Raw genomic sequence first — 72,089 nt, 5'->3', positions numbered from 1 at the left:
CAATACACTAAAACAATAAAAAAAATAACAGGTCTACAATTAGTGCATACATGGCATTTCTTTTTCTTTTTTTCCTATTAATGACAAAAGTATGTGTGTGTGCGCTGCCCACTCAAGTGTGTGAAAATATTGAAGATCTTTTAGTCTAAATTTGTGTCCAAGGGTGTGGGGTGGAAGAAGAATGTTACAAATCCTGACTTCAGCCTACTACCTAATTTTTCATTCATGCTGTCAGTAAGACTAACATGTCATTGCACATGCCACATCTGAGAGCCGTCATGACAATCTCAATAATTATAACATGACACTATTATTGATATGATTTGTTTTATTATTTGTTCATTTTTGTTTGTTGTCTGTCTTGTATGTCTACCGCTAGGTGTCTCGGGTAGCCTACTGGCGATTACGCCGCTCCGTCCGGCATCTCTTGTCATTTGTTATTTTGTAAATTTGTTTGTTTATGTCTTGGTGTCGTAAGAACGCTGGCGACTAAGCTGCTCTGTCTGGCATCTTTTGTCTCATGTGTAAATGTCTTGTGTGTGCTGATTATTATTTTTATGTTTTTACTGTGTTTACTCTGTAAAGCGACCTTGGGTGCTTTGAAAGGCGCTATGTGACAAATAAAATGTATTATTATTATTATTATTATCACTGAAGCCCATAAAGGTAGATGTCACCTTGTCCGCTAAGTTCTATGAGGTGGAATACGTCAACGCAACCACCACATTGGTAGGGGGTAGCCTACACTTACCAGCAAATTAATAGACTGTATGTCAGGATCCTGCCAGAACTGATTAACTTTGTGCCACCCTTGGGGTATACTACGAATCTCGATTAGTGGGTTAGCGAGGTATGTTGCGCTCAAAGCCAGGGTATGCTGTGACACTAAAGTGGATCTGTTTTAGCGTCGCTATATCACCATGGTATCTTATGCTCGCACCTAAACCTGGTCGGGAGGAGGTTATGTGCCAAGTTATAGCTCCAATCGTGTAATCTACCGCCCACTGACCAATCAATTGTCTTGAAAAACGAAGTTATCTCACGTGTAGGATTCTGTCATATATCTTACAGGTAGAGCTCTGCCTCTACAAATATTTTGGATCTCGAATGCGCTTTAATAGTGTTGTGCGTGCAAATATGCCACATGGACGTGCATACCATACAACATCTTACGACAATCGATTTATTTGACGTTACAGGCTAGACACTAAAAATGACCGCAGTGTAGATTACACTATCGCTCATAAATGCAGAAGTAATTGTTTTTTAATATAGGCGGTCTTGTGCGTCTCCACGTTTCACGATTGGCCAACGTCATCCCAACACCGAGAACGTGCACAGATCTGAGCTGAAAGCCTAGTTTGACAAATATATCACATAACTGCTATTGTAGTATCACTTAACGTACAGTGGGCATCGCTTTCAAATGACCACTTCATTCGCGCATTACGAGGCGTGAAGCTGCGTGAAGCTTTAGTACCACTTTCAGCCACTGTGCGTCGCTCTGCCACTGTACATCGCTCTGCCTGCCGCCCTTTCTGAAAAAGCTCGATTTACCTCGATTTAGGCTACTTGGGTATGGCTTAAGGCTTGACTACCGGCTGAAAAGTTAACTTTTACTGACAAGAGTCAGACTGTCAATAGACAATAGCCTCTTTCATTATTTATAGTACTCTAAAGTTAAACTAGCATCTCCGACTGGAGAAATATGTGCAGACGAAAACAATTGTTTAAACGTAAATAAATGTTTGACCACTAGATGCCAATTTTGTTTCTCAGATAACAGATCTCAGCTAAGCATATCTTAAATTTATATATATATATATTTAAATTTATATATATATATAGTTATATAGTATTTTATTTATGTTACTGAGTACGGAAATGCACCATAGTTTAGGATTAAATATGTCTATGACTTTATGCGACTCTAAATCATATTTGTATTTGCTTAACTGTAATTCGAATTCTTTTGCTGTAAGATACCAGTGCCTTAATGGCGATTTCCTTTGTTATTTTAGACTGTTGGCAATACAGAATATCACAATACAGAAGTGAATCTACTCCATCTCATTATATTGTACAGCAATGCTGCTGACTCCAACTGAATTGACAATTTGACAGGCTAATAATTAGAACCTCACCTGAAGCCCCGATGCTGTTTCTTTAAGCTGCCATCCATCTGTATAGACAGGTGATATTTTTGAGATATGTGCTTCCTAGTGGCATTTTTTAGTAAAAGTTGGGAACAGGACTTTTTAACATAATTAAGTTGTGCTGAATCCAACTAGCCCTGTAGCCCAAACTAGTTGGATTCAGCACATGTTAATTATGATAAAAAGTCCTGTTCCCAACTTTTACTAAGAAATGCCTCTAGACCCATATACAAGGACTTTTTCTTGAAATAGCACTTGTCTAGTAGTGGTTTGATGCTGTCTTTCCTGCATACAAAGTGGTTCATTCATTTTGTAGCCTATCCTTTGGCTAGCGAGTTTAACCCTCCTACCATATTGTATATGATAGTGTTATTTGGATATTATTCATCAAATAATGATTCATTATATTTGAATAACCAACAGTGTTAACTTATTCACATTGCCAACACGTTTTTACAGCATGTGTCATAACAATGCAATGCAGTCCTTCAAACGAATTTGGGTCTCCCTTTTATTTCTCTGCATTGTGTAGGCTACAGAAATACATAACATAAACAGAATAGAAACGAAAAATGTCCAGATCCAATGTTTATTGTGACTTCCAAGATTCTAACTTGACTTGGTAATAGCATCTATTGATAGCGCGACTTCTTGGTTGAAAGATTACAGAAGCTAGGTTTATCTTTAACAATATCCTGGGTAACATATGCTATCACCAGTTAATACTATTTTTCTACATAATAGAATCTGCATAATTTGAAAGCCTGGTCACTACCACTGCTAGCTTGTGTGGCTAATTATTTTGCTTACTTACACTCTGCTTTATGAAAAAGCTTCGTATGTCCCCTTTCTTCTTCTTGGGTGGCATAGCTGATCTACATATCAGCTGATATCAAAATGTTTCACTCTGGCCTTTTATGGGGTAGGCCTATGTATTGACAGACAGCCCTGGTAACTTACCGTTGTCGTTGACACACACCTGCTCGCTTGACTACCAGTGCAAGAATAAAGCAATGTGTGTGCAGCATGCGTGTCAGATAACCCTTCCCCCTCCCCCTCGGTTTTTCAGCCAATCAAACGACGACCTTTCTTGTACTGTCGTGCTGGCTGTCGGAATAATCAGCAGCACAAATGAGTTCGCTAAAATATTGGTGGGGACAATTTTGTCATCTTAAAATATTGGTTAGGACTAGTCATGAGCGTCGCACCCTAAATCTACGCCCATGCCCGAATACAATGTAGCCTACAGGCAGGGTAGGAATTTCACGGCGGCCACGCGTCGTTGCCTCTTGCGTTGGCCGTGAGGCCCCTGTGAAAATCAGAGGTTTACAGGCCACGGTGGCCTTGGTGCCCCCTTCTTTCAATATTCTGCTTTGCGTCCTACTAATAGCGATTTTTATTTAGCCTGTGGCCTGTCAAAATAATCTTAGCATTCACAGCGTATGATTTACTGAGCAAATTAATTTAGTCTTTTACGCAGTGAAGAAAGTGACAGCGCAAGAAAGGAAGTGCGTCCAAATTCACCCATTCATCTCAGTTGAACTACTCGCGAAGTAGCCTATTCATCACACAGACATCACAAGTATCATGGAAGAGCTTTTTCTCAGCTTTTAAACGAGGTTACCCGATAATTGCTGAGTTGAACGGTTCGCGAGAAAAATAAATAATATAATTCAATTTAATCATACATTCTACTGAAGGTTTTGCGTCCCATGATCTCCCAACCCATTCATCTCAGTGGAATACTTCACGAACCCTTCTTTTAACACACGACAAACCATATATCAGAATAAACACCAGACCTTACCGAACACAAAGTTGTAAAGCAGTCCCCTGTACAGTTAGCCGTTCCAGAGTATTTTGGATTTAATTTGGGCTTTAAGTTTTACAATGTGTTTAAATTGTTCCACATGATTTCATAACGGGCCAAATACAAAATAAATGTTACTAATATCGCCTAGATACTGGTAAATCAGAGGACAGCTGACTGAGTTTGTGAAAGTAGCCTTAGCTTAATGATCACAAAATGCTAAGCATGCATCTAGGCTATTTGAGTTTCTTCAAGCTGAGCTGTGGTTAAATTGTTCAATACATGATTTTATAACAGGCCAAATATAAAATAAATGTTATATATAGCCTAGATATCTGTAAATATTAGATGATCAGATGATTTATAGTTCTATGTAATATGTCATGTTTCATGTTTTTGTAATGTTTCATACAGTGATGCAGGTCTACTGCAGTGAATAGGCTAAATAAAACTTTGATCATTTTTATAGCCTACTACTGTATAGTTAACTTTGGCCTTGGTGCCCTGACGTGGCGTTTGTGCCCCCCACCAAATATGCCCAACTGAAGGCCAAGTGGCCTTGCCCCCAGAATGGTGAAATTCCAAGCCTGCCTACAGGTGTACATGACCTTTCATCAGTCCAGTTGCAATGGATGAACTGTAATGAACTGCCCTACTTGTGATTGTTTAGAGATTTTAAAGGTTTTATAACAATGTTTCAAATTTTTTTGGCTAGTGCTACAAATCTATTCACCTTCGCAGCGCCAGCAGGCTACTTGCTGTGCGGCCCGCACACACAGAGGATTGCCAAACAAATATACACAAAAGATTCAAGAGTGGGGGTGGAGTAGAAGATGGATACAAATTGATTAGTGTGATGTATGTTCGCGGAACGGATGTACAGGACTGAGTGGTGGTCATATTTTGTACCGATATGCGGTACATCTAGTTATTATTATTTTTTACTATGTTTACTTTGTAAAGCGACCTTGGGTGCTTTGAAAGGCACTATGCAACAAATAAAATGTATTATTATTATTAACACCTCATTATTCCCTGACATACACACACCAAGTATAGCAAGTATAGTCACAAGTTAGCATGCTAGTTTGATACTGCATTAGTTTTCATTGTCTTCATTTCTGAAAAAATAGAGCCCAGATTGAAATTTTGTGTTGCCTATGAATTTGTTTCATAAAATATTGAGTTGTATTTGTGCATTGTCTCCTACATACAACACATTTACCAAAAAATGACATTAGCATTGAAAGAAATTGCTAATTTACTGACGTTACCTTAATTCAGAAAATCTTCCTATCCTTATGTCCAGATAGTAACTGCAGTATAACCATTTCCAAGTCCAAATCTTTCCTTTTCTGACCCTTTTTTTCTCATGTGTAGTGTATGAAGTACAGTAGCCTACTACATTTATTGGATTTTTATAAAGTGGTTATGCATCAATTGATTTAGATTCTTATTGTTGCATCATTACCAGGGGTACAGTGTTTGATTAAACATCACTTTTAAGTATGAATGTTCCTGTACACTTAAGATTGTTCTTGTTCTAAATCCTGCGTTTTTTTTTCTTTTCCTTTCTTTTTCTTTCTTTTCTTTCATCCAGCTGTCCCCAGGTTCACCTTTCAGTTTGTTATTTTCCTCTCCATGCTCGTCGCTGCATTTAATCCAGCTGACTGTCAGATTTAAATGCTCTTTTCAATGCAAGGCTTTCAGCAATGCCAGACAGAGTGGGAACCGAGAGATAAAGAGGCGCACTGAAAAAACAGTGAGTGTGCTCTATGGATTACAAACACTGTATCTCCAACCCACTTTAATTAACATGCTGGTTTATCAGGGTGATCACAAGTTCAATGCACTAAAGCTTCTAGCCAATAAACAGGACAGGCCAGTTGGGTGTGAATGTTGAGTAGTGCGGAGTAGAAGCTTGTGAAAGGGCATTGAAGTTTAATTGCCTATCTGATCTTTATCAATCACTCTCCATCCATTTCCTTGTAATTACTCATAACTGAAGGCCACATGGCAGAGATTGTCTGGTAGACTCAAACACTTTAGTGAAAGCAGCTTGTTATTGCTACATTTAAATGCAATTTTACTCTACCTGCATTGTCTTCATCTTACAAGTTTCCTGCTGAAGAAACGTGGGCTTTGATATGGTGCTTACATCTGTGTGCATAATATTTTGTCAATATCTGCTGTACTACTTAAGTTGATAATTTCAAAATGAAAATACGAATAACTCAGTTGTGGAATTCAGAGGATTCAATTAAAAAGCCAACATTGTAGAACCACTTATAAGTTAGGAGAACTAAAAGCTATGTATTTGGACCACAGATTTGGTTTATACAACCTCTGTCTGACTAAATCATCAAGAGAGCCCGCACCAGGGGGAAGAAGTGGTATTGATTATCCAGTGAAAAATACTGGCATGTTAAATCGGGTGGGAAGGCAGGTCGGAGGTTTTTTTTTCCTCAACCAATTCCAAGGCCATCCTGAATTTCAATTCCTCAGTGGTTCCACAGCTGCCAAAATTTTAAACATCATGCCAAGTCAACTATGTGAGGTATTCCGACCTTGAGAAATAACTTTAGAATATCTGAATGAATTCAGGTAAAAACTAGATGTACCGCATAGCGGTACAAAATGTGACCGCCGCTCAGTCCTGTACATCCATTCCACGAAAATAAATCATATTAATGAATTTGTCTCCATCTTCTACTCCATCCCCCACTCTTGAAACTTTTGTGTATGCTTGTTTGGAATGTGTGTTTGCGAGCCGCACACAAAGTAGCCTACTGGCGCTGCAAAGGTGAATAGATTTTTAGCACTTGCCAAAAAATGTGTAGCATTGTTATAAAACCTTTAAAATCTCTGACAAACAATCACTGTAGGGCAGTTCATCACAGTCCATCCATTGCAACTGGACAGATGAAAGGTACACCTGTAGGCTACATTGTATTTGGGAAAAGCAGAAGGTAGCAGCATAATGTATTTATTTATTTATTTATTAAACAAAACAGTCCCTGTCAGTTCCATGCAGTTTTCAACAGCTATCAAGAAGAGAGGTCATGTCATGGATTTTTGTGAATGTTTCTTCTTCTACATATGCATAAGTTTAGTCATCTAGTTCATATGATATTCAGCTTTATTGTCAATGCACAAATTAAATACCAGTAGTCTAAAACAAAATGCCGTTTTACCCAGTGGTGCAAATAACTGACATGTCCAAAAGGGCCTTCATGAAATGCGTTGCTAGACTGTTCATACACATTTTAACGGGCCAAGTTGAAGAGCTACTGTCCGTTATTGTTTGTGCAAATAATATGCTGATTCATGTTCCCTTGCATTTTGCAACTATGAGGTCCAGACCAAGCTCAATCTATTAAGAAATCGAAAAGGAATCGCCGGCAGATCAGGCTGAGTTCACCCAGCTTAGTCCATGGTAGGCGCCCAATAGAAATATTGTTTAATTTTGCGATTGAGATATCCACGCACTGGCGCCCCTCCTGCGACGTGTTCGCCCCCAGTTTCATAGCTATTCTTAGGGGCCGTTTATACGAGAACGATTGCGAAGGAAGACGACAAAATATTTTATCATAAGTGCCTTTCGTTTACACGGCGACCCCGCCATCGGGGCTTGAAGACGCAAAAATCTGAAGATTCCTTCCAGAGTGTAGAGTTTTGAAGACGACCCGGATTGCGTCTCCGTCTAAACAGCTAAACCAAAGATCCTTGATTACCTCTCTGGCTAAACTGTCAAATTAGAATGTCTGCGCGTGACGTACCGGAGTTCTATCACACCACCACCCAGCGGTCTGGAATGCATATCCAATCGAATATCACATACTCTTGCGTCTTCATATAAAAAAAGATTTCCCCCTGAGAATGCTTGTCTAAATGCGAATAAAAAAATGAAGACGAGACGCCACTTCCCTCAAAAATGCATAGAGGGAGTTATGACAAAACCGTGATTGTTAACAAACTATAAGCTATATAAGGTAGGCCTATTACACAACATAAATTGTATATTATATATGCTAGGCCTATTACACAACATAAATTGTCACTAGGCTATGCTGGCGACCCAAATAAAATCTCCTTTGGGAATCAATGGCTTACAGTATCAAGCGGACTTAAGCTGCCACCTCTTGGCGAAAAGTTAATAGTTTTGCATATCAGTAGTAGCCTAATACATTTCACGCAGCTGTGTGAATCACGGAAAGCGACACTTCTAAATGGAACCCAACCCACTGTACAGTAGCTCAAGGTCTGTGGCTAAAGCAGCCATAATGAAAGCGTTATCATTGTTTGGATACTTCACACACACATGTTTTTAATCGCATAGACTACAACTACTAAGCTGGAATCAAAGCACATCGACTCCCCTCTCACACCCTAAACACGCACTTCGAACAAACAAAAAGCGTCTCAGTCTCACGGTATAGCCATAGGCAAAACTGTATAAAGTTGTCATTTGGTCACCGCGACATTACCTTCTGGCTACGATGTTGCAACGTCACAGATACTTTGCAAGACAATGTTGTCACTTGGTACCATAAGTAACATTGCAGCGACGTCGTGACCTGGTCAGCTGATGATGTTGCAATTTGGTACCGTTAAGAACGGTGCCACAACATTGTGATTAGGTCAGCCAGGGGCCTGTACTACGAAGCGGGGTTTCTGGCTTATCTGGGTAACTTCGAGAGTAACTTGATCACGTGTGGCGTAACTTCCCGATTAACCCCTACTACGAAAGGTGGATAGGTTTTAACCGAGGTATGCTGCCATGGCAATTTACGCTGCATCTCAAACCTGCTCCGACCAGGTTATGTTCTTGGTTAACCCGAGGTTTCCGTTAACCACACCCTTTATAAGTACCACCCCTCCACTAACAATTTCTCCCGAGACATGTCGGCGTACCTGGATGATCCATACGACATTGGAGCGCAAATCGTGAGGGACTCTCTTCGCAGGGCGAGGGGTTTTAGAGACCGCCAGAAAATATATATAGCCTACCCGGACGATATTCTCTATGAAGATATAGATTGTCAGCCGAGGGAATTCGTTATCTTTGTCAGATGATCTAGGAAGGCGTCTCGTTGCAATGCCCGTACGTGGACATTCATGTATTCAATCGGTGATGCAAGAATACTGTATGTCCTAAAATAAATCGGACATAGGCCTACAATAAATCGGACATAGGCCTACAGTATATAGGCCTACCTTTTTCTTGTTAGCTGTAAAACAGAGGCCAAGTGAAGGCTATAAGCATAGGCCTACATGTTTTCATAATTAAGAAATATTAATGCAAGCTATGACTATATAAACCACTATTCTGAATAATGTGTTTGTGTTTCATTTTCACCTGCTGCCATGTACGTTTGGCAATGGTGTTGCATCTGAAATGTTCACACACTAAATCAGTCAATGGGGCTACTTAAACATTCAATTATCCTTATTACTGTAATCTATATGCCCACTTCTAAATTGTGTTGCATCTGTAGGCATTTCTATGAACTAAAAATAAGTAATTTAATTATTTCAACTCATTAAATACATTCCGCAAGCTATTAATCCTCCGTAGGCTATTTGAAGAACATGTGGAAATAAAACTTTACTTTTAGGCATTTAGGATGCAATATGTTGCCAACAGCCTTGCCAGCTTGCTTTGTTCACTGCCGACGTATTTGATTTTTGTCGTTGAGTGGGTTTTAATTCCTCATAACTTGTCATAAATAATTGTGCATTCCTCATCCGTAAAATAAGGTGAACGCGTCATCACTGAAAGTGGTGATTTGCGCTGCAACCCGCCCCTTTTATGTGAACGCGCACAAACTCCAATGAGGTTAACCCCGGCTCAACAAATCAACTTCATAATCAGCGTCGTAGTACCGATTAACACCACTAAAGATAACCAGGTTTTGTCAACCCCGGTTTAACAAAGTAACCCTGGGTTACATCTGGGTAGGTTAAGCTCCCTTCGTAGTACAGGCCCCTGGTGACATTGCCATTTGGTGCCGTGGGAAACGTTTCCGCGACGTCTGCCTATGACGTTGCCATGTAGTATTGTGAGTGATGTTGCCACAACATCATGATCAGGTCAGCTGATGACGTTGCCATTTAGTATCAGGAAGTGTCCCCGCGACGTCAGCCAATGACGTTGACATGTAGTATTTGGAGTGATGTTGCCACAACGTTGTAAACGGGTCAGCTGATGACGTTGCCATTTGGTTCCGTGGGAAACGTCAGCCGATGATGTTGCCATGTAGTATTTGGAGTGATGTTGCCACAACATCGTGATTAGGTCAGTCGATGACGTTGCCATTTAGTGCTGTGAGAAAATGTACCGGCGACGTCAGCCGATGATGTTGCCATGTAGTATTTGGAGTGATGTTGCCACAACATCGTGATTAGGTCAGCCAATGACGTTGCCATTTGGTGCTGTGGAAAATGTACCGGCGATGTCAGCCGATGACGTTGCCATGTAGTATTTGGAGTGATGTTGCCACAACGTTGTAAACGGGTCTGCTGATGACGTTGCCATTTGATGCCGTGGAAGCAAAGTAGTAATTTCTACTTGATGTTTCCTGTTTTGAGGCGAAAGTTTGATTTTGCAAGAGGAGTCAGAGGTTTTGTAAATAGTGCTTGTAAATAGGGTTTTGTGTTTAATGCTTTAAGAAAATGGAGCAAAGTTTCAGAAATTGTGTTTTAGCAATTGAAAAAAATTGTTGTCACTTGTGTTTACCAGTATGGATGACATGTGCATTAGAGTTCAGAATGTGTTTTGAGAATGCAAATGTGTTTAGAGTTTTGCTGAAAAGTGTAAGTGGGATCTGCAAAGTGTGTTTTACCATGTGAAATGGTTTAAGGTATTTACAACAGACTGAGCAATTAGCTAAATGAGTTCAGGCAACTGAGAACCTTCTTCAGCCAATGGGTTTTAGTGTTTTAGCAACTGAGAAAAACTGTAAAAAGTATTTTATAATGAGGAGGGAACTAATGTAGCCTAAGGTGTCTTTTATTTCATGTTGAGGTTTGCTTCCCAGCATGCATTGCAAGTCAGTTGCCTTGTTTATAGGCTATTATTGTTATTGATTTTGAAACAATATGGTTGAAACAGTTTAGCTTAGGCTCAACTCTTACTGATTTTTTGAACAATAAATTGAATAGATTATTTAAAAAAAAAAAGAAACTGTGGACATGAAACTACTAGTTCTAACCCAGTATAAAAGTCCAGCTGACAATTCCATTGTGTATCTTGTTGGAGGACATAAGCCTGAATGGTTGAAAATCAGCTACACACATAAGGTAAGTTCATACATAGACTGTATGTAATTAATAGCAAAATGGATAACCATGAAGATGTGATCTGATGTTACATAGGTTGTCTCTCTCCCACAGTAACAGTAATATCACCCGGATCAAAGCATTCGCTGTGCCTACAGGTATTAATTGGCCTATGTACAAGTGCTGTAAGAAGGGTAGTTGTCATGTAAGGCACATACTATAATTTTATTATTGTTGCGGTTACGGATTGGCAAGTTACGTTGCGGTTACGTAATGCAACCTTTCACTTGCGACGTTGCCGCAATGTTGCCTGCAGTTGTTGTTAAGGACTGGCGACGTCGGTAACTTACGTTACGGTTACGAAATGGCACCTTTCAATTCCACGTTGCTACAACAATGTTGCAGATACGGATTGGCAACGTTGGGGAGTTACGTTGCGGTTACGAATTGTCATCTTTCACTTTGCATGTGGCAACGTTGCTAAACAGGACTGGTGGCGTCGGTAACTTACGTTACGGTTACGGAACGGCAACTTTCAACTCCACGTTGCTGCAACGTCACCTGATGTTGTGGTTACGGAGTGGCGACGTTGGGGAGTTACGTTGCAGTTACGAATTGTCACCTTTCACTTTGCATGTTGTGGCAACGTTACTAAACAGGACTGGTGGCGTCGGTAACTTACGTTACGGTTACGAAACGGCACCTTTCAACTCCACGTTGCTGCAACGTCACCTGATGTTGCGGTTACGGAGTGGCGACGTTGGGGAGTTACGTTGCGGTTACGAATTGTCACCTTTCACTTTGCATGTTGTGGCAACGTTGCTGAACAGGACTGGTGGCGTCGGTAACTTATGTTACGGTTACGAAACGGCACCTTTCAATTCCACGTTGCTGCAACGTAACTTAATGTTGCAGTTACGGATTGGCAACGTTGGGGAGTGACGTTGCGGTTACGAATTCTCACCTTTCACTTTGCATGTTGTGGCAACATTGGATACGATGTTGTGGCAATGTATTTTGGGTCATTCAGTTACATTGCAGCAACGTACTGGCAACGTAACTGTGCTAGCTGGGTAGCCTACTAAATCATCCATCGCAAAGAATGATTTTTGTAGCACGTGCAACAAATATGTGTAGGTACAGCCCTGCCCTGGATACATCAATGTGCGCTCTAAAACATTTGGTTTAAATGGAGATGTAGATCATCACGGGTGCGTTAATGAATCTACATTGCGGCGAGTTGACACAAATTATTCACTTTGACGAATTTATGTAGTTTCAGTCCTAGTTACTTTACTTTGAGCCATGCTCTTCCTTACTTGAATCACCTTTGAAAATAGAGGATTGAAGTAGCCTATATGGGTGTTTGGGAATGAACGTTGACTCAGATGCTTTTTGAGACTTTGAGCAGAAATGTCCCAGCCCGGTGTTTAGGATGCATCATAGACAGGTTATTTTTCAGGTAGCCTATATATTTTCCATTAGAAAACCATCACGAAGCGAACGTGTTGTGGCTAACTCACTTAGCTCCTGTTAGTAGCCTAGGTTATGGTCATGAGCAAATGAGATGACAGTCGAAAGATGCAATTAGTGCTGTTATCAATTTGCTTGGTAGCCTATAACCGCATTTATGGTTTTCTACAAATACATCAATAATCAAATTGGCCTCCATCACTCAACCAATGCTAACGGTAACATTATTTTACCTACTCTAGGCTATTGATATAACTTAAGATGAATGTAGCCTACCTGCAGTAAAAACCAAGCATGTCCGATAAACATTCTCAGATTTATTTCGGCTTCAAGAAGAAATGGGAATTACATGTCATGCAGAAATCATCCTACCCTTATTAGACGTTCTCTCCGGTAAACTACAGTCTTGTCCTTGTAGGAAGCACTTTAGATTAACTTCCAACAAAATTACCTCTCACTGCAACGATGCGCCATCTGGTGGACAAACGACTACGTGACGCCAATACTGGAAATGCAGCCAAATTATTATGATTAATATTTGGTTTTCCTTTAATCCTACTGAATTTGTAATTATGTATCGGCCATTCTAATTGCCGATACTGATGGTATGTGCGTGCCTGTGTGTGTGTGTGTGCGTGTGTATATGTGTGCACCACCATCTACAGGCCAATGAGTGTACAGTCACTAAATGTACACATAACTTAATTTTTTTAGACCCCCCCATGGATGAAATTCTACGAAACTTGGCATACCCCCAGAGAATGTCAGGTTAATCATACACATAAAATTTGGTGCAGTTCTGAACATCTTAACTGAAGAGATGGGAGATTAAAGCAGAATGATATTGCATTTTCATTTTTTTACCGGGGGGGTGCAAATCACAAATGAGTGATTATGGCCTAGGTTGATGTGGGCCCTTGAGACCAACATACCATAAAAATGTCTTCATCCTCGGTGCCACGGTTCAGGTAGTTATTTAGGAAAAACATTTTTTGGGTTTCGGGGAGGAGTGGCCCCCGGGGACCAAACAAAATTTTTCGGTAAAAGTCTAGTGGGGCTACATACCCACCAAATTTCATGTGCCCCGGTGGCCCCCGGTTCGGTGTCCCGGGTATCGTTGACCAAAAATTCAGGAAGTAGATGACGGGGGAAAAAAAAAAAACTTTGACAATCCCTATATGACCGCTTTGCTAGCGGCGGTCATAATGATGATATCTGAATGAATCCACAGGAAACATGGTTCAAAGAAAACTGTCTCATGCTCTGTCAGTAATGAATGTGTTAGACTACTATGAAGATCTAGATACAGTCTTTGTGACAGATACTAACCATTTACTTGTTTCTCCACAATCAAAAAGTATTATCTTGTGTCTGTCAGCGAAGGAACACGCCAACTTTTTGGGAAACTTGTTTACTTGCTGTCTACCCCAGAGTTGAATAAGAGGATACATACCCTTCTTTTCTCTGCACATGCATTAACCCTGTCTGACACCTAGCTTAGTTTAGCATAATTTACTGGAAGTGGGTTACACCAGTTAGCCTATATCTGGCCTATAGCTAAAAGAGAACTATAGGCTGGTGTAACTAATTTTCAACATATCAAGCAGTAATTCAAGAGCATGGCTTGGAGCTATCTGATTTTTTAAACGTGATCTGATTGGGGAAAAATAAGGAAGAGATGCCTAAAGAGTTAAAATTCATGCAAGCATGAACATGTGAAGTCTTTGTCTGTTTACTGTAAACCACTTTGGTATATGATTCAGAAGTGCCTCATATCTGTAATGTTTATGTTTTATCTTTATAATCATCTCTTCCATATCTTGAGAAACTAAACATGGAAACAATCACTGTAGAGCATAATTATGAGGAAAGCTCAATGAGATTATCAACCATTATACCATGGTCTATAGTTTGAAAAGGGTGTTGTTTAAAAAAGTGATATACTACACCTATAAAATTATTATGACGTTGCTTGACAACGCCTGAGTTAGTCCGCTCAGCTGTGACTTATCAACATTCCACAGCGTTGCGATAAACAGCTGATAACATTAACGATTTTAGCTCTAAAACTCATTTAGTATTAATAATTGATTTCATATTTATTTATTTCGTAAGTGACCATGGTATAAACAGGATAATGCCCTTCGATGCGTCCATTATCAGAAATAAATAGACTTTTTTTGTTTAGCTAAAAAATTATATTTTGCATGAAAAAAATGTCAAATTTCAAACAAATAGAAGCAGAATTCTTATACTAATATTCTGCTATGTGTCAGTAACAGCCCACTAATGGAGTCCTTATTGATTCTTTTATGTCATGATTTCTTCTGTCCGCTTCGCGTCGGGCGCTTCACGCCTCCGTCTATTTATTTCTGATAATGGACACTTATTATCCCTTAGCACTTGTACCTTACCTTACTTTTACTCAGGACTGTAATAATCTTACATTTACTGAATATTTTTTCACCACCAAAGCACCAAACTTATGAGCAATGATGTCATTGCTTTAACCAGATATGTTTTTAGACTTTTCCTTTCACTCATCAGTATCACAGTTGAGGTTGTCTAAAGTAACTGGAAGGATTATACCACTTCAAAGCAGCTGTGAATCATAAGCCATTTCGGAGCAAAATCCTCTTTTGTATAAATGGATAGCCTGCACAACCAAACAGAAGAGCTGAGGCAACTCCAAGCTGTCAGAGGGGAAAGGCACACTGAAAAGCCATGCCTGCACACTGTGGTGCAGGCCAGAGTGATGGAATAGTGGCGGATGGCCTGTGCTGGACCAACATGTCTCCCCCACATGAGTAAATCACAGCGAATCCAGACTGCAGGGTGTGATGGATAGGTGAATCATGCCCAAGGAGCAGAGGAATTCTCATCTGTCACAAAGTAGGGCTGGCTGAGTGTGACTTTATAGCACACAGGTCAAATTCTAGAGTGATGGACTGGATGCCTCCACAATAGTTAGACAGATTTATGCGGTTGCTATTGAATTTATAAATATTCAAGACGTGTTGATTGTTTAGAGAATTCTTAAAGCCACTAAGTGTGTAACTAACTGTGATCCTGGCTCAGAGCGAGCTCTCATTGTTAGTTATTATTTCTGCACTAAAGATTTGCCCACTTTTACCTCTAAAACATCTTGCCCTATAAAATTTTATGAACTAAGGAGTTTGAAAAGTTCCAGGAGGGAGGAATGTGCAGTGAATATTTTCTTGTTAGGAGATAAAATATTTACATGGTGGGACAGCTTCTTCGAGGAACTAGTCATGGCCTGCGTTCTCCTCTTCTCTGGCCTGGGGAGAAGAGGAATTATCCTAAAATATATTCTACCATTCCAAAATCTGATCCTCAATATAATTATTTCAAATCTAAATTTGTGTAAAATAGCAAGTACATTCTTTAAAATATTTCATTAGTGAATAAAAGCATTTTTTGCATATCTAAATACATACTTTCTGCAAAAATGCAGATATTGAATGAGGGGATTCCAAATTTGTCCAGACATTTTTTGACAGAATTTACCCTATAAAAGCTGTAGAAGCTAAACTTAAAAACAAGCACTGTTAATTGTTAAAATACTCTAGGCCTACATGAATAATCTTTAGAAGTAATACCAATGAAGCTGTTTCGCAGTACTGCATTGCTATGTTCACCAGTTTTTAGATCTGTAGATCGCTCATAAAACACTGTCAAATGCAGATCTGATTTTTCATCTGAAATGAGTAAATAATTGGAAGAAATCATGACATAAAAGAATCAATAAGGACTCCATTAGTGGGCTGTTACTGACACATAGCAGAATATTAGTATAAGAATTCTGCTTCTATTTGTTTGAAATTTGACATTTTTTTCTTGCAAAATATAATTTTCAGCTAAACAAAAAAAGTACTGAAGAATGAAAAATATATCAAGCTGCCTATGTTTATTTGGCAAATAAAATGGCTGTTTCAACATTAGCCAAGCCATGCATTTCTTGGAGCCGACGGGTGAGCACCAGTAGCCAAACAGACGGGGAGTAATCTGGTGCCTCCTCTTCCTCAGCTCCTCTGCTCCTCCACCCCTCCTTCTCCTCTCTCCTCTCTCCCTCTGGCACTACCCACTGAGACGGCCATTGGCAAATGCTCAATAAAGGCCACAGGAGGGGAAACTGTCCATTCCCTGATGCCACATTTTTCTGACCAGCCGAGACGGCTGAAATAGCTAGCAGGCCTGCTCTCCTATGAAACGAGGGAGCTGTCAGTCACTATATCCAGGGTTTCTTTTTGTCACCTAGTCTGATGAATTAGATGGATCATTAGAGAAGTGCCATCTCATTGCTGAATTTGACATCTCAGTGTGGATAGCCAATTAAGGGAGCAGAACTTTTATCCAAACAAAATGCATTTTCTCTTTGGATGGCTAACTTACTCACTTTTGGTATATTTAGGGTAAAATAAAGTAAGAAGGGAGTAATTGAAACGTGTCACATTTAGACACGTCAGACACAAGTCTTTGTAAATATATGTAATATCTATCATCAGTTTGCATGTCAGTGTATTGACAAGGGAGGAAAGATGTGTCTTGATCTAAAGTAGCACATTTTTGTTTAAGGAATATATGTTGTTAGGTCAAGTAAATATTTGTTTGTTTACACAAATTTGCACTGCTATCACATTTTCCCATTGTAAATGTCCTTGTGTATCCTTACGTAGAGTACATTTTGTACCCTTATAATTTCCTATGTATTTGGCAATGTGCTTAGGATAAACCTTGCACAATTTTAAAATATCATATCTGTAAATAAAATGGTTTTGTTTGAGAAGATAGGCGCACATTTTCTCAGAGGCCATTCAAGCTGTGTCTCCATAGAGGCCACCAAAGAGCAAGTGCTACATCAGTGGATTGATCAGGTTTGACTGCTAGGGTCAAGGGTCAATCTGGAGGTTGTGCCAGTTCGTTCTTGTTGTGCAATAAAAACAGCATGACCCCAGAATGGCCTGGACTAATCCTCAAACAACAGTGTCTGTCTCCTTAGCTCTGCAGTTTAGAATTCATCAGAAAGATAACTTTACTGGAACATACAACTTATTGACATCTTATTATTTCAAATGTCAAAATTGCAATTTTTTTGACAGATAGCTGCAGGCACATAAATAAATATCTGGTAAATGGAAGTACACACAAATAAAAGTGACTAGACAAACTAAACACTACTGTTTCTACGCTTCTCATTGCTTATGTGTTTTTAATGATTCTGCACACCAAATAAATATCACATTGATGGTAAAAAAAACTCTCCATAAAATGGCACACACTACAAACTCATTTGTAATTTCAATCTACCCTATACCTTTTAGATTAATAGTGTTTAGAAAGGTTTCATTGAATGCATATTGAAAGGTTTCATTGATGCTTTTTGACAAAGAGGTGTCTAATTTTAGCCTTCAGTGCTTAGAGGATCCAAACTATCATTGGGCCTTTGTTCTCCTAATGAGGTTCTACTTGTTTGACCCTTCCCTATGTCACAGATGTAAAATCCTCATTATAGACAGCCATTATAACAATACTACTGGCCAGCCATTATAACAACTCTATTGGTTCAGACCAGGCAACGAGGTCACAAGCCCTCTGATCGACCCAATCAGATTGCTTTTGCCCCCCAGTAGCTCTGGGCTGGCAACCCCCCTCAGGTTCACAAATGTGACTCTCAAACCTCTCAGCACCTTTGCCTGGGTCCCAGGGGTGTCATGACAGGCTTCTCTTTTTCAGGGGGTATATGACACTTATAGCTTTCAAGTAGTGCATGTGTCCTGGTAGCAGGCACCAGCTCCCTATTGATACTGTGGCACTGAATAGGAGAATTACTGCCATTAGGCGCTGCTGGACTCCTATCTAGCCGTTGATACGGAAGATGGTGAGGCATGGCAGATGAGAAACTAAAATAAGCCAGGTGCAAGGTTTGACCTTTGAGTTGAGACAGCGCTGAAAAAGAACATTTTAAAGTAATCATCAGAGCATTACAAAGAGCATGGGATTACACATGACCTCCTCAGTTCACTCATATCTCATTTCTGACAAAAGCACATATACAGCATAGTCGACAATGGTTGCAGACTTTTTTACATCTGATTTCAAACCTGCCAAGAATTTATGGTCATTGACCAACAGAATGGCAATGTGTATTCCATGACCACAAATCATCTTTGCAAAACTCAACCAAAAGTATTTATGAAAAACATTGATTGCCATTTCTTTTCCCTTGAGATAGTTCATCCAGCTTTGCACATCTGATTTGCAAAATCACCTTAAGTAATGATGTCTCTCTGAACAATCCTTCATGTCACTCATGTCAGCTGTGGCTGTCATTAATAATCAGTTAATTCCTGACAGCTCAAAATGGTAGCTGTTTTAAATTAGCAAATGCATTTCTGTAATTTTGTACAATAACTGGGTATTTCTATACCTGTGTGTGTGTGTGTGTGTGTGTGTGTGTGTGTGTGTGTGTGTGTGTGTGTGTGTGTGTGTGTGTGTGTGTGCAGACAGAAACTTATAATGAGGCCATATGGCCGGTCTGTTGGAGAGTGCTGTGGCAGAGCTTGTGGAGAGTGTCCAGACGTGAGGTGAATTTTCATGTGGGGCCTGCAGGCTTACCACCCTGGCCAATTTGTTGTTCTGCCACTTTAAGTCTGTTTCTTGTTTTGTTTCCATGCTCCAATGAGATGAAATCATTTGAAACAGTACTCTAAATATCATTCCAACACCCAGAAATAGGAAATATGTCAGAGGGTAGACAGGATGTGTTTGGGAGGAAAACAGTGGCTTGACCTAAATTCATATACAGTGAGGGAATTTAAATGACAGCACATAAAGCCAAGACTCTGGCTCAGACATCTTTAAAAGAACAATGGTAAGGAGTTTTACAGGAGTTTTAAAAGTATGTTCCAAACAACAAGAGAAAACCATTTTGAATATTATTAGCTATTTCCACGCATGGTGTGTTTAGATATTTCATATTTTAAATTGGATCTATGGTCAGGTCATGTCAAACTCCCCCCAAAAAATGGATTATTGACATTGATAGTTTTGATGAAGTTTTTTCAACAATTCTTATTTCATCAGCTAAAAAAAGCCTTTGACAGCATGCTACTTTGGAATACATACATTACAAACTTCCTCTTTTTTACAGTACAAAGTTCCCCCTTTGTACTGTAAAAAAAGGAAATGCAGGATCAGGTGTAATAAATGTAAAAACCTGTAGACATGGATTCCTATATTTCATTAAATAATATGGCAATTATTCCAAAGAAAAGTAAAGTGTACATAAAGAGGTACACCCTCTAGCGTGTGTTTTTTTTTAAATGTAGTCTTAAAATATTTTATAACAAACACGTGGACTGATAGTGTGTTGAATTTTAAAACATGTAGAATGAGAATATGACAATATATTTCTTATTAGTGCATAACATAAATTTAGTGCATCACATTTCTGAAAGTTCAGTGGCTGTTTAGGAATATCCACATTAGACATCTTGGGGTATCACTCCCTGTTTTAAATATTAGCCTATATAGACTTCAAATTGATCCAGTCAAACATCAGCCACACAGCAAGCTTTGACTTTCATAATGAAAACAATAATAGATTTAACAGTCTCCCATGGTTTCCTTGCCAAAATAACCAACAACACATCAAAACATGGAGCTCACATTGACTGCCCGAATGATAGAGCTTGCTAGCTGTTTTTTTCATTACGTATTGTGTTCCTGAAACACAGAATCAATGATGTCCTTATCTCGGGAAAATAAAGTTCATACATAAATAAATTGAGATCTAAATGTAATTTGTAATTTGATGGCATCTAGGGCTTCCGGTATGGAATATGGATTTAATATGCCTAATGCATTCATTTTGTAATTATGATTTGCTAGGTTTGGGAGTTGTAATACATTTCAAATATTATTATTTTCTTTTTAAAGAAACACATCGGAAGATTTTTGAGAATTGTAAAATCCTTGTAAGTCATTTAGCTTTTATTTTGTCTGAAAGTATCACTGTACATTAGTCCACTAGTGCTTGAATATTACTATCATTGTACTACTAATATTGTATCATATTGTCATATTGAACGACTTGGCCTGAAACAACAGGAAAGAACAAAATGCATCTCTGTTTTATATGTGTAAGTCTGTGTGTGTATGAGACAGAGCGAGAGAGAGAGAGAGAGAGAGAGAGAGAGAGAGAGAGAGAGAAGAGTGTGCGCGCCTGGGCACAAGGGTTTTTAGCCCCTCTGGCAGAGTGTGAGCTGATGGCCGGCTGAACGGGGCAGTGAGGCAGGGCAGCAGATGCCTCTCCAGCGTTCCCGTATGTGGGATGGCAGTACCTTGCGTGATCAGAACAAAGCAAGAGAGCATGACAGAAAATCCCTCAATACCCAGTCTTTAAAAATGCAGAAGCCCGACGCACGCAGCAGCAAGTTAGGTAGATGTATAAATTATGGACCAAAAAAGAGAGTCTGCACTCAAATGGTAGGAGACACCACCCACAAGAGGCAGCTAACTTTACTGCATGAGAGTGGAGTGCTAATCTATATAGTTATAACTCTAATTACAAGCACCAACCATCTAACTAATTACAAAGCACTAACTCAATGATTTTACCCAAGGATTTTGGATACAATAAAAGAAAGAAGAGTAATGTTATATATATTCATCATTATTCAGCACATCAGAATAACGAGGCTTTACGTTAAAGAAAGCCTTTCCTCTTTCAACACAAACCTCATTGTAGTAGTATCTCTTTAAAGCTCTTTTTTGCAGTATCTTCCTGGATTCCTCCTTGATCTGTGCAGTTATGCATAGCTAACACGGCCTTGCTAGTTATGGCTACGCATGATGTCTAACAGAGAAAGAAGGAGAGAGATGAACTCTGAGCCTGGTAGATCAGCAAGGAACAATCAAGCCTATTAGTTTGTTTTTTACGGCTATGAAACAGTAGGAATGATTGGTTATAAAACACAGTGCACTATTGTGTCTAAACAGCATGCTGAAAAACCTCTCAAACATATAACTATAATCATGTCAGAAACGGATAATGTGTAGGCTACATAATTCGAAGCAGGTGTTGCAATAGTTTAACTGCTTTAGATGTTCCTCTACTTTTCCTATAGGTCCCACCCCCACCCCACTGTTTGTAGGTGCAAGTTGCAAAATATTTGTTGATATGAAAGGTACTGAATTATGCATAGATTATTTAATAATGCAGGAAAGTTGAGGGGTTTTGGACTCAAAAGCACACAGTTCAAAAACCATGTGCTTACCTGGACTTCTAACAAGCTCTGCCTCTGTCCCTAAAGAATTTTCTTTTCCATCGAGTAAAAAGAACAAAGGCTTCAGAAGACTGTTGCGTAAATGTTCACGCTCATGAAAGGGATCCATTATAATTGATATGTTAGAGTGTTTTGACAGATGCATTTATTTCCTTAAAAGGAAACACCAAGGGGCAACACGAAAAGATGCTTAGCCATAATCAGCATTCCATTCATTGCCCAAGAATGTGTGGTAAAACGGTATATCCAGTATACAAGAGAGAAGGAAAATATCCTTATTAAGAGCAACATCCTGCTCCTGAGGTGCCAGCAGTACCATAGCAAATCAGCTTGGATTGTGTCATGAAGGAAAAGCTGTGAAAACGCTCCTTAAAGCTCAGTTAGTGATATAACGCAGCCTCAAGAGTTTATCTGTTTAGGTGACTCATGTTCTCCTAAAGCAGTAGTAGGTGGATCTGGCACCCAGTTCAAAGAGAGAGGCTTTAATGCTATGAGACTCAGTTGAGGACCATAAATCACTGTGCTGGAATGATTAAAAAAAGAAATCACATTTGTCACGGAGGATAGCAGAGGGTCAAACAAAGTGCCATGAACTACATTCTTCAAAAACTGGAGTTAGCATGCAACTTAGTGTATTAGCATTTTAAAAAGACCATACTTGCTCCTCCTGAAATCTTACTAAACCGAAAAGCCCATTCGGGTTTACAGCAAATGTTCAGGTTGGTTTTCGAAGACTTGAGTATTGACCTTATTTTTCGAATATTTTATCTTACAACACAAAAGATTACTTTGGGCTATTCTGAATTGAATGTACATCTATAAAGCAGCAAAATTGTACATAGAATACAAACTATATAGGCTAGAGACACTGAATTACACCAGTTTTTGGTATAATAGTACTATTAATTATTAAAATTCATGAATCAGTGTTTATCAAGTTTAGCAAATGCTTTTGCTCTTTTAACAGATAGAAAAAGTGACAAACACAGCTGTAAGGATGACAATGGAAAATCAGCTGTCATTTTGCTGCGTGTGATAGAGAACAGATGTACATGTTCAGAATAAAAAGGGGATAAGGTGTTGTGTAATATGCCCAGGCAACACTCTATATAAATATAACATCCCCACCACTTGGTCTCAGACATGCCTCCTCCCTGGAGATCGATCATAGATTTACCAGTGGTGCACATACCACACAAGATGGTATCCTAACATCAGCATGAAATCTTTCCTTATGGGGCTGAAGAATCCAAACAAAACATGGGCATATTTCCAGATCCCTGACAATTATGTACTGTTAACCAATTTGTTGCAAATATGTTTTCTCATTTTCACAGAGAGATAAACAGAAATTGAAACTGTGATGAGATTTGTTATTAATAACACTGTCTAGTTATTTTTGTTACGCTGCCTCTTATTTCAGCTTTGCCATGAAGAAGGAAAAGAAATCTCACCCCTGTCTTCACCAGGTCAACTTAAAATAATGTTTGAAAGTGTAACTCAAGCAGTGTGTTTTTGCACATTGCATGTCCTGGTTTCAGTGCGGAAGGTCTTGTGGCTCCCTCTTTAGACGATGTAGTTACAAGGCAGAGTGGTGCAGCCGACAGCCGCTGCAGAAGAAGGTCAGGTAACCTTGCAGCACATGTCTCTGCATCCCTGTCCCTGCAGAGGAGCTCAGCTCTGTGACGAGGAGAACAGAAGCACAGGCACAAAGGGGTTAAGGCTGTCTGGCTCCCACCCTTTACCCCAGCCTCTGACGCACACACACAGACACACACACACACACACACACACACACACACACACACCAGGAGAGAGTCTGGCGGCGGGAGCTTCCATTTCCTCCAGCTAAGTGGGGGAGTAGACATGGGGGGTGGGAGTGGGTAGGCATGCAGCGTCGCCAAGCATGGCTAATCTGAAAGGACAGTTCCTGCTTATTATAGAACCATTGCGGATAATAAAATCTGAATCAAACTGCCAGCTGAAAGCCACCAGAGAGTTACCTCCTGTTTAATTTTTAAAGTTATGGAAGCACTTGACACTGGGGTGGATCAAATATCACTAGTTTGCGTGCAAATACTTACTTAGTGAGCCAGTGGACCTAAATCTGTTGAAAAATCTGCAGGTGTGCCGAGGCTCAACAACTAATTATGACGTTCCATTTCCCCTCTCCAACTGTCACAATTGGCCTTAAGTGGTCACGGATGATTTCTTTTGATTAGTTTTCACAGGAGTGAGCGTTATGACAAATTTATGTTTTGGCTGCAGGAAACTAGTACCGATCACGAAACCACCACAACATCAAAACAGACGGGAGTGCGTCTGAAGGCCTGGCAGACTGCTGGGATCCCTGAGCTAAGTGCATGGTGTCCTGAGAGCCTGATGGAAAGGCAGGAAGAGAGACATCGGCGGGAAAGGAGGAAACGGGTGTCTCTTCCTCTTGGCTGGCTGCTGAATCTGTTTGCTACAATAAATGTACCCCCACACACACACACACACACACATACACTCTCCAGCAATCATACAACAGTACGTTCCCTCCACCACTCAGCATGTAAGGCCTCAATTAGCATCACTTTGGATAAAGATACGTTTTAGCTGCACCCCCCACCCCCACCTCTCAGCTGTCTATGCATGCTCCCCTCTCATTCTCCAACACTTGCTCAGTCTTGAGGTAAGCACGTCAGTACACTCAGCAATGATTTGACAGCAAAGGGTGAGTCAGGGACTGATCCAGACCTTGACAGCATGCAATGTTTTGAATATATTTCGCATGATGTGTATGAAGTGTTAGAAGTGTAATTTCATAAGCATATATAAACTCATGAAAATGCCATGTAGTGTCATAGGATACTTGCACTTGCAATTAAGAATGGCAGAAACTAAAAACTGAGAATATATCTGTAAACTCAGACAGCACATGGCCTGAGTGCAGTGGATTTGGGACACACAAGTAATAGAGGAAATCAGGTTCCATGAGTTTGCAGCCCGGGCTGCAGCGGGAGCCTACTCCTCCATGTGATTCCACACAGTGGCAGTGCTGATGAGGGCCTCTCTCACATGCTCAATTATTTCAAACGTACATGCTAATGAGCTTTAGCTTGCATCCTTGTCACTTCTCCAAACATCCAGGGTCACCCCCAGAACAGAACGCATTCTAGGTCTGTAATTTCATGAGGATTGAAAAAGCTTGATTGCTCAGCTTGACAGCTTAATTAATGACTTGACATGCATGAGTGGCAGAGAGGTTTGGCTGGAAATGCCTTCATTTTTTTCTCAGAGTGGAAAGAGAGAGAGAGAAATACCTGTTAATTACAATAATATGGGATTTTGGTGTGCTCCATAAATCATCCCTCAGGTGACAAAGACAATAGCAGATGATGTGGCTGCAAGGCTTGATGGGTAAATGATCACAGAGGAACAATCTCCTCATCACAAGAGCAGAGGCAACTGACAGATAATTACACTGTCACCAAAAGCATTTTTAGATCATTTCAAGTAAGCATACACTTAAGAGGCAGAACAGCAGTAGGCAAAAGTCTTTATGTTGATGAAGCAAAGATTTGTCTAGAGTTCCATTTCAACCTGTCTTCATTGTAATGCTTAACATGCAAACTGTTGCAAACTGTTACAACTTAACAACGTATTTCACTTGGCTTTACTACAATAAGTGGTACTGGTACTTTTGTTACTGGAGTCCAGTAACAAAAAGAAAAAAGGGCATTGGATACCTTTAGATTATGGAAAAGTCTGGGAAGGTCTTTTCATCAAGTCAATTCATGAATCTCAGCAAGGTAGACTGAGCATATGGTCCTTTGCAGTGTGTTAAGATGTGACCAGACATCATCCCCTTCAAAGACATGTCTGTTTACTGCAGTGCACCTTCATGCCCTCACCCAAACAAGATCACAGCACAGCTTTGATGTGTATCATGAACCAAGAAGCAGTCCCTCATCAGAGGAAATCAGATAACTGAATTATCGCTTCCTCTGATGCCTTTCCCTGATAAATGTGCAGTTCTGCCACTCTACGACATAATTTTACCAAGCCCAACCAAAAGCAGTAGCATTAACTGCCTATCTAATCTACAATCTTCAAATGTAGCCACTAATGATATAATTTCAACAGAACAAAAGAGATTTTCCAGTCCGGAACAAGCTGATAGATCTTAGTTTTGTGTAAACCAACCATGGCAACAGTTTGTCATGGGGACTTGACAAGTGGGTGGCGGAACCAGCAAGCCCCAGAGCAGACAGGCATCTGCAGGGACACCAGCTTGCAGGGGCTTTGGCACACTAACAGAAGTGTCTCTCCTTCCAGTGGGCCTGAGACATGACCATGCTGATGGTTACACTGAAGCTCACTCCAGATGAAAGGACGGTTACAGTGTCTGTGTGGGAGAGATTCTTAGCCATGTGATGAGCCATTGGTGATGTCGTCAGAATTTACAGTGACATACCTGGTGAGTGTGAGTTAATATCCACAGAGGCGAAAGGGTTTTGATATCCAATAACTCAACCTATTATGTGTCAGCAAGCATTCATTCTCAGTGGACTCAGAGAGAAAGAGGATGAAGGGTAAAAGAAAACGAATGAACTGAAAGGGATCACCTCAGGGAGATACACTTAAAAAACAGCTCAAAGAGGGTAGGAAATTGGGTTTCTGTCATTGAGCTTGGAAAGACCTCAAGCAGAATTGGTTCCATGGGCCTATTGAAGGAAGGTGGCCTTCTCTAAAATGTAGGCATGAGTGCAAAATTATGACTTAATCTTCTTGGGAGATTAGATGACAAAAGTATCTATCACTTCAATTAATCTGGTAGCAGTACTCTGTGTAGTATAATTTGGCAAATCATGGGACTTGCCAAATTATAGCTCATGTGTTGTTCTCCACCTGGACATTGTAGTAAGATCCTGAAATACAAAATACAAATGAATGTTGTGTTGTACATTCTACCTCCCTGGATCATGAGGTCAAACTCGATCCTTCTTTCATAAATGGTCAGCTCTCAATACTGTGGTATACTGTAATTCTTAGAGGCATTGTAGTTAACTTTTGACAGCTGTGTTTAAAAACAAACATGCTGAAGAAAAGAGCTCTTTGCAAAGCAGTAGTGAGAGAGGAAATAAAGGAACTTGATCTATTGCTTATTGTAGCTTCAGATGTGACTGCTAATCTGATTGGAATGGCATAATTTAAAATAGCATTACACACTGTAGCCTGATACTGTTGAAATGCACATATCATTGAGAATCAGGAAATGGGAACACGTCTCCAGTTTTTTACATCTCCCAAAGGCAAAAAGGGAAATAGTAATCCCCAACCCTCTATCATATGCCCATTAAAACCCAATTTGGTCACTTTCTGATGAGCACAAAGGAGAAAAAAAGAATACAATTTACAGGCACACAAAGCACCAATATGTAACTGGCCTAGTTTTGGGGGAGCAGCAGGGGACAGATGAATAAATGATGGCTTTGCAATGGATTTCACTCTGGTACCATTATCACGGCAGTTCTAGTTTCATCAGTTTACTGGGACTCTCCCTAATACAAGTTAAGGCAATAGTATCATCCAGCTGATTTGATAACATTTCATTTCATGCAACAGCAGACTGTTTGCAGAAGGAGGCACCTGCGCTCTATCTGTGTCCAATGCTGAATATGGAGTTAGAGAGAGGGAAAGCTGTGGGTCCTGCAAAGTTGTATGAAAACAGCTACTTATTCATCATGTGGATGGTGATGTTTTTACTGAAGGGGAGAGGAGGGGCTCCTTTTTCTTCAGTGCACGTCCTCTTCTTTTAGCAGCATTAAAGGGAGCATCGTGTGACAGCACCTTCATTTAATCAAATCTGTAGCAAATCATATGGAATCAATGACTCTAAATTACCAGGACAGTGTTGTCAATCAATGCCCTTGAAGGCTTGATTCAGCATCAAGTGAGGGGCTGATAGTTTGATTAGCCTCACTTACTTAATGTCCTCAGATTTACAGTCTTTCTCTGGGCTGCTGACATTATATCAGACTGATTTAAGACACCCACCAATATTGTGTCCATGTGCCAGCATGGAAACATTTTTATGAAGTCTCCTGTTAAACATCCCTTTAAATGAAGTGCTGTAATATACTACACCCTCTCTGAGAGTTCTCAAAAAACTCCCATTGTCTTGGACAACCTTAATATTTAATCTGTTTAATCTCATTCCCCTGTGTATGTCGTTCAGTTAACAAAAAAAAGTCATGACAATCCAATCAACAAAAATATCTAAATTAAAGTAACCAGTAGATCTCTGAGAAACATGGCACCCTGGTATTTGATTGATAGACATCATTTGAGGCAGTCTGGTGCAATTACACACATTCAGGAGTTAACTAAACACTCCCAGCTACTTGACTGGGTGTTATAGTAAATCTGGTGCTGGTGCAAAATGAAGATGAATGACACTTTTGAAGAAGCCAAGCAACCAAAGAGCTCATTTTGGGTTCTGTTGAAATGTATGCTCGCCTTTCAATTATTAGGTATTTAGGGAAAAATACTGGTGTAAAATCAGATTGTTTGACCACAAAAGGTGAATATTTTTAGTTTGTACAGTATGTGCCTATGTGTAATTGATGAAGAAAGATATGGCAAACAATATATTATGGATAAATGTATGGTCTGTTTGCAATTAAAGAATCAACGCTACTGTTAGACTCAATTTGAGTTTGAGACTGCTATCTTAATGATGTCAATTATGTGCTATCTTATTTCCTTTAGTGTTTCTTTCTGTAATTATTTTCAGACATCTCAACGAAGTACACAGCCGTACCACAGCTGGCATGTGTTTGCTCATCTGGATCTACTGGATCGAGGAATGGCTGCAAAGTTGTCATTTCCTGTATTTAAAGAAAAACTCTTTGCTCTTGGGTGAACTGTGGCAAGCTACACTGAATGCTTCCTTTTTTCTGAAGTCTCAGTAAACAGCATAACAAAATCTCAACTAAAATGTGGGATGTTTTTTGGTCAAAATGTATGTAAGAGTTCATGTCTCTTACAGACATTTTGACCAAAAATTCACATGTATTTTTCTTTTTTAAATTAGCTGAATTTCATTGAAGGTCATTGGTCACTGAAGGCCATTGAAATGTCACTAAGAGTCCAACCCACAATCTGATTTATACCCTTTAATATGTTTTAACAAGCAAAAACATTATTACCGATTGTCTACTTAGAAAAACTTATTTAAGACTACAGAGTAACCTACAAAAATAATATTGTTGAAATCTGTAAGACATAGTTACCTTTCTTTACATAAATGAAACTAGAAGAGCACTCAGACAGTGCACAAGGCCACATCTCGCTGTGTTAATGAAAGTGAAAAATAATCACCTGCATTATTTGGATCCACTTTATTATTTGGAGTTTTACCCTTGCTGCACCCTTCCATTAAGTTTCATGAGTATTGATCAGGTAGTTTTTGCATAATCCTGCTGACAAACAACAATGAAAACATTTGCAACAACAAGAAATGATTGTACAAAATCAACTCCCTGCTACATGATTGGTCACAAGTCCTTAGTTAGTATACTGTGTGTGTATTATAGTTTCCCTCCCATTGTATTCTGTTTTAAATCAATTCCAAGAGGGCTTCTTTTTTGATTGGCAGTCATAAATATGCTGACTCAGTGGGGTGCATTGGTGCCACTTGGCCACTCTAGTAATGCACTGACAAATACACTCCAGTCCATCGCTTCTCATGCTGAGAATTTGTTTATCAGTAGTGTCTTGGGAAATAAAAAAAAAGGTGAGATGCCCAGGGGCCCTGCAACATTAGGATGAATGAAGACATTCCTGGGTGTCAGCAGAGAGGATATCTTGCCGAGAGAAGCTCACAGCTAACAGCTTGTGGTGCAGTGTCTACGTCAAATAGCCATTGATTTCCTCTTTGCCCAGCTGAATTATCAAGGGCTGTGGGCAGCAAGCTGGCTCTTACCAACACACAAACAAACAACAGGGAGTCTATATGGAGACAACTCTGCAGTGCTGAGGGAACATTGATCAATCAATGACACCTTATCCTGGTGTGGAGTGTACACACACATACAAGAGTATGCCCCCAATTCACCCAAAGGCCTGCCATTTCCCAAAGGGTACCTGTTTTTGTACAAAAACAATGATATTGTTCTCACTGAGAGCACAAGTCATCAGGACATGAATATAGTTCCATAAAACTTAGTGGAAAGAACCACACGGTCCAGAGGAGATTAGTCTGGGCCATGCCTTGATAGAAAGTTATACCTTTGGGGAGTGACCTGCGACAGTAAAGGCCCTCAGCAATACACTGAAAATCAATAGACAAGACTTGTGAAATGATGAGGTACTGGAGAAACTCACAGACACTAAAACTTTGCTCAGAGATACTGAGCCATACAGTGGAGTGGACAGCATCACTAGAAAACTGCTCTCTAATAGTCTCCAAATGTCCACACACTGATGTCATGGAGAACACGGGGGAGAGGGGGGGGAGAGGGAGTTCAAGGGGAATTGAAATTAATGAGTGTAATCAGTGGCCAGCAGTGAATGAGGCAAGGGCAATTAATATAAACAGGCTACCAGTGGGCTACAGATCTGTATTAAGATGCAGCTCTGCTGCCACAGTCAACAGCAGATGTCCTGGAGAATCTAGAGGGCAGCAGCACAGACAGCCGGCAAAGCCCGCCTCTCCAGGCTGCTGGCGCGCTCTGATAAAGTGATCATCGCCCCCCACCCCCCAGGAAACCAGCCTCGTCTGCATCGATTGCTGACAGTCATGCACACTGTAAATTACAATACATAAGATAACTAATCCTAAATTTAGCACTGTTCCTAAAACTTCAAAGCATGAACTTTTACTTTTATAAGAACTCATGTGAAATTAAAGTTTGGATGGTATAGCTTGGCTAATAATGGTCTAATTGTGTTTTTTTAGTATGCATATTGCAGTATGAACTAGCACAGTAACTACACATTCACTCTCTTTATCTTCAAGTTGATGAATATTTAACTGTAATGCATAGCTTAAAATCAACATTCTTGTGTCTAATGAAAACACATTTGTTATTTTCTAAATGTGTTTGTTTATGTCTTGGTGTCACGGGTACGCTGGCGACTACGCCACTCCGCCCAGCACCTTTTGTCTTATGTGTCAATGTCTTGTGTGTGGAGTGCTTTGGGTTGCACACTGATTTTGAATGAAATGCTCTCCTGTTTTATCACAACAATCTGGTCTAAAATGAACAGTTCTTGCATTCCTCCATAACTGTTTGGAAGGTGGCATTGCACATCTCATGTAATCAAATCAATGTCAACAAGGACTTTACTCAGAGTTTTATTAGACTTCATGCTTAAAAACAAAAACAAACTAAACACAGTCATGAGGACTATGAAGCAGTGCCTGCTGGAAATTAGTGCACACTGTGAGCTAGTTTGAATAGGACAAAAAATAGTTTCAACAAGTTTCCCCTGTATTGTCCTGTATTGTCTGATTAAAGGTCAAAACTCATTTCACAAGCAGCTAAAGGTCTTTTCACCTTAAGAAATATCCAACTGTGTACCCAATCTCATTTCTAGGATTCAATAAATCTGTTTTTTCCCATCAAGGTTGAAGAAATATATTATTTTGAGCATACTATCTGAACCCCTGGTCATAAATCCATAGTTTCGTATTGTTTGTGTTCTGCTGTGCTCCGTGAGCAACTTTCTCCTGATTGCGGCAATAAATTAGAAGCACCATCAATAAATTCTAAAATATGTTTTCATATCCTTTAGAAGGAGTAGTTTAACAAGCCTTTTCTTTAGAACATCATTAATTTAATAGCATGCTTTTCATTATAAAGTCTTGAATTATATGCTTTCCTTCACAACCGGGGCGACAGGGTTTGGTTACATAAACCAAAGCTGAGCCTACTCAGACACTGATGACTTTCCTCAAATAATCGGTTTAAAAGGTTTCAATTTGGCAGAGCTTCAACGTTTGACAACGTAATATGAAGCCACTGCTCCCCCATGTGGACAAGTAGCAGTTGTCCATCCAGAGATGCTGCGGTCATAAGAGAATTTACTTTAAACATTGTCTCATTTTGCTGAGAGATCACATTTTTGCTAAGAAAACTATGATGCATTTTCCTCCTACAACAATGTAAGGTCTGTTCCTATTACACGGCCTGCAGAACCATGACTACATTAATTTTCCAAAAAGGACATCCATATTGGTTGGAGACTGAACAGTATTCAAATATGTTTGGTTGTTTGGTCAACATTTTTGATAGGAAAGAAAACAAAATGAAAAAATGGGGGCTGTGAAAAAAATAACTTGCAAAGCTCACAAAAATAAATCAGCTTAGCAATTATGTTTTTGTGGTAGCTCTCCACCCACAAAAATCTTAAACATCTTACTATCCAGGGGTTCACAGGAACTTTATGAGAAACACACTTTTCTATTAGAAGACCTCCTGTGTCACAATGACCCACAGATGCCAATGAACAGTATTTCTGAATCTACACGTCATAGCTTTAAGCACAGCCAAACCACTTATTAGAAAGTGGGAAGCCAAGAGCCATAAAGACAGACGACAAGCTGCTTGTTATTTTTCTTTCGGTGATGTGAACTGAAAAAAGATCAATGGTTATGGTGCTTTAATTCACCACAACTATGGCATGGTGGGTCATGAGTGAACAGAGACAGAGGAGATATTAAGAATTTTTTGGCCTTTGAAGTTGATTCCAAGAATAATTTCCCACATGTAACATTTCCCACCAAAACCTCAGGGTTACTGCTGCATTCAACACCCCACCCAAAAGCTGTCACACCAGCAACGCCATTTTGCCTAGATAAAAGAGGGCAGCGTTGGGAGTCTGTAAAAGCCCTTACAAAAATCACGCATCTTAATGCAAAAGAGACACTTGCATGGTTTAAACTATTGGTTCCAAAAGACTGGGTCGCGACCCACAAGAGATTTTATTTGGGTCACGATTTAAATCTGCAGTAAGCTATACCTTTCAGCCAGGAAGGCTAAGAGTTTTCTATTAGGAGCTAGTTTGTTTAAGTTTCTGCCATAATTCTGCTTGCAGCTAGAGTAGTTAGCCACAATAAATGGATACTTGGCCAGTTACCGGTATACAGAAAAACAGCACGTGAAAACATTCACACAGATAATCATACTCTATTTATTGAGCCTGTAACTGGCCACTATTCAAATCTGCAAGGAATTTGATTTGAACAATTCATTGATCTCCCTCTGCACGATTTTGATGTAGAATAAAAAAACATCAATGTCACTAGTGGTCAGATGTTATGGTTTGAAGCTGCTATTATCATCTACTTTAAGAGAATTAAAATCAGAAATGCTCATGCAACAACCTCTGGAAATACCCTAAACTAATTTGTAAAATGAGCTAGGCCTATTTCTATCCATAGCTGTAAGAAGAAACTAAAAAGAAACTATTATTTTACCCATGTTCATTGAAGTACCAATTAAAGGAATGGTTTGGTGTAAACAAAACCTAAAGTCTATTTATGGATGGTAAATTCAAACTATCATTTGGGAACAAAATTGTGTTAATCAAAGGATTTATGAGCTAGAAATGATACCATTCCTTGAAGTCACACTGGCCATCACATCAACACGGCTTCTCTTGTTTGGGCCACGTTGTATCAAAAATGACATGATGAACAACAACAGAGACCACTCAGCTGCTGTATGTCTTCCGTTTGACTATCACAATGCTCAGATGTATCATGTGATGACTAAAAGAGCATCCATGTAAAACAAATCAGAATATCACTACACCTAAATAACACAATGAAAAACTGACTGAAAGCTTGCTTTTTACATTAGTGAAACCAAGTCCTCCATAATAAATGTTTTCTGAAAATGTAGATAGATAGATAGATAGATAGATAGATAGATAGATACTTTATTGATCCTCAAGGGGAAATTCAAGTATGATGCAATCTTTCAACCAAATTGCATTAACTGCAACTACAAACTGAAAACAATTAAACTTACGCAAATAAGGACAAATTATTTTAATTTCAGGTCAAATATGCTTGAAATATAATTTTCAATTAGGGAGTACATCTTCCAAAGAAATCCCATCAAAACAAATGTTGGTTATTAACTACTATGTACAAACAGCTCAATGACTCATTGCAATGTTCCCCATACTCCTAGCCGTGCTAGGGGTAATACAGATGTTGTCCTCCAGCAGCTTTTTTAGACATCTGTTAACATACATTGCAATGTATTTGAACTAAAATACAATATACTCTCCATTTTGCAAAATGACAAACAAGGCACATAATCAAATTGCCAATATTTGGTAGATCCTCAGTATTAGGATTTATACAAGCATTTGGGCAGACTTTCCCAAACAATCCATGAATAAATATGGATGATCATTTAGACTAAGAGTTGTGCAATAACGCATGTTACACAATATGCATGCTACCCAAGAAGAGGCACAGCCTCAATAGCATTTAACAAATGCTTACTTAGGCTGCGTCCACATGAAATGAAGCTCTGTCGTCTTTACCTACAGAGCAGCTGTAGTTCACTTGAACTATAGGTCAGTGCAGGTGAGAGCAGCTCCTCTGTGCCTTTGATAGTGTTTTGTGCCCTTATTTTCAAGTCAGTAAATTTAATCTTCCAACTGTTTTTGTCCAGTGGGGAGCGGATAAGGCCAAAGACCTGTTCAAAAATACCAAGACAGGCTTGGTCCCTGTGAATGGTGCCTGCTACTGCCACTATCACCAAACCATGTGGAGATGATATTGTCCTTAGGCCATGAGGCTCCAGGTTGGGGCTAAAGAGGAGATTCTCACCCTGGGATAATGCTTGGAGACGTGAGCTCACAAGCTCAGCTCCTAGGAACTCCTCCTTGCTTTCTTCTTCTGTGCTAGCCCGGAGTCTAAGTCGAACGTCCCCCCAGAAGTGCTGGGGACCCCATTCCTGTGGTTGTTGCCCAAAAGTGGGATTTTGGCTGTTCAGAAGCTGGAAGAACCACTGAGAAAACTGCCTCCCCAATGTAACAACATCAGAGAGACCATCTCCTGCGACCTCACTGGATATATGGTCGTTTTCACAAAGCGATTTCTGAGAAACCTGAAACAAGGAGAGGGGGGGTCATGAAACTATGGTGAAAATGTCTGTTCTGGTACAAGTTGTTCACTAATACCTAGAGATACACTGATTGATCGGCTGGTGACTGGAATTATGACAGTCATATGCACTCAGGCGCCACACTTGAAACAACATCCCCCAGCTGAGTTTGCAAAGTTTAATGAAGCTAGCAAAGGCCAACACTCTGGGTTGGATGTACAAAGCATAGGCTATGCATCAATGCATATGAAAATATGTTAATCATATCCCACAGTCAGATTGTGGCCACACTTATACCTATACTTAATGCTTTATAATCAATACTTGTATAATGGCTGTAACCCTATTACGTCAACCCATTCTTGCACTGATATAATTTTTCTATAGTTTTTTTTAATATTACCTTTCCTACTCTCTTATATGTCCATATTTATTTTAGGCTGGTCTCTAGACTTTATTCTTGCACTGTTGGACTTACTCATTTGCACCATCACCATGACACTCACTCTCACAGAGCACCTTACCTTACTATGAACAGAGAATCACAGGCTCAGTCCCTGCCTCAGTCATTGCAAGCGCCTCATGCTTAATCACCCCTAAGCACACTATTTGGCTACTGTTTTAGACTTGACTTAGATTTAGTGTTATTTAGTATAATTTGTATTTTAGTATATTCTTTATCTACTCTACTGTCCTTGCTTAGTTGTGTTTTTTATATTATATACTTTTATTACTTTTTCTGCTGTAAGTGAATGTTGTGTGTGTTGTCTGTATGCTACTGAGACCTTGAATTTCCCCTTGGGGATCAATAAAGCATCTATCTATCTATCTATCTATCTATCTATTTATCTATCTATCTATGTTCCATGGCACAATGTTCAAATGTATCATGAAAATAGTTTTTGTATTTTTAGTTAGATATTGGATGTGAGAAGAAAAATGGTTGTTCCATAACAGTGCATTTAGTAGTGTGTGAATTTCCCACACTGGGAAGCATTATAGTTTGATAGGCTACTGCAGCTGAAGCTAAATAGATAGATAGATAGATCATACGCGTAGCACGGATAGGCCTGGACGGACCTAGGCCCACCTACTTGTCAGTCTTGCCCGTCCGTCCGGGCTTTCCTCCGTTTACGTTCACCATCTAAAAAGGTGTGCAAGTCAGCACTCCGCTGAGAGCTCAAGAATCAGTCAAATCACGAATCGAGGAGGACTCTCTCTCTCTGTCTCTCTCTTTGTCTTTCCGTGTGTGTGTGTGTGTGTGTGTGTGTGTGTGTGTGTGTGTGTGTGTGTGTGTGTAGTTTTCTTTGCAGTAGGCTTGCCTTAGCCTATATGGCCAATCTGTTTCAATTTGATGTGATGACACACCAAAGCTAAATGTTTAGCCTAATGGCGTATTGCTGTGAATGCGTTCAATAAATTGCATTTTTTCATGCCATAAAAGTAACATGCCTATGATAACGCTTTACAGTTGTCCAATATGATCAATCTTTCAATTGTTTTGTGACGCGCTGAAGCTGCATGCATTGTTTTGCTCAGTTTAAAATGTTTCTGCATAATTGTCAGATGTGTGATGAAATGCGTTCATATTCCACTTTTTATGTCTTAAACGTAGAATGCCTGAAACATTTTAGGATTAGGATATAGGATTGTCCAATGGTCAATCTGATCCTTCAATTTGTGTTTTGTGACGCGCCGATGCCGGGTTCAGGCAGTTTTGCGCAAGTTTTTAAATGTTTAGCCAACTACGTAATTTGTCAGCTATGATAAAATTTGTTCAATAAGTTCCACTTTTCATGTCATGAATGTACCATGCCTACAGTATGATAAGGCTTTGCAGTTGTCCAATATGGTCAATTTGGGTTGTCTCAATTGTGTTTCATGTGATGCGCCAAAGCTACATTCATGCATTTTGTGCTCCGGTGTGTTTCTGTGTAATTTGTCAGCTGTGATCAAATGCGTTCAATAAATTTCAATGTTATGTCATAAATATAATATGCATATGATTAATGTTTGCATCTAATCTAAGCCTATAATATGTTCAATCAAATTGGCTTTGCCCACCTGTTTTTTTTTTTCTGTGCCCACCCATTTGAACTTTTCTGGCTACGCCACTGAGATAGATAGATAATTTATTGATCCCCAAGGGGAAATTCAAGACTAGCTAGACTTAAAGAACCTGTCTGTTCACCTGTTCCATTTTTAACAGCCATTACATTATTGAAAAGTGGATTACATTTCTATGTTAAAATGTGTTATTAATGAAGACAGAAAATAGATATGTGTTTGCTGTAAAGTGGTTAGAAGAAATGAAATCGGAATCGGCTAAAATCGGTATCGGCAGGTACATTGTGCTCTCGCGAGAACTCTGGATTTCCAGGGTAATCGGCATAGGTAATCGGCAGGTCAAACTCTAACATTATGAAAAATCAGAAATCGTAATCGGCCCAGAAAATTGCAATCGGTGCATCTCTACTATTACCAGTTATTGCATTCCTAGTGTTAAATTGATTACCTTGCCTGAAGACCACAACTTAAGAGTCGCCTTCACCAGTTGATGTTTTTCACTGTTCGTTGGCATTACAACACCTTCGCTTGCTAGGTACTTGAAAATGATGTCACGGTGAACTTTTTTTCGCCTCAAGAGCTCTTCAGAAGTCTGTGAGTATGTGATAATGGCCTCGATTGCCTCTGTAAACATAAATCATAAGCAAATATATTTTCATCAGCAAATACATTAAAGCGTAAAGGTAAACGACAGCACAAGGAAATAGCTAGAAGCTAACGTTAACGTTACCCAAATGCTGTGCATAACGTTAACTCAGCCTCACCTTTCGTGCTTCCCACAGCAATCATCTTGTTAGTAACCGTGTCATTAAGTGCTAATAAATCAACATCGGAGAGTAAATTCAACAACTTTCTACAGCCAACGGCGTCTATTTTTGACAGAGTAGACATTGCAGGCTGGTTATGTTTACGCAAGAAACATACAGCTCCAACTAGAACCAAAGATGCTCCGCCTTAACAATCTTTGCTAGAACTATGCACCAACATCGAATGTCTCTTTCGAATAAGTTTCAATTCCTTCTTATTATTATTAACTTTCAATTCCGGGTTGGAAGCGAGTATCAAAATAAAAGTTCATACACAATGATCAAATTTTGTGGTCACAAAACCGGTTTGTAGGCTTTTATTTTGATAGAATGCTTTGGAAGCCCACGGTGTCAACAAATCCATGATGTCACTACGTTGTTGTTAGCTAGCTAGCTAGTAATAGCTGCGAATTTCTTATTTTTAGCAAGACTGAATGAAACAGGGTGCCCAGAAAAAATACCATTTTGAGGTTATGACAGGTTGTTCTTAAGTTATTTAACTCAAGTGTATCCTTTACTTTGATCACTGTTATTTCGCTTAATATTTTAGGATAAAACAACATTAATAACGTTTGCTGTTTCAAAGTCGGCGTCATTGTGAGGACATATCGGACGTGACAGCGGTTATCGGACCGGACTTGGTACTTTCGTTTTTCCAATGCGGAAGAATATCTCTACTTGCAGTGCAGGTAACGTTAATGTATACACAACTTGACACACTTCACAAATGTATCAGGAGAATCTTTGACATATTTGGTTGGTGTAAGTTAACGCTATTCCTCCAATCAATTCAACAACAGATCAGTCTTGTGATACTGCTGCTGCTGCTGCTGCTGATAGTGGTGGTTGTGGTGGGTAGCAACAATGATTCCCATTCCCCAAAAGGTCTCCAGTGATCTTAGAACAGCTAAGGGGCGTTGTTGAGAACGACTTGACTAACACTGTCCTGTGCAACATTGTCCACGCAAGAGCACGACCGATAACCCTTTGCATTATTTTCTACAGCCGAAATATACACGCTCTTAATTCAATGGCTCAGACCGAGGGCTCTATAAAGGGCCGTGTGACGGTGTACTCGGTGATTGGCTGCCCACACTGCCTCCAAGCCAAATCAACATTAAAGGAACTTGGATTGCCGGTGTGTGATGTGGACATAAATCCACACGCAGCTCTAAGGGATGAGGTGAAGAAGCTGACAGGCCGCAGTACGGTTCCTCAGATATTCTTCAACAACGTTCATGTAGGGGGCAATGACGATCTGCAAAAGATGGTGAGAACACCTGAAAATAGCTTTGCTGTTCTATTTCCTAATTCAGAAATAGGTTTGTCCTTAAAGAAACCAAACTTTATGTCCAGGCTCCTGAGGAGCTTCAGCGGTTGGTGCAAATGGTGAGAGAACAGCCAATCCCTGCAGATGCACCTCCTTTACCTGTGGGGAACAGTTCAGATGCTACAGAGGAGAGTGGAGGTTTGTCCTCCTACCCAAAACAAAACACACAGTTTGCCTGTTGTAAAAACATCACACTTATCTTTCAATGTTCTTTTATTGGTAATGCTCATGAACACAGGGGATGGAAATACATGCTAAAGTCAATTTGCAGATGTCAAGTACCATTGCAGTTTAACCAGGACTAAAAACCTTTGTACTTTTGGCATGGATACCATTATGGATTGCATAGAGTGTGGGTGCTCAATCCTGCTCCTGGAGCCCCTTAGTAGGCTACTGCATGTTTTCCCCTTTTCTCTGACCACAGCAAATATTGTGAAACCAAAAGGGAAACAACCTGAAGGTTCTACATAACGGGGGAGTCAATATTAGTCAAAGGGTATAACCCTGGGATCCTAATCAATACTCCTGCTATTATGTTCTTTGCTTACTGCACAGACATATTTACTGCACAGAAACTGGCTCCAATTTGAACAAATGGCAGCTCTTACTATCAGACCAATTTTCACTTAAAACACCTTTCCATAACATAAATTATCATGCTGCCATTGTGTTTTAACATTAATTTGCTAGAACACACCAATGTTGTGCCTATAGCAGAAATGAAAAGAGGAATTTCCATGCAAGGAGGTAGGGCTGGGCAAAAAATCGATTGAAATCGAAAATCAAGTTTTTTTTTTAAAAAAAAATATTAAAATCGATATGTTTTTATGATCGATTTTCTCTTTAAATCACTGAAAAATTATCTGGCATAGGCTATGTCCAATGTCTCTATCTATATGGCTTTATCCAGTTTTGTCCAACTGCTGATGGACAGCAAACATGAGCAGGATCTGATGTCAAATGTAATGGCGCTCATTAGTGAGGTCATCCATAAGCATAGAGGCTTAGGCCTACTGCACATTGTACTAACTTATGATACTGGTAATGCAAGAGTAGGCCTGATATCCCCCTTCCAACTTGTCTGTTACTACCAACGGATTATTAGGCCTACTACCAAATTAGATAGGCTAAAATTCCAGAGGGAAAATTAAAACAAAACCAGGTCATAACTTGTTTTGAACATTTTGTCATTTTGTAGTTCGTGGGGGGAGGGGGTAATATCGTAACTCTTGCCCATATGCCCAGCCCAACAGGGAGGGCAGGAGCAGGACTGAGTGCCTGTGCCATAAAAAAATATCTGGATAAGACCTCTGTGTGTGGCATGTTCAGGAGAGACCTAGTCTCTACCTCACCAGTTTATCCTCGTAATTATGTGTGGTACCCTTCTTAAAGATGCAGTCCTTGATCCTGAGGAACAGGCAGCCCTGTAGTACAGTACAGCCCTGTCTTCTGTGTTCATAAAGCAACATTGTTGATTAGATGGTATAATTTATGGCTCAGTCCAAGCCTCTGTGTGTTCCTTCCAACTAAACAGCCACAACTACAGACCTCTGAAGTTTGCCTACAAAAAGGACCCAAAGGCTGCCATCTTTGCCCATATAACGAGATCCGGGTACCATCTTTACCCATATAAGGACATCCGGATCTCCTTATATGGGCAAAGATGGCAGCTTTGGGTCCTTTTTGTAGGATAACTTCAGAGGTCTATGCAGAAACACCTGAGGTTTTTGTTTTTAATCCACACACTGGTGTGAGTTTGTTGAATTCAATGCAAAGTGTAAATTAATCATAATCAAGGACTGCGCCTTTAATGCTATGAAAATGAAAACATACCGTAACAAGAATATGTCTTTGAGAAGTAGTTGAAGAGATGATGAACACAATCAGTGTTCTGCTTGTTTTCTACATCTCTGAACTCCCCTGAATTCCCTCACAGCTCCTGCCTTCAGAACATCTGCCATTTCTTATTTGATTTATTCTCATTTGTTGTTATTTATTGTCACAGTTAACACAATACAATATGGGACGGGAGCAACGTTATCTGCTATCTAATACTGTTAAGTAACATCTCAGCTAGATGTATATATAATTAGTTGTTTGTTTGCTGTAAAAGTACCAATAAGTAGATAGTCTCCTGACCAAACTTTTCTGGGCTTATTGGTACTAGGGAAACTATATACTAAGTCTGTGTTTGCTCTAACAGAATTTCGTTGTTATTCTGTAACAATGACAACAATAAACTGAACTGAACTGAAACCTCTGCAATCAATAGAGGGCTACTTGACAAGTTAACTTGTCAAATAAAATTGTTGCTATGCCAAAGTATTTTTGAAGTTCTTGTCCTCTTATTTTTATGGGCATAGCAAAGACTTGATTACACTGACTACTACAAGGGTTAAACTAAAACAGAATTATTCAACTTTGGGTGGCAATGCTGTAATGCTACCAAATACAGTGAAAGGCCAGCCTGATCTGCCTCCTCAACAGAGTTTATGTGTGAGAGGGATGCTTTTGCGGACTTGGTAGAGGAGTTCAAGTCCAGCGGGGTGATTGGCAGCCACAGGAAGGGGTTGAGAGTGTGCAAGAACAGCTTCACAGGGACAGAGCTGGTGGACTGGCTGCATACAGAAAAGGGCATGGGTAAGTTAACTTAATCTTTGTTTTAAAATGCTTGCAAAATAGACCCTACAGAAAGTCAGTCACAATTATGTTTGTCTAGGTATTATACAATTTGATTACAGGAACCATTAAATTATAGCTGATGGTGCTTAAATTGAAATGATTAGAGATCTTCAACAATAAACAAACATTGTCAGTATCCCTGTTCATTTTGTGACTTCGGTTTGGAAACCGATTTGTTAGCAGAGCCTAACATCTTTCACTTGGAATTTGTAGACAGGCCAAAGGCACGTGAACTTGGACAGGGTATAATGGAGAGAAAGTACTTTAATGCTGTGGCGGGAAAGGGTGGTTTTGAAGAGAGTAGCACCTTGTTCAGGTTGCTGGAACATGACCCCAACGCTGCACTCAACACAGGAGAAATGGCAGCATGCAGCCCCTTGAAGGGTATGTAGAGACAAGAAAGACCCCAACTCTTCAATTCAGATGTAGTTCTCGTTTATGATGAAGCAGTCTCCAAATAGTCCTCCTATTCACTTAACAAGGCCAGACAGCTTTGACGTACTGTAGGAGAGAGCTGCAGATGTCCTGTCAACAATTAAGTCTCCCTGTTTTTCTTGCTCTGCCTGTTTCACTGTGTTTGTGCAGTGATGCTTAACAAATAGTTGCTCCAGCATTGCAGGTAGATGTCCGAGAAGGGGCTTTTTCTGTTCAGGCATGCAGTTGCAGTTCTAATTTACTAAATCTTCCCATGTTCCTGCATGTTTTTGTAACCCGCATGTTCCTGGACTTTCTGTGTTGAATGCAAATACAAACCTCTACCCTTGTGTTTGTTCACAAGTTGAGTAAATATTCTGTTTGTCCTTTAAATGATTTGATTCAGGGCAGGATGACCGCACATAATGCTGTGTATAAAGTGGAACAGCCTGAATCTTAAATCTGAAATGCTTTCCCTCTCATTTAGCATCTGAGCTCTCTGAAATCCTGAGGAACCTCATCTTGAAACTTTATGCAGACCACCTCTCCTCTGACGGCAAGGTGGGTGCAGGTACTGTCTGTAGAGACTGTTCCCAATAAGTACTCACTTTTTCATCTTATAATATAACAGCTTTGAACCAGTCATCTAAACCACCTTCTTCAGTTCTTTAAAAAGTATAAAATAAATTAAATAAATGTCAAGGTCTGAAACAACCACCATCATGGGTTCACACACAGATTGTCACGACTAAACCTCATAGAAAACTGTGCTCTCTCTCTCATGCAGTTTGTGGACTACAAGGCGATGTCTCAGAGTCCTTTTTTTGAGCAATACTGTGAGCTGGCGGTGCAGCTGCAGCGTGTGGAGCTTGGCTCCCTCAGCCGGGAGGAAAAGCTGGCCTTCTTCATCAATGTTTACAATGCACTCGTCATCCACGGAAATCTACGCATGGGCATCCCCAAGAACATGTGGCAGCGGTATCGGGTGAGATGTTGCTTCCTTATCTACAGAAGCCAGACACTGACCCAGCTGGAGGAAAACCCAACACAGCTGTCAGTTGTCAACCTATCCTGGCTTACCCTGTCTGACAATGTTTTTACTTGTAATTGTATTACTAATGTACAGTTCTCTTCCAGTTCTTTAACTATGCGAGCTACCTCATTGGAGGTGAGGTGTTCACCCTTCAGGATATTGAGAATGGAGTATTGCGAGGTAACAGGAAGGGCGTTGCACAAATCCTGAAGCCCTTCTCAAAGAGCGACCCCAGGCTTCAGGTATTTTTTATGAATCATTGTGTTTGGTCAACAACATTTCAGCTCATTTATCTTCACCACTTCCCTGTCTCTATAACTTTCTTAGGAAATAGTTTTTTTTTCTCCCTGGCCAAAGCAATGGTTGTTGTTGTAAAACTAATGATTAAGGTAGCAGCAGATATCATATTCTCTAAAATAATAATTTCCTTTGTTGTAAACTTGTCACTGATCATCCTGTTGTACTTTATATTCTCCACTAGGTGGCTCTTCCTGATCCTGAGCCTCTCATTCATTTTGCTCTCAACTGTGGTGCAAAAGGCTGCCCCCCAATTAAAACATACACACCCCAGGTAAGCATTAACCATTTAACATAGAGCAGTGTTTCCCAAAGTCTGGGTCGCGACCCACAGGTGGGTCGCAGGAGAATTTATTTGGGTCGCCAGCCCAGCACAATTTATGTTGTGTTATAGGTCTAACTGATACCATTTGTCGATTTGATACCAGGAAAGTTAACAGTTTTCATTAGGATGTAGTTTGTTAACTACCACAGTTACGGTTTTGTCATAAAAGCTCATGAAACTGGCGCATGAAACTGGGGGACGAACGCATCGCAGAGGGGGAGCCAGAGCATGGATATCTACCTCTCAAAATGAAACCGTTCTGTGGGGCGCCTGCCATGACCTGTACCTCGCAGTTGCAAACTGCAAGGGACATGAATCCGCCTATTTGCACAAACATCAACAGATACCAGTTCCTCAACTTTACCGATTAAAATCTAGTGACCATGCTGTCAACTAAAGCAGACATAGACCGGATAAGGATATTCAATTTGCATGTAGATAGTTTCGATTGTAGATGCAATCTTTAAAGTTAATAGCAACCTCCTCACATTCTTATTTCTGATTTAAAATGCACAACAGTGCATTATATTAGGCTACAATTTAAATAGACATTTTAAACACTATTTCTCTCGTTTTCTACCTCACAAACTCCAAAGTAAAGGCGCATTCTTCCGGCTATTGCCCAAAAGCCTCTTGTTCTGAACTTCTGATATAACGACTATATAATATAATACAACAATACAATATAACGACTTGAGTTATTTGCTGTTTACATTGGAATTCACGTCCACAGTGTTATGGACCCATTTGTCTGCAACGCAACGTAGCCTACAAAATTTTTTTTAGAAATACAGAAACAGCTTTACTATGCTGACGAATGCGCAACATGCGAGAATTTCCCCAAACTCTTGGATGCGCATTAAAACGTATCTTTTCAGTAGTCATTTCCAACTTTTCACGCTGATGGTGCTCAAAATGCAACACTACCGTGTTCAAAGCAGGATCTATCTATCTAGATCCTTTAGCAATGTATGGTTGGGGGAGGCATAAAAAAGTTGGAGAACCTGATGCCTAAAACAGTGTTGGTGGTTGCAGGGTAGATTTGAAGTGAAATGGGTCGCGATGGTCTGTCATTTTTAAAAAGTGGGTCGCCAGAAAAAAAGTTTGGGAAACACTGACATAGAGTATATGTTTTTACTAGAATTGGTAAACCCACTTCTCTTCCTAAATTTCATTGTGGATTTGCTGCTAATAACCCTGGCCATGATTCTATTACCTCTCTGGACGTCAGACTAGTGTCAGGGCAATGTATAAAGCGTTTGTCTTCACAGGGAATAGATAGTCAGCTACGGTCTGCAGCTGAAGCTTTCCTGGAGAATGATGATGGATGCCTTGTGGACCCCAGTAAAGGAGAGGTGAAGCTCAGCCAGATATTCAAGTGGTACAAGGTGGATTTTGGAGGAACGGATGAAAAGGTATTTGAAAGCTTACCTGAAGATACTTGATTGTCCACTGCTTAATCTACCTATAACAACAATAACAAAACTAGAAGTCTTTTACGAATATAGCACCTTTACAGTAACATAGAATGGAATTACAATTTAACACACATTTTAACCAATTGTGGTGAAAATAGAGAACACATAGCTGTCAGCTGTGTTAAAATCTTGTATTCTGTGGTGTGACTGCATGCAGCTGCTGAACTGGATCTTAAAGCACATGAGTGACTCGCCTAAAAAGGTCAACCTGCAAAACCTGCTCTCATCTGGATCTATCAAAGTGAGCTTCATGCCATATGATTGGTCTACCAACAGCAAAGACTGAGCTGTCCTTCCGTCTGCCTCTGATGTTCACTGCCAGTTGTCTGATAAAGTGGACATTCAAAGTAGCCATTGCTGTCTAGCCCAGTAGGGCAAAGAAATGTTGAAAAGTAGTCTCTTCTTTTGCAACTGTTGTCTATGCATTCAGCATTTTGTTTGTTTTTTCAGCATGACCAGGAGCAGTCTAATCCTGTAGCATGGTTGATACTGTTTTTCTGGTCAACACTGCAAATAAGTTTTCAGCATTTGCAGAATTCAAATCAAAAGGTTTTTTAGATGATCTATCTGTTATCAATATTATCTGCACTTTTACAAATATCCGAGTGTTTTATATCAATTAGCTGAAACATTGTGCAAAGTAATAGCATTTTGACTAAAAAGACCATAGACATTAGAGATCTCTGTATGAAATGTTTCTCAAATTGTTAAATTATTAATTTATAAATCAATACATTATTAAACATTACAACATTATTTAACATCAGAATACCTCCACTTGCCTTTCAAACTCTGGTTTTGATGTATTTCCTCTAACCTGAAGCCTTTTCATTTGTTTATCATACTTTCATACCATAACTTTTGTAAACTCATGCACCTAATTATTATTATTTTGCCTTTATTTATAAACTGTAATCTTGTCTGATGAAGAATCAGGGCAGAGAATAAGAGCCATAGGGCCACCATTTATTTATTCTGAGATGCTGTTCACCAGATACTGTGAAATAATCTGTCCATAAATATTTGACCACACAATGTTTTAGTGCACATGAGAGCTCAAGTAGTGTTGCAAATTTTGGAGGCTTGGATTTAATTTCCATTATATATATATTATAATCGTGGCATGATCCAGCCAGTGTTTCCCAAACTGTTCTGCGACACGCTAGTGTGCCATAGGAGCTGCTCAGGTGTGTTGCAGGAGAACATAATTTTCTGTTTTTTTTTTTTTGTTTGTTTGTTTGCCGTAAATAACCTTTAAATTGTTGAAATTCAATTTAATTTCATTAAATTATATATTAGTTCTAAAGTTGTAGTTTAAAATGACCTTTAATTTCATTAAATGTCATTAGCTCTGAACTGAACTGACTATTCTAGTTTGTTCATACCACTTTTACTACTCATAGTTTTTATTGGTCAATCAAAGGATAATACATACTTGTCCACTAATACAGTTGCAATAAACCCTTTCATTTTGTGACTTGTGGGATTTTTTTCATTGTAAATAGTGTGCCATGAGAAGAACGTTTGGGAAACACTGATCTTGCCTATGTTATATAAGGACAAGCTTCTCTGAGCCTTGCTTTTGTATTTTTATAATAACTATTATTCAGTCTTTTGCCAGGATTGCATGCCAGGAGCTTTATTCTGCACACTGGCATGACATTTTATCTCAGTGATTTTTTGTATTAATTTGCACTCGGGTAAACATTGCATGTTTTGAAATGCTTGTAGCATGTATTGTAAACTAGGAGGTTTTAGAATGGTAGGACCTTCACTCTTCAGTTTCTAGCGAGTGCCTTTAAAATAGATGCATGCAAACCATGGCAATCTCAGACTGGCCAATGCATATCATGTCCTACCTATTGCTGTAGTATTGTGACCTATTGCAAGAAAGGTCTCTACTGAATATAGATTTTGTAAAAGTCACTGCTGCAGTAAATGCCTTTATGGGAGCAGACACCTGTAAAACCCCAAGTTACCTCTTTTATCTCCTCACTTATCAGGAAAATGTTGTGTATGATGCAAGACTGTCTTGGTTCTCCTCATAACTGTAATCATGCTTTTGCATGGATCAAGCAATACTTGAAGAATCACAGGTGAATATGCAATATTTCAATAAAAAAAAAAAATATATATATATATTAACATAAATAGTCTTTGTTTGTGTGTGCATATGTGTATATTTATGTTTTAATATGACAGTATATTGTAGTACACATTTGTACTTAAGACTGTAGTAAGACTACTTCTCTTGAAAACAATGAACAGTATATTTTCTTCAGTCTTTTCTTGTATACAGAAGGGGGCACTATTGGGTCATGTTTCTTATATTGTCTAATCTCAGGTGTAGAAAATCATAGTACAAAGAATGTGTCTGGTATCACTTCGTAGATTATTTGCTTGAATTTGCCTCTTATGTGTGTACTGTAGCTTGATACTGTATGTGACCTCATAGTTTTACATTGCAAACTGCATGTCATTTAGCACCTCGGTAAACACATTTGCCTAGGAAATGAACTCCAACCCATCTCAGTTAATCTTAGTTTATTTATAACATTAGTTCCTGCTTACAGAATTTTTGACGATGAGTAACCTCACTGACATACTAATATGTCTAATCATGCAACAAAATAAGGTTAAACAACAACATTCTGTAATATATCATCATAATGAACTGTGGAGACAAATGTTATACAATTATCAAATGATTGTGATGTTATTGTGCATTCTTGTCCAGTTATTTGATAGCAATATGAGACAATCATTTCACATCCATACCTAGTGCACTTTGATACACTTTGTTCCTTCGCATAATAAGGTATTAAGATAGTACTCAATTTATATGCATACTGAACTGATAAACTTTATCACCATTCTGATGGCATGTATTCATTCCAAAATAGATCTCACTTGGATTTGGTAAGCTTACGTGTTAAGTGTCATTCCATTTTTTTCTGCTTTGTGCGTATATCTTACTATTCCAACTGAGACTCTGACTTTTCAATGCTAAGGGACTGGCTACACCAAATTAGCTTTTGAAAGGCCTTTTTGAAGTCCTCATTAAAGATGGTGTATAGGAGAGGGTTAATGAGTGAGTTCAAGTAGCCCAGCCATGTCAGGAAGTTGGCCAACTCTCCAGATGTCTGACAGGGACCACAGGTGTTGACAATCACTTCATGGACAAAGAAGGGCAGCCAACAGATGATAAATGCTCCCAGGATGAGGCCCAGAGTGGTGGCGGCTTTCCTCTCCCTTCTCCCAGAGATGCGGTGTGTGCTAGACTTCTTGTGACGAGGTACAAGGTGTGAGCTTTTAGGGGTGATATGAACCCGCTCGACTTCTGTGGAAAGGTCTGAGAAGGACTTCTCAGGTGGACTAAGGGTTTTATGACCGTGTGGCTCTCTGTCTCTGCACGTGGGCAAAGTATGTCCATTCATTGCCTGTTTTCTGATCCGGATGGCACCTCGTTTTTCATACAGACTCTTAGCGGCATGGTAGATTTTATAGTATAAGATGACGATGAGTAGAAGAGGAATATAAAAAGCCCCAAAGGTGGAGTAGATGGCAAAGCCAATGCTGTGTTTTATAAGACACTGTTCATGTGATTCCTTAATGTCAGAAGTCATATTACTGTTCTCGTGTTGCCTCAAAAGTACAGGGGGCAAGGAAATGAGGACAGACAGCACCCATACCAAGACTATCATGATGGCAGCACGTGTAGGTGTTCTCTTGTGAGAGTAGGCCACGGCATCCGTGATGGCCCAGTACCGATCTACAGCAATGGCTGCCAGATGCAGGATGGAGCAGGTGCAGCAGGTGATGTCCACAGCCAGCCAGATGTCACACACCACCTGACCCATGATCCAGTGTTCTGTGACAATATATGCAATGCTGAAGGGCATGACTAAGATGGCCACCAGCAAGTCAGTGACCGCCAAAGAACCGATGAGGTAGTTGGCTGGGTGGTGCAACTTACGAGTGACAATAATGGCAGTGATAACCAAGGAGTTGATGGCAATGGTGAGCACTGCCAATACAGACAGGGTCAAGGAGAGGACAATTTTACTGCCAGGGACTTCAGTGACCTCAGGCGTAGATGGATCTGTGAGATTAGATAGGGCCATACTTGGAGAGTACTGAGAATAACAATGTATGTCAAAAGGCCATTTAGAGAGAGATGGGCAGAAGAGAAGAATAAAGGGAAAGTTCATCTGAGTAAAACATTTGACGTGGAGCAAAATACTTGTCATAGTTAATTGTGCACTGTATGAATGAGATTTAAACCATTAATTTCTTATCTTTAATATTGGTAATCTCTTTGTATTGTAGGTTCCTTAAGAACTGGCTAGAGACAACAGATGAAAATTAGCCCATATGGCTAACGCTTATTTACTGTTGTTCATTGAGCACTGTCCCAGATAGATAGATAGATAGATGCTTTTCTTTTTCAGTATTCTTAAATTCTATTCAAGCTCAAAAATCTGCCACGCATTAGGCTATGTTTGCCCAGTGGTGTTTCATACCTTTATGATCAATTTTCATCAAACTGAACGTTTCAGCAGTGGAGAAGACACGTCAAAGAAAAGTCACTCATGGCATCCATGTGCTCCCTGGACATTGCAGGCTGCTTCATGAGCACAACCAGATGATTGAAGAGTGCAATCTAAGGGAATATATGGAATACAAATCTGAGAACATTACATTGAGTTATGTGGCTAATTAAACATTGTTGTAAGTAAACAAAAATATAGCTATACTGCTTTATTTCCCCCGTGAGGCATCCAAAGGTGATGCTTTGATACTTCATATTCATTAGTGTGAACAAAAGGTTGGGAAAGTTGTGTAATGCTAAAGAAAAACACAAGGAGGAACATTTTCTCAACTAGGTTACTGGCACCATGACTGAGTATAAAAAGAGCATTCCACATAATCTCTCAGAAGGAAAGATGTGGGGAGGTATTCATCACCATGTGAAAACCTGTGTGGGCAACAATATAGCAACAGCACATTGCATTTATAGCATTTTTAAAGGCATGCAAAGTGCTTTACAGTGAAGGGGAACATCACTAACCACAAATGATGCTCTTCAAGTGAAATTGGAATTCGAGGAATTTGAGGATTGTATCATAATCATCCAGGGAAATGTTTGTAAACAAGGGACATGGCTGAAAAACAATAGGCCTACTGGATTCCAGTGATATTTCTGTGAAGAAAATAATTGTATGAACAACAGCTAATATTTGTTGTATATGAACACAGTCTGACTAGAAAAAAGTGTTCAATCAATTTTCATGATGATGAAATCATTTATTACATGAATTGATGTGATGATAGTTGACACATTTTGATTGCACTCTGGCCATTGCTGTTCAAAATGACAGACAATATTGTGTTCACTCGATAGTGACTAGAGTCTTGAACACCCTCTACAGGCCCCGCATCCTTAAAAGTAAGAAAAGTTTTCTCAGGAGTATATGCCTTATACTGCTCATTTGGAATGATGTAAAAAAAACTAATGACGTTTTTACCTCTTTTCCTCTTTACCCCACTGTATGGCTGTAGTATAGGCTATTTAAAGCACTGTATAGTTTTATTCTAGACTAAGAATCCAGTTGTGACAATTTTGTATAGGATAGGATATGAGGATATTGATAGGATACATTCATCCAGTCAGAATTCATAATGAATTGAATGCTGTCAGCCAATAACCTACACTGTATGCTACATTAACAGGTTGTTAACGAACCCATTGCTCCCATAAATTAAGATCTAATTAAAAATGTAACCTGTAACCCAGATGTAGCCTGCCTTAGATTGTTATTATGAAAAAAATGCTTAACCCTCGTTTAACACTGTTTTTTACATTCTTACAGAACAAACTTATGAGGCGGGTGACATGGTAAACACGCACACATTGTCTCATACGTAAGCAGAAATTAGCCAACAAAATGAAAATGACTAGGCTACTCACCCAAAAAGGAATGATTCTTATCCTGAACTCGTTCGTAAAACCTCACATTCAGGTGCCAGCTCGTCTGAAGGATGAATATACAGTAAACGTTGCTGTGCTCAGCCCCTCTGTTGATCATAGCCACTTTAGGGCAAACGAAAACACTCGTTTCCACAAAGCCCTGCTGCTACGGTTATCAGGTTAAAAACACAAACGATGTCTCTAGTCATCCCCGTCAGACTAGTGTCACCAATTTGAAAACTCTTAATGGGAGTTTTGAAGGTAACCTACAGTTTATCTCACAAATTCATGGTGAATGGGAAATTCGTCTAAAAACTATGTAGAATTAAAAATGAAGAATAGGGTACAACCGGGACGATTGAAACGGGGGACGAATGAAACATTCCGGTTTTCTCCGAGTGCAACGATGATAGACAGTCATCATTTGGACAAAACATAGAGCATATTAACCTCCGTTGCTCAGCCAAATGCCTTCCTGTTACGTCCTGGTATCACGGAGTTACAGGCGATAAACGATTTTTGATGGTCACAAGTTATCATTAGCGGTTTATTTTTTTTATTATTAAAGAGTGTTTCTCATTTAAAGGTTTGACTTCATGCTTATTCAGTAGAGCATTTGGTGCTTTCCCCAATCCCAGACGTTCACATTGCATGATTGTTTGTAATGGATGCAAAACAGCCTATAATGCTAGATGTCTATGGCGGGACGATTGAAACACCTGTTTCATTTGTCCCGACCAGGCAGTAAACCTCATTTATTCTAAGTCAATGCACACATATCTGTGTTTATACTATATGTTATGCAGGTGAGACATGGAAAAGTAGTTTTAGAAAGATGCAAATATATTTGGGGCTATCAGGTAGGGGGTCGAGTTTTGCCATGTTAACCTATGGAGACCGACGGCCTGTCGGTCATGAAGGGCACTTATTTGGATGTGTGGTGGCTTTAACCACGTAAAAACAGGGTGAAATAACATTTTGTACATTGAAACATTATATAATTCAAAACATGCATTATTCTAGCTATATTAATGGCATAGTGCATGCTATTTCCATAACCGCGAGATAAGCGCTTTACCATGACGTCAATGAGTTGTTAACAGACATGAACCAAGACATATAGCCCAGCAGCAATCTATCTAAAATAACACATAGCCTACTTGAAGTACCATTCATGATATGTTGTCAAATATTGAAATTGTGGGAAGTTTACATAATTTAAGCTGTATGTTTCATTCGTCCCCCATGCTGTTTCATTCGTCCCAGCAGGAGGGACGATAAACAAAACGCACGTTCGACTTCTCCTTAAATAACTCTTGAACGGTTTTGTTCAGAACTGTATGCAACTGTATTCGACAGAGGATAGATGTAGGTTGCTAGAGACAAAATATTAACTTTCAGTGTTTTACATGTCTTTGTAAATTACATTTAATTAAGAAGTGTTTCATTTGTCCCGGTTCTCCCCTACCCTCTTTTCATTCAGCTGAGTGGTGTAGTGGGGATTCTCAAGGGGGGTACACTATTTTAATATTGCAATTGCAAAAACATTTAGTATACAAACTAAATGTTTTCTGATTCATTTTACATAAATCTTCAAATTAAAACACAAATAAGGATTTGGATGAAATATGTTCAAAAAATGCCTTTTTCCAAGGTGGGCTTAAATGCTTAAGAGTATGATCTACTTGACACATTCATCAATGCAATTACTCATCAGCAAGTACAACAAGCAGGTGAAAGCTTCCTCCTGAAGCTGTATGGAGCTTCCAGTTGTGAATAACTGGATCAGTTCCGATACACTGCTTACAATAAGGCAATCAGCAGAACTTCACTTTCCTCATCCTTCCAGTTGGCAACTTTGCCTCCAACAAGTGCTGCAGCAAAGCAACATTCATTCAAAACATATCTCATTGTTCAGGAATGGATGGGAAGGCCATTGCAGCCAACAGATTGGGGATGGAAAATGGAGGATATCTTGACTCCAGTTGAAACTGACCGCCCCATTGCTCCAGACACTCTGCTCAACATGATCTCTTGTGGCTGCAGAGCAGATGGCTGTGGAGTGTCATGCGGCTGCAGGAAGATGGGGTACACTGGGGTGTAACCCTATTACTACTGGACTATATGTAATCTAGCATAGGCCTAGTCTAATCTCCTTGACGCAGAACATACCGAGGCATGGCTTTATTCATTACCACACGTAGGCCTAAATCATGCCAATAACAATAGCACAACCAGGATTCACACGCTGTGTGGGTGTAGATCAATTTGAGGGGGCGTCACATGAATGTCATTGCGAATGATTAAAATGCAGAGGTGCACAGTCAACAAAAAAACAACAGAAAGAACATTGGCAGGCAAGTGCCAGTCATTTGAAAAGTTTTTGTTTAGATGAAAGTAGCTGCACCAATCGTAAGTTTTTCCTAAAGTTGTTCAGGTTCACCGTTGGGTCATTACTTATGGTTAAATAGCCTATCACTTATATATTGGAGCTCGTATTACTCACACATGCATATCGTGTAATTTTGACCACTGGATTAGCCTACCTGCTTTCGGCAAAACACAAACGAAGGAATTGCAACAGTGGGCCATGATGCTTGCTAGATTCGGATACAGACAGTTGTATAGGTGCAGCCGTGGCCTACTGGTAAGCGCTTCGGACTTGTAACAGGAGGGTTGCCGGTTCGAACCCCGACCACGGCTGAGGTGCCCTTGAGCAAGGCACCTAACCCCTCACTGCTCCCCGAGCGCCGCTGTTGTTGCAGGTAGCTCACTGCGCCGGGATTAGTGTGTGCTTCACCTCACTGTGTGTTCACTGTGTGCAGAGTGCATTTCACTAATTCACAGATTGGGATAAATGCAGAGACCAAATTTCCGTCACGGGATCAAAAGAGTTTATATTATACTTAATCTATGGTTTTCTAGCCACTTTAGCTACTATCGGGTAACGCGGAACAACGAGCTGCCGCGTAGTTTTTAATGTCTTACGCATGGTGGAGTGCTACAGCATGACGGTCATTCTTGTAACGAATTTTATGACAAAGTGGCCTAATTGGAGACGTTTGCGTGATGCGTTCTTATCCCTGGTAACAACACTTATTATATTAATAAATGCATATTAAATGCTCAAAACAATGCTCCAAGAAGTGGGGGGACGGGGGACGGGACCTTTATCAGAACCTACCTATAATTGTAAGTGTATTGGTCATCATGTAAATGTCATTGGTTCAGCATTTTGGAATTACTGTTTACATAGCCTAACGTGTTACATAGCTAATGTATTCATGTTGCATGAAAAGAGACCACTGCATCTGCATCTTGAGGTATATAAATGACAGATGGATCAATATCAGATCAGGCTGTATCTTTAAAAGTACATACTGCAGGTGAGCTATAGTCTAATCTTTGAAAGAGAGCAATGCACTAGACCTATCTAGGCAAGTAAAGTAAAAGTTTGTTACTAAGAAAAGCTGCTATATGACTGGCGTCTTCTGCCAATATAACCAACGTGGTGTTGTGAAATGATACATTTTTACAGGGAATGCCCAATCCCAAACTACATCATTTTTAAGACCAAACACTAATTACCCCTTAAAGACATATTTAGATATTGTAAATTGTTGAATAGTGTTCTTTTTTCCCCAGCTTTAGTTAATGGTAAAACGTCCCTTCACACTTGTGAAGGTAATACAAAAATGACTTCAAGTGTCGATTGCTGCCTTTCTATTTTGGCCCAAGCTTAGCATGTTTTGACCATAGCCTATTTGAATACCTGGGTTCACTGGAAATATAGTCATTTGAATATTTTTGATTAATATAACCTGCACACAGTAGCACACAATGGTATTACATTTAATTTACAGCACATAAAAAGCAAAGGCAACATTGATTGTGCCTGGATGGCAAAGTGGTAGATGGCAAAAAGTAAGGAAAACCAACAATCACTTCTTGAACTGTGCCATCTTGAGGAAGAATATAATAGCTATAATCTGTGTGGCCCTTGGCTGTATCTTACATTGAATGTAAACTCTCAGACTTTTACAGTCAGGCAGTGAAAAGATAGGCAGACTCCCATCACAAAAGATTCCTCACATCCACTTCATCATTCCTTTCAGCTGCTCTTATCAGACAGACGCTATAGAGCTGCTCTGGGCAGAAAGAAAACCTACAAACCTTTCTACACTGCAATGCACATGTTAGACATGGACAAATTCTTTAATTTGTACTTTTACATTCCTCTAACCCAAGCTGAGTCTCAAACCTAAGAAAAGTTTCTGTCTGTATGTGATAGACAATAGAACTTTTTGAAACGTTGAATCACAAATATTAAGACCCTTTCTGGGCCATGGTAGCTGTAGTTATGTTGCTGTTGATTCCTGTGATCATAACAAACATTGCTGGTTGTGCAGTGGCTCATGCTTGATAGCTGACTCGTAAAGTGGAGTAATAGGGCAGGCTACCCTATGAGTGGAGAGGTGGGGTGTTGGTTAACATCTGTTGGTGTCGAGGGAGGTCTTTTTTCTCCCTAAATGCATGAAACATGCAAGTGCAAAATGTCCCCCATAGCCTGTTAGGCTAACATCTCCATTTTATATTTGCCTAGGCCTACTACACCTTCTCAAACGAAGCACTTTAGCCTAGCTTGGTTAATTTAGGTGGCTAAAATATTTTAGTATGTGATAGCGAGCAGTTCATCTAAAAGTAGGGTACTATTCTCAGGGTTTCCCGCAGAATTTGTTAGTCAAGGTGGTAGGGTGGCGTTTGCCATAATGGTGGTGGTGGGGGGGGGAACTACTAAAGACTCTGTACTACATTTAACCATTATTAATAATCATTGTCAATGTATAATCATTATTTATCAAAATAACCGTTGCAATGTGCAATTTGTGTAAGATTTACAATTTTGAATTAGAATGTTTGGCGAACGATGATAGATATATAGCGCGATGACATTCAACCACCAGTTGCCGCTGTTCAGACACATCACACGATTCGGAGGCATATCACATATAGGCCTACCCGTAAATCCTTAAATTATGACCGGGATAATAATTGCCTACCAATAATATAGGCCTACCCGTAAATCCTTAAATTATGACGGGGATAATAATTGCCTACCAATAGCCTATGGCTATCAGTTCACAAGCACTAAAATACATTGTTTCGATTTAACTCAATGAAATTAAAGAGCTCTTCTTAATATTTTATTTTGTTGGTTGGTGTAATAGACCTACTGTTGCCAATGAAAAGTTGTTGTCCTAATGGGTCTCAACACGTCGCTCTCAAGCTACCAGTCTTGCCATCCCCTTCTGAGCTTGCCAGAGTCTAGTCTAGTAGCTAGTCTACTAGCTGAGCTTGCCAGAGGCTAGTCTTATCTACTACATTTAAACACAATTGTTGCCGCAAGGCATTCCAGCCTACGAATTTAATAAAAAAGTAAATCATGCATAATTAAAAAAAAATAACTCAATTTAGGCTACCGTAGGCCTACTTGGCTAGGCAATAAGGTTTCCATTACAGCACAGCGCACGTTCAATGAATGAAATAAAGCAACTGCCTATCTCGCAATAAACACAGCGGGTGGAAATTCTGACACTCTTTCAACTACATGAAACTTAATAGTGAACCATCAAATATCCCCCAGATTTCAGTGCCTATCAGTCCCAACATTTAGCAATAATCAAACAGTCCAACAGTAAATGAAATCCCAAACCAAACTGAAAATCGTATGCTTTTGATAGCCTACGGCTGGTTCGTCAGACTGAAGAACTGTCTCTCACTGTGACACTGTGATCAGCAGCACCGGAGCGCCACAGGGAACTGTGCTCTCTCCAGTCCTGTTCACCTTGTACACATCTGACTTCTGCTACAACACTGAGTCATGCCACATGCAGAAGTTTTCTGACAATACTGCAATTGTGGGATGTATCAGGAACGGGCAGGAGGAGGAGTAGGGGAGAGTGGGTGAGTTGTGCCAGTTTTTACTTAAAGTGACTTTAAAGGGAGGCCATGATAGTAATGCTTCTAACTACAATATGAACATATATTTCAGGATGTGGTGCATCTCTGGGAACAATCACTTTCAATCTGAAATATAGTATTTAAGAGATATAGCTTTCTGAAAAAAAAATGGTCTTGTGGCACAACTTGCCTCCGGTGCAGGGTAAGTTGTGCCTTTGAAGAGAATGCATTGGGGTAAATTGTGCCATCGATTATTGAAGTAAAACAGTATATTTTGATCTCAGACACTGTAATGCTTTATAAAAGCTAGACAAATTCAATACAAAATTACTCATTTAAGGTTTATTTAAAGTTATTTTACAACATCAAAGGCCAATTTTCTACAAGCCTATTGCGCCACACGAGCACATCAAAGGTAATTTTCCATTGTCACACCAGTTTCATCCATGTTGTAGATCTTGTGTGGAGGGAAGTCATACCTGAAATGAGATTAAAGTTTTGTTGATCAGAGAAGTTTACAGCAGATTTAGGTGGTTGGATGTGGTTGTGTAGATGTCAACTCTGCCACTGCTACTACCTAGAGATGATGTTCCCCCTCTCCTTCCCAGGCTTCCTGGTCAGTGTGTGTGTGTGTGAAGTTCACAGTATTTCATGGACAGACCGTGAAACATTACTGCTAGTGCCTTTATATGTTCTGCCAGCTCCTTCTCCATACAGTGTGCCCTGCCTGTCTTCCTCTTATAACTCTGTGGCATGATGGTATATTTCTATTTTTGGTCTAAAATAAAGAATGTCACATAGTTTTAGTAATAAAATGTAAGAATAAAATGCACAATTACAATAAAATAATATGTTTAAAACATTATTTATAAGTGGGGGTGAGTATAAGTGGAGGTGCCACTGGCACAACTTAACCCAGGGCCTTTGGCACAAATCACCCCAACCCCACCATTTTGGAAAAAATGCATCATCCATCAGATTTGAGCTAACATCATGCTACCTGTATAGACTCATAATGTAGCTTACCAAATCACTAAAACATGTGTGAAATGTTTCAAACTTGTCTATAACTGTTTTGACACAACAATAAAAAAAACATGATCATAGAAATTTTACTTTGAAAGGCAAAAAACAGTTCTTTTAACTTAAATGTGCTTACCTCTCATGCAATGAGGCTCTCTTCTCTGCAGGATGATTGAAATGGCTGAGTCTTCAAAAATGTGTGGTCACATGACCAATTTCTTCTATAGTTTCCTAGAAATAGGGGGTGGCACAACTTCCCCACTGGCACCAATCACCTGCACTCTCCCCTATAGGAGCCTGGTGGAGGACTTTGTGCAATGGTGCAAACTCAATCATCTCCAACTCAACACTTCAAAGACCAAGGAGATGGTGGTGGATTTCCGCAGTTCTAAGCCCACTCTGCTACCAGTCTCCATTGATGGGGTCAATGTCGAGGTGGTAAGCACCTACAAGTACCTGGGTCTCCACTTGGACAATAAACTGGACTGGTCAGCCAACACTGACGCACTCTACAAGAAAGGGCAGAGCAGGCTGTACTTCCTGAGGAGGCTGCGCTCCTTCAATGTGTGCAGCAAGCTCCTCAGGATGTTCTACCAGTCTGTTGTTGCCAGCGTCCTCTTCTATGCTGTGGTATGCTGGGGAGGAAGCACAAAGAAGAAGGATGCGGGGCGACTTGACAGGCTGAGGAAAGCTGGGTCTGTAGTGGGAGCTGAACTGGAGTGCATCACTTCAATATCTGACAAAAGGACCCTGAACAAACTGATCAACTGATCTTGGACAATGAGTGTCATCCACTCCACAGCACTATTGTTAAGCAGAAGAGCCTGATCAGCTGGAGACTTCGCTCACTGCCTTGCACAACAGACAGACCGAGGAAGTCATTCATCCCCAGGGCCATTGAACTGTTCAATGCATCACTTAAGGGAAGAGGAGAAATAGACTTCTCCGCATAGTCTGTCTGCCTCTTCACCACCTCCATGTCTTGAACTGTCTGTCCACTAGCCACTTTACCATGGTCTTCTGCCTCACTGTTTGCGTGCTTTATTAGCACATATGCACAACCCCTCCCTCCATGCCACAGCTGAACTGTGACCACACTTATACCTTTCTTAATATAGTTATTTATACATAGATATATAGACTTTATTCTTGCACTGTTGCACTGTTTGACTTACTCATTTGCACCATCACCATGACACTCATTCACAAAGAGCACCTTACCTTACCTTATGCACAGAGGACCACAGGCTCAGTCCCTGCTTCAGTCATTGCAAGCGCACCTGATTGATTTATCACCCACTATGTGGATACTGTTTTTTAGAATTTATTTAGATTAAGTTTTATTTAGTATAATTTGTATTTTAGTATATTTAGTATATTTAGTATATTCTTTATCTTCTACAGTCCTTATTGCTTAGTTGTTTTTTATATTGTATACTTTTAATTACTTTGTGTGTGTGTATGTCTGTATGCTAATGTGACCTTGAATTTCCCCTAGAGATCAATAAAGTATCTATCTATCTATCTATCTATCTATCTATCTATGATTTATTTTACAACTGAAATTCTCAAGGTGAAACCTCACTGTGTGACAGATTTATTCTATGTCAACATTTGGTGAAACATTGATTAGGGCAATAATTGTATGTGAGACTTAGATATCTATTTCATTACAGGAAGTATACTTAGTCACTGAGAATTACAAGTAGAGTTTGTTTGAATCTACTGGGAAATGCCATCTGAAATTCAAGCAAATGCCGCTCCAAACGAAACGCATGCCTCACAATAAAATGTAGAAATAAAGGTCTGCCTCGATTACAAGCCTGCCCCAAATAAAGCCCTGAGCTTTGCGCAGCCTAAGTAAATAATAGATTTACTTATTTATTAGGAATTTAAAGATTGTAAAAACGTACAATTCATGGCACGTTTTTTATGATTTTGTATGCGTTCTGCAGAGAAGGGAGACTGGCGTTGGTCATGGTTTGGAATGAAAGGGAGAAAACAGTAGGCCTAGAGTAACACAGCGGATATCGCTCATATTATATACATTTTTTCCCCATTTTTGTTTTTGACAACGTAGTTAAGGCGGCAGGCATCTATTGCTAAGGCGGCCGCTTTAAAGTGCTGCAGGAAACCCTAATTCCATAAGTGCTTTTGTAACCTGCGTTGCATTGAACCTGCGCAATTCAGCCATGCACACACCCAGACTAGAACCCGCAAACCAGCAGCACCTTAGATCGGGTGTCAAGCATGCTGACAATCGAGCTAAAAACCCAGCTCTGCTCTTGAGTGTCGTCGGGGAGTGAGGTTTACTAACTTTACACTTACTACTTTGACAGCGAATCACTTTACATCTGAAGTGTTTAAAGCCTTTATATAAACCCTTATTTCCAGAGAAATTCAACATTGTGTGACTGGCCTCATCTCTCACTTTAGATTAGATTAGATTAATATATGTAATATTGGTAATAATGTTTATGGGCAGGCTATAGAATATAAAATAAATATATGTATATATATAAATATAATGTATAGTATGGGGTGTTAGCACAGTGCAAAGTCATAGGTGAAACAGTGTAGGAGTAATGTAAACAGGTCAGCAGTGCAGTAGTAAAAAGTAAACAGGTAGACTAGTAACAGCTATAGTGCAAATGCTAGAAGTTTTGTTCAGCAGTGCTACATCCTCTGGAAAGAAGCTGTACCTGAGCCTGCTGGTGCGGGAGCACAGGCTCCTGTATCGCCTGCCAGATGGGAGTAGACTGAAAAGACCATGGTTTGGGTGGGTGGCATACTTGACAATGGATTTGGCTTTGTTTGTACAGCGTTTATGATATGTGTCGTGGATGGAGGGGAGTTGGGAGCCAATGGTCCTTTGAGCAGATTTCACTACTCTTTGTAGTGCCTTGCGATCAGCAGGGTTGCAGTTGCCGAACCATTTACGGCTCCGTTGTATTCTCTCATGTGCAACTTTCAGTTGCACATGAGAGAAATAACCATATTCTCTGGATAAGAAACTCAAAGGCATTCTAAGGGAAAGTTCACGGATAAGCTATTTAGGAAAGCTTTGAGTGAAAAAATAATTAAGTGATGTTTTGTTGGGTTGGCATCGGAACAAATCACCTATGGGGTGGCTGTGTCCATTTCTATGGCCCCATGCAGCTTGGTGAAAGCGGCAGCCATTGTTGCAAACAAGCTTTTTTCTCTACGCTAGTGGAGCGAAACAACCATCTTGTTTAAGGCTTCGCCGCACACAAGCTTCGTATCAGGCCTGCACCTCAAACTTCAAACTAGTTTGGTTTGTTTGGTTTGGTTTATTTAGCATGACAGCCGGCTATAGGTTTTGGGTTTTTTATTTTCATGTGACATGAAAAGTTTATTTTCTATTGAATGGCCATATGACTGAATGCTTATTAGTGTGCATTTCCTTCACAAAGCTCACATTTCCAAAAATAAAACAGAACTAATCTGTGCTGCCATTGAGTCTTGGAAGCCCATCCACGACCCCCAAAAGATGGATCACTTCTGCTTACTCTAATGCTTTTCTCTGAGGCAGCCGTGGCCTACTGGCTAGGAAATCAGATTGATGACCGAAGGGTGATAGGGAGATGGCAGGATGGCAGGGGAAGTGGTTGAACAGTGCTCAGTATTTGAGCAGCAATAACTATAATGTAATAATAACACTTGAAACTCATTGTGTGATAATTCTGCACTTTAGCCTACTATATATTCTACTAATTATAGAGTGCTAAGAGTGTTGAATGCTGTCATCAGAGCAAAATATTGCATTCTTTTGTTTGCACTATTTTTTTAACTACATAACCCCACGTGTGTAAAAATAGTCAGAAAAAGAAAGATCCATAAATGATTAGGTGTCTCCAAACTTTTTTGACTGGTTGTATCCAGTTGCACTGAAGAGGAGAGGATGTTTTATTGGCCATTCATAGTGAAGTAATATCTCACTTTATCATCACAAAAATGCCAAAGGAACAATATATTTTCAAGCTAGGCCTATTGTGTTTGCCTCTGACTGCCAAGCGAATGAATTTGTGGCAAAAATAAAATACCTAACCTACTTAGTCCCAAGACCCAACCTACTTAGCCCTAAGAGCAGGTCGGCATGATGCACACTGTGTGTCTACCAGCAGGCAGCCAGGATATGAGCAGTGTGAAATAATTACTTAACCTAATACATTATGCTAAATCAAGTGTGGTTCCTGGCTGTTCAATTACGGTTCACTGTAAAAAAAACAATGGTAAATTTAAGTATTTTCAGGCATGCTTACATTGGTCACATCTACCTTAAGAACATTCAAGTTCAAGTAGTTTATAGTCATGTATCCATAAAAGGAATTATTGCGCTCTAGAGTCAGCTCAACTTAATTTAACAAATTTAAAGTAATTAATTAATACATTTAAAGTAATTAATAATTAACACATTTAGAGTAATTAAAAAGGTATATTGTGTGTGTATGGGGGGTGGGGTAATGGGGTGTCTGGGGGTGTGATGAAATGGTTTGTGTGTGTGTGTATGTGTGGGGGGGGGGTGTTGGTGTGTGTGCATGTGTGTCTGTGTGTGTGTGTGTGTGGGGGGGTAATGGAGTATGAGGGGGGGGGGGTTACCTGTGTGTGTGGGCGGGGTGTATGTTGTGCATTTGGGTGGGGGGTGATGAAATGGTGTGTGTGTGGGCGGGGGGGTGGTGTGTGAGTTTAGGGCGTATGGTGTAATGGTGTGTGAGTATGTGTGTGTATGTGTGTGGGGGGGTAATGGCATATATTCACAAAGCATTTCATTTTACTGCTAAGAGAATACTAAAAAAAATTACCAGTAAAAGTTAACCAAGTTCACAAAGCTGTTGAGACCAACGTTAGTGAGGAAAAGCGACAACTCCAAAAATAAGAGAAACCCTTTGTTTCTATGGCTGATGTCAACTCTCATGCACAAGCTTGCTTGCAAGGACAGATTTGTGCTATATGTGTCAGGATCTGGCCTGGACTAGAGACTTTATGCCACCCTGGTGGCCATTCTGAATATTGTTCTGTGTCATGTGCTCTGTATTTACCTGTCTGGTCATGTGTCTTTGTCTCCACCCATTCTCCCTATATGGTCTGCACTTCCTGTCTTGTTAGTTTCCCTCCGTTTCTGCTTGCACCTGTTCCCCGTTATTGTTTTGTTGGTCTCGTCCAGTCCTCTGTCTTTCTGTTAATTAGTCTATGTATTTCTACTCCCCTGTTCCTCTATCTTTTGTCGGTTCGTCTCTCTGTAAGTAAGTTTGTAAGTTAATAAAGTGTGTTTTTCCACGATTCTGCCTGCAACAAGTCTTGCGCTTTTATAGATAAATAAAGATAAAATAGTAATTAAAGGTAAACTATGCAGTATTGGCAATTTCCTTACTGTTTTCTCGGTTTTTGCTTCTTTTTCGCTGGCTCTGTCATGACGAATGTCTGAGAAACTCCATCGCTACCTTCTTCTAGCCGGTGCCTGGCGTGCATGTGTATTTGAATGCAGTAAAGCAATTCGTTACACTCGTTATACTTCCTGACACTGAGGCCGTCGGCCCGCCGGCCTACAGTTGCAAGGGTGGTTTTTCCGCTCACGGGCACTAGGGGGAAGCGAGACGGCCACCATTCACCCCGAAAAAAGTCATATAACCATTCCGATGACTCTGAAGCTGTTAAATTAAGCTAAAAAACTAACATATTAAGCTAAAAAACCTGCATAGTGTGCCTTAAAATATCACAGACTGAGCTACCTACAATGCATCTGATGACATGTTTTTTGTTATACAGGAACTTTAAGTTGTGTTTGGTTGGTGCTAATTGCATACTTTGTGCTACAAGCTAGCAGTTATTCCCTCATGGTTTTTAAAGCAGTTCTGCCTCAGCATTCCAAAACATTGAGAAGTGGAATGTTATTAATGGGTGTCATACAACTGTTTGAGAATTGGTCTTTATGAATTAGTCCACTCAAATACTTCTAAGTTCTACTAGACTAAGGGCTTCTACACACAGTTGCGTTCCGTCAACGCATGCCAGTGGGTTTTCCCGACGGTAGCTATGCAAATGACTTAAGGTATAACCGTAATTTGATTGGTTGGTGCCGTCCGTCGATCAGCTTGATTGGCCGGTGCCGTCTGTCGGTACAGCAACAGCTGAACTTCTCAACGCGAGCGACGGGAGAAACGCGACGCAACGGACCCACAATTCAGTTCGCCAACGGATGACGTGAGCCCATGTAAAGTGCATGAGATGCGTCTCCAGCACTGCAACGCACGCAACAGGAGCCATTAGATGCTACTTTTAGCTTAAGCTTAAGTTGCTTTGTGAACACAAAATGCCAGCCAACAGCTTCCCAGGTGACTGTACCAGTCTACTAATGGCAAGAGTGACCGGAGAACAGGCAGGGGACTGCACCACTGCACAGTCCTGGTTGACTGATGTTCAGGAACCTTGCAGAAGAGGTAGGCCTACTGTCGAATGCCCTTCATGATGTACTGTAAGGGGAAGAGACAAGAACAAAACAAGTTGAAAAGAACATCTATTTTCAATTAATGCACTCAAAAAAGGATTCAAATGATTGAAAAAATATAAAGGGAAATAATTGAAAAGAAAGAAAACAAATGCTAAAAAATATCAACAACAAACGAAAAGCAGTTCATTGTTGGTTTTGAAGAAAATCTTAACCACAATGAATCAACTTGCCAGTCTAGACCGTTGGCTGCACATGGATCATACTGCTATACAAAATAATATAGCAGGATACGACTACCATCAGTTGCCATATTGCAGGAAACATGTTGTCAAGAACTGTTAATTGTGTGAGCATTTTACAAGGAACTATTAAGATCACTGAGTATTTTTTTTCATTTCTTTTCATGATAACACTGAATACATAAGACCCATAAATATATTGAATTAATTAGTGTGCATGATAGAATGTGAAAGTGTTATGGCTCCCACACACAGTTGCGTGCGTTGCGGTGCTGGAGACGCATCCCGATCACTGGGCTTACGTCATCCGTTGCCTAACTGAATTGTGGGTCCGTCGCGTTGCTCCCTATGGTTGCTCCCATACGGTACAGATCCACTTGCACGACACGTCATACGCGCTGAGTCGCGCTGCCTCCCCTCGTTCAGTCGTGTGTGGGCGTTTTGTTTAAAATGTCAGTTACCAGCTCATCGTTTTAACGTATTTTAAGTGTTTTTCCACAAATGGACCACAATTTTAGGCATGTAGGCCAACTTAACAGTATACAACACATTAATAGCCTAAACAAACTATGCAAGCCATTTGGAAATCTTGTTTTATTTAAAGGAATTATCCGGAGTAAAATGCACTTTAGATCAATTTACGGATGATTGGGAGTACATACGTTGAGTTGACATCAAAATCATGTCATTCGGATGTGTTTTTAGAAAGTTCGATTTTACTGTTTTTAGTCAAAACTCGTTAGCCTGTTAGTGACCAGGGCATGTCATTTCGCCGATACAAAACGCTATTTTTATACCTCTTCTACAGTTCCAAACAACATTACACTTACGTGGTAGTGAGTAGAGGGTCCCTAAAGCCAAACCGAAGTATCCCGAGGTCTTTATGTGGTCGTATAGAGAGTCCAGAATGAATTTCATCAAGCCAGTACCTTTCCGGAAATGTTGCTGCTGCAGCTGGCATCTTTAGGGGAAAGTCCGTAGGAGTCGATTGCCGAGTGTGGAGTAACACGCTCTGCTCTGGAAATTCACAATTTCGTCACCGTTTTTTTTTTTTTTTTAAATCATTCGGATGTGTTTTGAGAAAGTTCGAGGGGTACAGCTCCATAGACCTTCATTCATTCTAAAAAAAAAAAACAGTCCAGTATTTCTTTCGAAATTGAAATGAAGTTGTATGCAACAGCAAACCCTAGCTTACTAACAGGTTGGAATTTTGAAATGTCATGTGACATGATGTCGTGCAACGACGTGATGCAATCGACTCCTACAGACTTTCCCCTAAAGATGCTAGCTGCAGCAGCAACATTTCCGGAAAGGTACTGGCTTGATGAAATCAGAGCCCGTTTACGGAGAGCCGGATCACTCCCTATTAACTCCATTGTACCTGCAATCTGTTGTAGTTCCGCTAGGGGCGATCACGAATAAGTGCAAAAACAATGGGGGTCTATGGAGCTAGACGGCTAAATGTGTCTCTTTCACCTGGTTGTCGTTGAAAAATCGGAAGATTTGATTGTGGTTTCTGCAAGCTCAATATGGATTATAGGTCAAAAGTTGAATGAACGAGTACTTACGTCCTTTCGATTTCCTACAGGTTAGGTCGTTGTTGCCCCCAACACACTAGCTTTCTGCTAATGAATGACGTCATTGACACTTTTGAAAGGCTTTTTAGAACAAATAAGTGACTCAAAAAATATAATACTCAGCGGTCTGTATTTTCTCTGCACCCTCTTTCGCATACAACATTAAAATTTCTGGGCAAAAAATTATATCCAGAGAAAAGTGGATTTGAGGGGTACAGCTCCATAGACCTTCATTCATTCTGCACTTATTCGTGAGCGCCCTCATGTGGAACCAGAAGAGGAACTGCAACCAGTTCAGAAACCGGAAGTTTCCCGAGAGTGGAGGTTCTCCCCTTATTAGACATTTTCTGATGAAATTCATTCTGGACTCTCTATCCGACCACATAAAGACCTCGGGATACTTCGGTTTGGCTTTAGGGACCCTCTACTCACTACCACGTAAGTGTAATGTTGTTTGGAACTGTAAAAGAGGTATAAAAATAGCGTTTTGTAGCGGCGAAATGACATGCCCTGGTCACTAACAGGCTAACGAGTTTTGACTAAAAACGATAAATCGAACTTTCTCAAAACACATCCGAATGACATGATTTTGATGTCAACTCAACGTATGTACTCCCAATCATCCGTAAATTGATCTAAAGTGCATTTTACTCCGGATAATTCCTTTAAACTACTCAATGCAATCTCAAATCCTCACCAGAAACACCAACAGTCAATATATTCATCCAAATCCTAGTTTCGTTTGTTTTATGGACTACTAGGTGGTTGTGGAAGAGATCGTTAAAACATTATTTGTCTTGTAAGCGGAACCAAAGTTTCACAGGCACCGTTGTGGTAGAACAAAGGACCTACAACCTCGTCCTTTCATTGGAGAGTCGCCTCGCGTTCAACGGATTCATTTGCATAAAGATGGGCTTCGCCCAGCTTTTTGACGCGCGACATATTTTCAAATGCAGCACTGCCTTCCCGGAATGCTTTGTGGGCGCGTTAAAGTCGCTTGATGTCACCCATAGGACTAGAGTGGAATGCGACACGACAAAATGAAGTGTTGTGCAAGTGGATCGGTACCGATAGACATAATATGGTTGCTCCCGTCACTCGCGTTGAGAAGTTCAACTTTTGCTGCACTAACAGACAGCACCAGCCAATCAAATCACGAACAAGTGAACAACAGACGGCACCAGCCAATCAAATTACGGTTATACCTTAAGTCATTTGCATAGCTACCATTGGGAACACCCACTGGCATGCATTGACGGAACGCAACTGTGTGCCGTTAGTGAGTCTCTCAAAATAACTGTTGTCAGAGTCCACAAGGTAAAGGGATGCAAAAGTATTTTTTTAAACATGGTGATCTCTGAAAAGAAAAGCAAAGAAATGACTCTGCATGACCCGCCAATGTTTTAACATATCTGTCCCTAGGGTTTTTTCTTCCCTTATCTATTCCCAGAAAAGTTCCACTATAGGAACCCAGAAACTTAGCCAAGCAGTGCCACTTCAGCCTTGATATCCTCCTGCTTTTCATAAGCATTATTTACCATGACACCTGGTGGATCAGGATTAATTATCCTAATATATTTTATTCAGTCCCCAGCCAAGAGCACAGTAACATAGCAACAACTGCCTTTCATCAGTGGTACATGTGGGTGCTTTTTGATGTGCTTTAATGGCTCTTATGAAAGAAATGCATGGGTCAGAATCATCCTTGTCATCACTGCCCAATACTTTTATCTACAACAGGCCGGCCAAAGGCACTTGAAGAGCCTGCCATTCATAAAGGATATTTAAAATGCCATCCAGGAATGGTTTCTCACACAGAAAAGCTTGATTCATAAAAGATGCATAAGGTCAACAGTCTACTGTATCTGACAACTTAATTTCTCAGATTTGCAAAATAATAAAAATAATAATAATACATTTTATTTATAATGCACTTTTCATCATACAGAAGATCTCAAAGTGCTACAGGTTAAAAACACACAAAAAAGGTGAGCAGTTTAAGGAAAAAGAAAAAAAGAAAAGGTTTTAAAAAAAAAAAAACATCTAAAGGGGACCAAAAGCTTTCCTAAAAAGAAATGTCTTAAGACCTTTTTTAAAACAGTCAGTGGATTGTGGTGCCCTCAAGGTGTCAGGGAGGGCATTCCACAGACGTGGGGCAGCAGCAAAGCCCTATCTCCCATGGTCCTGAGTCTGGTTCTGGGTATGTGGAGGAGGTTTGAGTGAGTTGAGCGGAGGGAGCGTGTGGTGTTTTGTGGGTTGATAATTTCTTTGAGGGGGGGGGGGGGGGCGGCATGTCCATGTTCATGGATGCATTGGTGAGTGAGGAGGGAAACCTTGTACTCTATCCTGGTGGAGACGGGAAGCCAGTGGAGTGAGTGGAGAATGGGGGTAATGTGCTCATGTTTCCGCACTCTCATCAGGATCCTAGCTGCAGAGTTTTGGATGTACTGAAGCCTCTGCAGACTCTTGCTAGGGATCCCAATGAGAAGTGCGTTACAGTAGTCCAGTCTGGAGGAGACAAAGGCATGAACCAGCTTTTCAGCATCTGAGAGGGAGAGAATGGGGCGGAGTTTGGAAATGTTACGGAGGTGGTAGAATGAGGTCTTGCAGAGGTAATTTATATGGGCTTCAAAGGTGAGTTTGGAGTCCATTTTTACACCAAGATTTGTGACTGTTGATGAGAAAAGGTGATGCTGGTTATGGATGATGATTTGGTCTGGTGAGGAGTGCCAATCAGTATGGCTTCAGTTTAGGAGCTGTTTAGTTGGAGGAAGTTGTGCTCCATCCATACCTTTATCTCCTCCAGACAGGTGGTGAGTTTTGATGGGGATGACCGTGAGGATGGGGTTGCAGCTGTGGCATTTACATAGAGCTGTATGTCATCAGCATAGCAGTGGAATGACATTTTGTGACAGCTGATGATTTGGCCAAGGGGGGTGAGGTAGAGGATGAAGAGGAGGGGGCCAAGGACTGACCCCTGGGGGACACCGCAGGTGACTGTGTGTGGATTTGATTTGGAGTGGCCCAGGGAGATGTATTCTGTCCGATTTGTGAGGTATAATTTGAACTGAGAGCAGTGTCATTGAGTCCAGTCGTATGGTGGAGCCGGTTTAAAAGAATGCCATGGTCGACAGTATCAAATGCATCAGAAAGGTCCAGGAGGATGAGGAGGGAGGGAGAGCCACCATCAGATGATATAAGGAGGTCGTTTGTGACTCTGACGAGGGCAGTGTCTGTGCTGTGGGTGGAGCGGAAACCGGACTGAAATTTTTCAAAGAGGTTATTATGTTTGAGGTGATCCTGAAGGTGGGTGGCAACTGCTTTCTCAAGTACTTTCGATATGAAAGGGAGATTGGAGATGGGCCTGTAGTTGGATAGGGACTTCCGGATCAAGAGGTTTTTTTGAGCAATGGTCTGATTATGGCATTTTTTAAGGCAGGGGGAATGTGACCAGTTTGGAGGGAATGGTTGAGCGGGGGTTAGGACAGTGATATGGGTTTTCACCAGGAAGGTTGAGAGAGGGTCCAGGGGACAGGTGGAGGATTTCATCTTCCTGATGATGTTCTGCACCTCTTCTGATGAAACCTCAGGAAAGCAGTTTAGGGGTTGCGAGACAGTATACGTTGGAGAAACAGTTTGGCTCGAAGGACCAGAAAGGGCAGAGCGAATATGTGCAATTTTTTATGTGAAAAAGTCCATGAATTTATTGCACTGCTCTTCTGTAGTGGCAGTAAGTGGCGGGGGGGGGGGGGGGGGGGGGGGGGTGGTTTGAGTAGGTGATTGACAGTGGAAAAAAGCTGCTTGGAATTTCCTGGACTGTTTCTGATGGCATCGGAGTAAAACTGTGACCTTGCATCTTTGAGGGACTGTGCATTTTTTTGTTGTTGCTCCCGGTAAATTTGGTTGAAAAAGATTAGGGTAAGGCTATTTGCACCCCTGGTATATTTAGCAGTGTATGCTATTCGTACCCTGGTGCAATTAGAAGTGAATTCTATTCGTACCCCGGTGCACACAGTCAATGTGTTCTATTAGTACCCCTTCTGGTACAAATATCAATGTATGCTATTCGTACCCCGGTGCACAGCAATGTGTTCTATTAATACCCCGTCTGGTGCAAATATCAATGCTATTTGCACCCTGTGCATTTACTCTGGCATATTGATCACACAATGTAATAAAAAAAAAAAACGAGCAACATATTTTTGTTGTTACGTCACAGGGTATGAATAGCTCAGCTGTGTAATAGACACTCTGAATAAGGTATGCTGTTTGCATCAATGTATAGAAGTGGATGCTATTCGTACCCTGGTGTATATATATGTAGGCTATGCTATTTACACCTTGGTGTGTGAAGTAGCTAATTGTGGCAATAAAAACTTCCGTTTGAGAACCGATTTCTTGTTCAAATTGCGCGCCTTCTCTCCAGAGTTGTTGGTACACACGCGCACTCACTCTGCCAAAATGCATCATGCAGGAATTGAACCCCAGTCTCCCATGTGCTAAACCATGCTTTTTGTAGAAAAGGGTCCTATGTTCCCCGCCTTGTATCTGACCACGGAAATTACATGAGATATGCTTGCGAGTGCACATTTCGTGCACAAACGGTAGCAAAGTTTATTTTTCTATCAATGTTGCTTGCCGTAGCACACCAGGTAGACCTATACGCGCACGGTACAATATTGACACAAGCCAGAAGGGCAATTTCCAGCAACATATTAGGAAGCATAGGCCATTATACAGCATTGTACAATATATTCAATGAAATGCCAACATGCTCCATTAAATGGATCCATAATCCAGTCATACTGAGCACTGCTGGTTGGGAAATATTTTTGAAATAAACTTTGCAGGGATGTGATGTAGGCCTACTGTTTAATACATGGGATCACAAGAGTGCCTCCCAATCAGACGTTTCAGCGATTTCGCTCAGAAATCTCAAAGGCATCCATTATTTTTTTATTTTTGTTATTCAGCACCCCTGGTCAAAAATAGGTTCCCGTGCGCCTGATATATCGTCCAAAATGCTTGATTGCATTGCATTCTCCACATTTTTAGCAAAATTTTCATGTACCACATCAGCATTTTTGTTCAGTGAATCTTTTGTAAATTGCTTTACAATTACCGTCGGGCCTATAGGCCTATTGCCTGGCTTGCCTCAGCTTCGGTCACGTCCTTTTATAATTTTATCATTGTAATAAAAAACGCAATTTGCCACATAATTTCAACATGCTCCTGGCCTACTAATTAATGCCTATTGTACTTTATTTTTTG

At 40.1% G+C, this 72,089-nt stretch overlaps 3 protein-coding genes across 7 annotated transcripts; 1 reads left to right on the top strand and 2 right to left on the bottom strand.

Annotated features, from left to right (window-relative positions):
• Positions 1–33,934: 33,934 nt before the first annotated feature.
• On the bottom strand, positions 33,935–38,322 carry cunh3orf38 (chromosome unknown C3orf38 homolog). The gene is made up of 3 exons (XM_076263604.1): positions 37,978–38,322; positions 37,662–37,837; positions 33,935–35,149 (listed from the first exon to the last, which is right to left on the bottom strand). The coding sequence occupies exons 1-3, from the start codon at positions 38,102–38,104 to the stop codon at positions 34,577–34,579; spliced, it is 876 nt and encodes a 291-aa protein (XP_076119719.1). The 5' UTR covers positions 38,105–38,322; the 3' UTR covers positions 33,935–34,576.
• Positions 37,707–47,055, top strand: LOC143100429 (uncharacterized). Of its 5 annotated transcripts, none has more exons than XM_076263599.1 (12): positions 37,707–37,807; positions 38,570–38,708; positions 39,025–39,289; positions 39,376–39,487; positions 41,837–41,989; positions 42,245–42,415; positions 42,933–43,006; positions 43,233–43,430; positions 43,583–43,720; positions 43,960–44,049; positions 45,372–45,515; positions 45,736–47,055. In XM_076263599.1, the coding sequence occupies exons 3-12, from the start codon at positions 39,050–39,052 to the stop codon at positions 45,862–45,864; spliced, it is 1,449 nt and encodes a 482-aa protein (XP_076119714.1). In that variant the 5' UTR covers positions 37,707–37,807; positions 38,570–38,708; positions 39,025–39,049; the 3' UTR covers positions 45,865–47,055. The 5 variants fall into 5 exon arrangements, with proteins under 5 accessions (XP_076119714.1, XP_076119716.1, XP_076119717.1 ...); XM_076263601.1 differs by having other exon boundaries at positions 37,790–37,807; positions 38,606–38,708; XM_076263600.1 differs by lacking the exon at positions 37,707–37,807 and adding an exon at positions 38,415–38,499 and having other exon boundaries at positions 38,606–38,708.
• A 1,208-nt stretch (positions 47,056–48,263) lies between these two features.
• Positions 48,264–49,702, bottom strand: htr1fa (5-hydroxytryptamine (serotonin) receptor 1Fa). The gene has a single exon (XM_076262792.1). The coding sequence runs from the start codon at positions 49,700–49,702 to the stop codon at positions 48,554–48,556; it is 1,149 nt and encodes a 382-aa protein (XP_076118907.1). The 3' UTR covers positions 48,264–48,553.
• Positions 49,703–72,089: the final 22,387 nt, after the last annotated feature.

This window comes from Alosa pseudoharengus, unplaced genomic scaffold (assembly GCF_046254945.1).
Source record: "Alosa pseudoharengus isolate Yale_2024_CS ecotype anadromous, Long Island Sound unplaced genomic scaffold, YU_APseudo_1.1 YU_APseudo_1.1_scf_3, whole genome shotgun sequence".
NCBI lineage: Eukaryota > Metazoa > Chordata > Actinopteri > Clupeiformes > Clupeidae > Alosa > Alosa pseudoharengus.
This window is presented reverse-complemented; position numbering and strand designations above follow the sequence as displayed.

What these genes read in the sequence shown, in the direction of transcription:
- htr1fa (XM_076262792.1), bottom strand. Translation starts at nt 49,702, where the DNA reads ATGGCCCTATCTAATCTCACAGATCCATCTACGCCTGAGGTCACTGAA.
- LOC143100429 (XM_076263599.1), top strand. Translation starts at nt 39,050, where the DNA reads ATGGCTCAGACCGAGGGCTCTATAAAGGGCCGTGTGACGGTGTACTCG. An exon ending in ATGACGATCTGCAAAAGATG is followed by an intron (nt 39,290 to 39,375) that starts GTGAGAACACCT and finishes CTTTATGTCCAG; the next exon opens with GCTCCTGAGGAGCTTCAGCG. An exon ending in TGCTACAGAGGAGAGTGGAG is followed by an intron (nt 39,488 to 41,836) that starts GTTTGTCCTCCT and finishes CCTCCTCAACAG; the next exon opens with AGTTTATGTGTGAGAGGGAT.
- cunh3orf38 (XM_076263604.1), bottom strand. Translation starts at nt 38,104, where the DNA reads ATGTCTACTCTGTCAAAAATAGACGCCGTTGGCTGTAGAAAGTTGTTG. An exon ending in TGCTGTGGGAAGCACGAAAG is followed by an intron (nt 37,838 to 37,977) that starts GTGAGGCTGAGT and finishes TTATGTTTACAG; the next exon opens with AGGCAATCGAGGCCATTATC. An exon ending in AGTTGTGGTCTTCAGGCAAG is followed by an intron (nt 35,150 to 37,661) that starts GTAATCAATTTA and finishes TCCTTGTTTCAG; the next exon opens with GTTTCTCAGAAATCGCTTTG.